The 61,838-nt window shown below is 43.7% G+C and overlaps 2 protein-coding genes across 2 annotated transcripts; one reads left to right on the plus strand and one right to left on the minus strand.

Annotated features, from left to right (window-relative positions):
- Positions 1-45,662: 45,662 nt before the first annotated feature.
- On the minus strand, positions 45,663-50,767 carry LOC145940210 (uncharacterized). The gene is made up of 2 exons (XM_083045123.1): positions 50,119-50,767; positions 45,663-50,011 (listed from the first exon to the last, which is right to left on the minus strand). Exons 1-2 carry the CDS (start codon positions 50,765-50,767, stop codon positions 45,663-45,665), a joined length of 4,998 nt encoding a protein of 1,665 aa, XP_082901249.1.
- A 3,527-nt stretch (positions 50,768-54,294) lies between these two features.
- Positions 54,295-55,281, plus strand: LOC145941222 (uncharacterized). The gene has a single exon (XM_083047197.1). The coding sequence runs from the start codon at positions 54,295-54,297 to the stop codon at positions 55,279-55,281; it is 987 nt and encodes a 328-aa protein (XP_082903323.1).
- The last annotated feature ends 6,557 nt before the right edge of the window (positions 55,282-61,838 follow it).

Consider the following 61,838-nt stretch of genomic DNA (forward strand, 5'->3'; position numbering starts at 1 on the left):
CATATAATGCAAATTTTGTTTATTCTTATTTTCTGAAATATGCTTTATGTGATTGAATTACGGCTTACGACATAACGGAGTTTGAAATTCTTCTTCATTTGGCAAAGTTATTGTGCTACTGTAGCACAATCCAACACAACCAAAACAAATTCGAATATGTCAAATTTTATATTCACCCTTATCCTTTTTTCAATAATTTTTATCAATCCCCTAAGCTAATCCATGCTTTTTATGCATGTGCTTTGTAGATCTTGAGTAGCACAACTCAGCACAACTCGCAGAATTTGATTATCTTTTACCTTTCGCAATTTATACGTTTGAAATTTTTCATTCCTAAAAATTCCTAATGTCTAATTCCTATCTTTGTCTGTGCTGCGAAATCTAGCTGTCTGAGGAAATTTTGTCATTTGGAAAAGTATTGTGCTACTTTAGCATCATCCAGCACAACCAAAAGAAAGTAGAAAACGTCAAATTTTATATTCACCCCCATCCCTTTTTACATTTTTATCACTCTCCCCCTTTGTTTGTAACGCAGGGAAAATCTTTAAGGAGATACCCTAAGCCCACGGGGACGGGATATGACGGGTTATGTGGGTTTTAGGGGCGCTTAAAGTCGTCTCCGACCCACTGCGATGGCCGTCTCGAGCGTTTTTGGAGGCCCTCCAGGTACGAACTATTGCATTACTTCTGGAGGGCAGTGATGCTAATTTCAAGGACGAGCAACGAGCGGCGGCGGGCAGTGGGGGAAGAGGGGTTAGGTGGCTGGGAGGTAGCCGGGGTGGGGGCTGGGACGAGGTGGGGCTGGGACGTGGTGGGGTTGGGACGGGGCGGGGGCTGCGACGGGGCGGGGGCTGCGACGGGGCGCGCGCGCCCCCCAGCCCCCACCCCGTCTTAGCCACCTAGTGCCCCCCATCACGCCTCCCCACCCACCGCCCGCCGCCGCTCGTTGCTCGCCCCTGAAATTGGCATCACTGCTGGAGGGCCCCCGCCTGACCTTGCCCGTGGGCAACCCATCTTGACATGGACTGTGACCCCTCCTCCTCTTCCTTCGGCGTGGAGAGGGGGCCTTTCTTGTTGTTGCGGTGCAGAGGGGCCACACCCCCGCGCCGCGCCCTTTCGGGAGGGAATAATATGTCCCTCCCGGGGACGGGATGAGAACCCGGATCACCCGTCCGAGCCCCCATCCCTATCTTCCCCCCTGTGTGTGGGGGGAAAGTAGGCTTCCCATATATATCTGGAAGCGACCCCGAGTATTCTCCGGGTCCCTTCCCCTTTCCTTCGACGTTTATGGGGGAAATCTGCCTCCCCCCATTAATGTCACGCCCCCTGCTGGGGGTTATTTATGTTCCGATGACGGGGCCTTCGGTGACGTCTCCTCCGCCTCTGGCCTCTGTCATCATCATCGTCCTCCTTGTTGTCTCCGTCACGGGCACTCTCCCGCTCGCGCTCGACCGCCTCCTTCTGCAGCATGACTCTGCTGCAGAAGGAGGCGACCGCCTTCCATGCTGCGTTGCTCTCGACCATCCTGTTGGCGACGGTCGGGAGCGACAAGTCGTTACCGACAATGTCGGTTAGGACACGGCACTCCACTGTCTACGCTGGACAGTATTCCAGCGTGTGTTGCGCCGTGTCCCTCTCCTCGCTACAATGCTGGCACTGCGTCGTGCGTTCTTTCCCGATTTTACACAAGTACTCGCCGAAGCAACCATGACTGACAAGCACCTGTGTAAGGTAGAACGACATCTTACCGTGAGGCCGATCCATCCATTTCTCTAATATCGGCCTCACGGCCCCGACGATCCGTCTCCCAGAGTTGGTCGAAAGAATGTTAGCTAAGCATGCCTTCCACTTCTCCACCATCCATCGTCGGGCTTGGAGCCTCACGATCCCCCGAACCCTGTCGGTAATCGTTTCGCCCATCCCATGAAGCTCCTTGAGTCGCTCGTACACATTGGCGTGTGCACTTGCGACGAGCTCCATGGGTGGTAAACCCGCCAGGGTCGAGACCGCCGCGATGGCCACTTTGCGCTGCACTCTACGCAACACGTCGTGTATGCGCCTCGTGGCCACCGCTTCGCCCGCCCAAACCGGCGTTCCGTAAAGGGCCACCGAATTCACGGTGTTCGCATAAAGGCGACGTACCCGATCGTCCAGTCCATCAATGTTGGGCAGCAGACGGCTGAGTTCCGCCACTACACTGTCAACCTTTTCGACCAGACGATCGAAGTGATCTTTGAATCTCCACCTCCCGTCCAGCAGGAGTCCCAGATATTTCATATTGGGACCCAGCTGGACGGGAATGCCGTCCACCATAACATGGGATATGGGCGGCTTTCTCCGAGTACCATTAAATAGATGGCCTCGGTTTTCTTAGGAGCCAGCCTTAGACCCATGTGCCTTATTGCACGCACGACGCAGGCCGCTGCGAGGTTAGCCAATACCCTAGCTTCCCCCCAGTCTCCGCCCCCGGCGAACAGCAACGTATCGTCTGGATAGCAGACTGCGCTGCAACTGGGGATGCTCTTTATGCATGTGTCTTGTAGATTTTGAATAGCACAACTCACAACAGTGCAACCTGCAGAAATTCTATATTTGTAATGTGAATTATATGTTTCTTTATCTATCATTGTCAATTTTTTTTATCGAAATAAAATGAGATATTGAAATTTTTCCAACGGCACAATACGACACAAGTTAATACCAATTTAGGAAAAGAACTTGAATTTAATCGCAAAAAGTGCGGGGCTTTATTAAATGCCGGAGTCAATTAGTTGCAGTTTTTCAAATGAAATGAATAATCAGAATAACGTCAAAAACATCACTAACCAAATGTAAAAATTTCGCTGTTTTCACTATGCAAAATAATTATACTTTTTGAAACAAATTGTTCTGGCGTATTTTTTTTCATAATGTTCAAATCAAGACGTTTTCATTTCACTCTAATTAAACCCTTTTATCTTTTGTTTTCAAAAAAGATACAATTTTCTGAAAAAAAGTCAGTTTTTGCGAAAATTGAAATTTTCTTACTTTATATTTTTACAAATATCTTTGTTGCAAAAACATTTAGAGTAATTTGAATTGCACAATATTATTCCTTAATCTTTGGCGTATCGATTGAAAAAAAAATGTCTTTAAATCCATGCAATACAACCCGAGATATAAGCAATTGAAAATGGACAGTGTCTCTCAGACCCAGCTGTGTGAACGGAAGTAAACTAAGCTGTGGGCCGGAGGGTTAATATATATATAATAAATATTTACAAAAAAGTAAGATTAAGTTGAAAAAAATAAAATTATTGAGTTGAAAATAAAAACTTAAATATAACAATTAGAAAAAGTCACGTAATTAAATAAAACTAATAAATAAGTCGAACTTACTAAAAATAGTTGAATTTGTTTATAGATTTCTTGTATTTAAGAGTATTACATTAAGAATATTAAATAATATTTATTTTACTAGTTTAGATAAATATTTATAAATTAATATTTTAAATTTATATTTACCAAATATAAATGTGTATTTGTTGATAAATCATTATTTTCATTTTCTATCTATTTTAATACACCTTTGCCTAAGATGGTACAGGCACAAGACTTTCTTCTTTAATTAAACTTTCTTCGCTACTGAAAACGGCTTTTGCTCTATATTTTCTACTTTTTTTAAAATTTCATTATTACTTTCAGAAGTTATATCAGATATAAATTCCGCTTTTTTTAGTTTAGTTATTCCTTTTTCGTGTGTATCTAAAAAAAATAATTCAATATAAATTACTTAATGAAAAAATACAAATTCTGAAATAAAAAATTGTTAATTGAAAATAGAATTTTATTGTCTGAAAATATAAATAACTTTTTAAACATTTTTTATCTACGAGGGCAGTTCGAGTCAGTGACTTTTACAAGATATGGCACTCAAATCGCAATCTAATTTTATTTCTGATATTTACCATCTTATTTAAGTATACACACCAAATTTCAAGTAGATCTGTCAAATAGAAATTTTTTGACAGCGTTCTAAAGCGGATAAGTTTGTGTTTTTTGCTAAAATGGAAAAAAGTGAATTTCGTGTGCTAATAAAACATTACTTTTTGCGTGGAAAAACCATTAAGGAAACTGAAGAAAAGCTAAAAAAGTATTATGGGGACTCTGCTCCGTCGCATGGAATGGTTCACAAGTGGTTCACTGAATTTTGTTGTGGTCGTACAAGCACGAATGATGCTGAGCGCCCGGGACGTCCGAATGAGGTCACAACTGAAGAAACAGTCAATAAAGTCCATGATATTGTATTGGACGACCGTCGAGTGAAGATAAGCGAGATAGCCAAGATGGTAAACATCTCAAACGAACGTGTTTTTAATATCTTGCATAAACATTTGGGCATGAAGAAGCTGTCGGCCAGATGGGTGCCGCGCTTGCTCACAATCGACCAAAAACCACAATGAAATTCAGTGAACCACTTGTGAACCATTCCATGCGACGGAGCAGAGTCCCCATAATACTTTTTTAGCTTTTCTTCAGTTTCCTTAATGGTTTTTCCACGCAAAAAGTAATGTTTTATTAGCACACGAAATTCACTTTTTTCCATTTTAGCAAAAAACACAAACTTATCCGCTTTAGAACGCTGTCAAAAAATTTCTATTTGACAAATCTACATGAAACTTGGTGTGTATATTTAAATAAGATGGTAAATATCAGAAATAAAATTAGATTGCGATTTGAGTGCCATATCTTGTAAAAGTCACTGACTTATCGAACTGCCCTCGTAGGTATCATAGGTTGTGCGATTTTCGTTGTCGCAAACGGTGTAGAGGTTATCATCGATTCATCCAGTAAAGCATCCGATGTACGCGGTCTCGATGAGCGATCCACGTTTAATCGTTTCCTTTTTTTCGGTGTCGCATTCTCCTCCTCCTCCTCCTTGTACCGCTTGATGGGTAAGATTTTAATCTTTGCGTTACATTCCGGCTCGTTTTTCACCGCGATCGAGTTGTCGATAATCTTTTGTAGCGGCTCAATAATAGGCCTAAAATGAGTCTTGACCGCGATATCGTCATCGATTTTACCGGTCTTCAAAGCGCGAGTGTTTCTTGCGGATTAAGTCACTCGTTTTCGCAATCTCCTTCGCTATCTTTTCACGCTCGCGAATATTATCGCTCTCAGCCATGTCGGTAGAGTGTCGAACGCTCGTGGTTCACCCCTCTCGACAGAACATCGGCAACGACTAATTGTTTTGCGGTATCGCGAACACGTTAAATTCGTTTCTGTATCGACCGTTCGTAAGCGAGTTATCCTTGTCTATTACTAGGAATCCATACTTTTGCTGCCAACAAGTACGACATAATTCACTGAAATCCTCGTATGACATGTCAGTATTCACGTGATCGTTGTACACATGTTTCAAGTTGGTACCATCCTGTTTAAACAAGATTAGCAGGTTTGCGTTGTCGCGTATAAGATGTTTCGGTATTCTTGCGTATGTCTGACAGAGATAGAAGCAGTCGACGTTCGAGTGGCGTCCCATTGAAAAGTACTCTCTTATCGTATTTTGTTTGTCGCACGCCACATCGAAAACGAAAATCGAGTTTGGACGTGCTTCGCTCGGTGGAAGAAGTCACTGTTATTGGAGAATGTAAAATAGCCGATTTCATCGATCGACGTCAACAAATTCTCCAGATACCGATATTTTGACTGTTGCAGCGACTTTGAGTACACGTACACGTTTTCAAAGCGGACGCCGTGCGGGGTTTCTATTAAACTAATCAACACATTAGTTTTACCGCAATTCGAGGGGCCGCAAACGATCGCGCGTATAGTAGTCGGCAGTATCATACCGTGTCTACGCATCTCCGCGTTGCCCCCCATCGAGCGTAATCTGACGTCGTAATTCGTCACGCGTATCGCGAAAGGTTGTCGCACGAAATTCATTTTCTCTCTCCTGACTGGATCGAACGTCTGCCTATTTATAGCTGCGCGGAACCGTGAATTGCTCAGTAACGAAAAAATGTTTGTCTTGCTATCAAGTCCTAACAATATTTGTGATTTGAGCGCCGAACAGCTACAATTTGCGAAAGCAGTTTTATTGCGAATGTGCGGCAATTACGTCCACTGCGTGTGGGACAAGCTCCCGGAACATAAAAGCGGATTTGGAGGTTCAAACCTATCGCCGCTGTTTCGAACATTACAATCGACCGTGGCAGCGAACGCACATTGACGATCCAGCGCCGATGATAAAAGATTGCAGCGAATGTCAACGAAAATAGGTAGAGGCCTATTAAATCTCGCGATAAACGCACTTCCGATCGAATTCCATATCTCCGGCTATCAGTTTTGCGGTCCGGGCACGCGACTACAAAAGCGATTAGCCAGAGGCGATCGAGGTATCAACCCATTGGACGCGACGTGCCGTGAACACGATATAGCGTACTCTCGAAGCAACGATCTCATCGAGAGACACGCGGCAGATAGGATACTCGCCAAGAAAGCGCAAACTCGCATCGTTGCGAGAGATTCGACTCTCGGTGAGAGAGCCGCCGCCACAGGTGTCTGGGCAGCGATGAAAGCCAAGACGAAGTTCGGTATGGGCCTGAAGACGACAAAGACGAAGACAAAGAAAAAGATGGCGAAGAAACGAATACTTCTGGTAGCGAAACGTGGAGGTGTATTACTGATTTTACCAATGTTGGGCGCGCTCGGATCTCTCGTCGGTGGAGCGGCTGGTGTAGCAAAAATGGTGAACGACGGAAAAGCTGCACAACGTCAGTTGCAAGAGATGCTACGTCGCAATCGCGCCATGGAAGGTTACGGATTGTATCTCGCTCCATACAAACACGGACGAGGAGTTTCAACGAGAAAAAGAAAAAAAAACGTCAAAAAGACTCTAAAAATGCCGCAGGGCGTAACTACCAACATACAATTGCTACAACTGGCAAAACGTATGCACATTCCGTATTTTAGAGGTGTTTTCATGCGTGATTCATTACCGATCGGTGGTATATATCGAAACGAGAGCGGCATCGTAAATTTGGATAACGCTAAAGGATCGGGTACTCATTGGGTAGCGTATGCAAAGAGGGAGGATCGCGCTATATATTTTGACAGTTTCGGCAATCTCCGCCGAATGAATTGGTGCGATATTTAAATGTGACAAAGATACAATAAAATTACACACCTGTTCAAACTTACAATCAAAGCATCTGTGGACAATTGTGCTTACAGTTTCTCCGAGCGGTCGATGCACGCGAATTTAAAGACTAACATTGCACTATTTAACTCAGTATTCGTTTAACAGTTTTGTCAACATGTCTATGACATTCACACTGACCGGGAAGAGTAGTGTTCTCGCGGTAAACTACTTTCCCGCCGTAGATTTGAGCGACGATGAATACGAGCTAGGTCTAGCGGATTTTGAGACTTATCATACGATATCGAACGTGAATTCCTCGAATAATAAATTTTACTTTGGCAAAGATGACACGGAAATTACGACTCCCGAGGGATCGTACGAGCTGCAAGCGATACATGAGTTTTTGAAACATGCAATTTCACGAAAACGTCCGCGACACGCTGTTCGTGACGATCATAAAAAACACGCTGACACCACGCATATTCGGACGAATGACGACGGTGACTTTGAAGATGAAGAATATCCGATAGTGCTCCGCGCTAATTACAATACGATGAGGAGCGAGATCAAATGCGCCTACAGAATGAATTTTAGCAAGCCTAACAACATTGGATCGCTGCTGGGATTCTCGAACCGTATACTACAGCCGCGAAAATTGTACCAGTCGGACATGCCGATTAATATTATCAACGTGAACATTATCCGCGTAGAATGTAATGTGACCGCGGGCGCATACAGCAACGGCAAACTCGTTCATACATGAATTTTCACCGAGGATACCACCAGGATATAAGATATCGGAAACACCGGCGCACATCATTTACCTGCCGATCATCGTGCGGAGCATTACGGATTTAACGTTACGCGTTGTCGACCAGGACAGACGATTGCTCGATTTTCGAGGAGAAGATATCACCATTAAATTGCACGTACGACGACGACAGCGATAACGTACGTGTGCGGCGTATGAGATGCTCGTGTTGAACGGATCGAAAGACACGAGAGATAACACAATCTTTATGGAGCCAGCGACAACAACAACATCGACATTCACTAATATCCAATCATCCGGTTGCACTAAGAAAAAGAAACTGAACGCATCAAACGTTGCGTTTTTACAATCTTTGGGATTCGCGGTGCGAAACATCTGAACAATGACCAACATCCTCTACATTGGAGACGAGACAATCTTTCACGATCGCATCGTCAAGATCGAGACTCAAACGTACAACCCGTTCGCTAACACAACATTCGGACACAGTGATGAGATAAGAATACCCATACAACAACAGGATCTGTATACGTTGCCGTATGAGAGTTTCCTATACATCGAAAGAGAACTAAGATAAATAAACCAACCGAAGGATCTGCTGTGATACTGGGAAATAATTGTGTCGCATTCATGTTCGATGAGATTCGATACGAACTCGATGGCGTGGAGATTGATCGCAACAGAAACGTGGGAATAACAAGTATGCTCAAAAACTATGTAACGATATCATCCGATAGAAGCGTGATTATGAGAAACGCCGGCTGGAGTGATCCGACTACTGCGAATGGAAACTTCAATTTTTGCGTACCGCTCTACATATTATTGGGATTTTGCGAGGATTACAGACGAGTGGTGATTAACGCTTGTCATGAGTTAATCTTAATACGATCGCGCAACGACAACAATTGTCTGTGTGGAGATTCGACGCTGGAGCCTGTGATCAACATATTCAAAATACAATGGCGAATGCCACATGTGTTATTGAGCGAGATCAACAAACTGTCGATGCTGCGAGCTCTAGAAAGCGGACATTACCTCAGCATGGGTTTTCGCTCGTGGGATCTGTATGAGTATCCGCTATTGCAGCGTACAACCAAGCATTCATGGGCTATTAAGACAGCGACTCAGCTGGAGAAGCCACGATATGTTATCTTCGCTCTGCAGACAGGTCGAAAAAACATTATGTCTGAGGATATGAGTCGATTCAACGATTGCAAGATGACCAACGTGAAACTCTATCTGAACTCGGAATGTTATCCGTACGACGATATGAATCTGGATTTCGATAAAAACAGATGGTCGATTCTGTACGATACGTATGCGCGTTTCTGCAAGAACTATTATGGATACGAGTATCTCGAGCCGAGTCTCACCGTCTCAACGTTTTTACGTAATGGTCCATTCGTGATCATCGATTGTTCTCGACAAAACGAATCGGTCAAGAGCGCAACGGTGGATGTGAGATTGGAATTCGAGTGTAAGGATAATGTGTCGATGAATACCACTGCGTACTGTCTCATCATACACGATCGCGTGATCCAGTACAACCCGTTGACCAACGTTGTGCGCAAAATCACCTAAACGCACCAACAATTTAGAGAGAGGGGGAAGCATAGCAGAATATAAATCAAAATGTTATGAGATGGTTGTCATTTTTTTTTAAATGATGCATCGAAGAGAGAGAGATCTTGTCATGTCCGTACCAACGTTTGTGTATCTACAGGGGTTTATCCTCAATAAACAATTTATTGTAAAGGAAGCGGCAATCCTGAGAAGAGGATTTATTTTATCACATTATTTTTTCGCATGTCCTGTACCATGGGGTGTGCTCATAAAATCGGAGAGACACCAAGCCTCATGGTTGACTCAAAATCACCATGGATTACAATGGAAAGATGGAAACGTTCCATATAGCATGGCTCAGCGTTTGATTACAACAGCTATCGTTGGTGGACCACATGAAGAAGAAGAAGAAGAATCCTTTCTCGTATATGTAAAAGGACTTGAAAAGCGAGAATGGTTAGCCGATATATTGGATGATGCGGGAAACGGTTTCATTATTGAGACCTTGGATGACGATGATATCGAGTCTCTAAATAATCTAGATGTTAAAAACACTATGCGATGTGGAAAACATGTTAAGAATTGCGCATTACAAAATGTATTCAAAATATTTAACTGGTGGTCGCAACGCCAGAAAGAATTGCAAGATTTGGAAAAATAAAATATTTAAACATTAATATGTTTTATTTCTTATTCCCTCCTCATTCCTTCCCTCGCGAGTCGTTTAAGAATTCTTTTTATCCGAGCACCGTCTCTCTCTTCTCCTAAATTTCAGAGCGCCAATAGTATTCTATAATCTCCCACCACATTTACCCCACTACTTGGAAAAATAAGTGTCACGTATATTCTTAATTTTATACGATCAATGTTGCGTTAACCGTTCGTGCTGGTGGTTCACTTTTAAAATCTGGAAATATGTACTACGCTGAAAGAAGCAGTGGCTCGGCAGACGTGTGAATAATTACATACCGAATTGTAATGAAACTCCATCGTTTGAGAACAAATGCGACAAGTAAGTTTTGTTTAACTTGTTTCTATCTTTATATTTTTTACAAATTGTATTATTTTTAAACTAATTTCATTTTTACAGCATTTTGTTGGAGCGTCGTGCGGTTCGTATACTAGGCAGACGATACGCATTGACAGCTACCGAATTCAAATTCCTCGAAATTGGTATCAACGTGGGTCCACCGAGTTACGTGGAGATCGTTATAGGAGATCATCGAGGAAAGGAACTGATATTATCTCTCGAAACATGGAAGGGACTCTACGAACAACGTCACAATATTCAGAATTTCCTTCGGAGCGACTCGAAAGATGTCCACAGTTTTATAAGCGTTGGACCACTAACAGTGAGATTTCATACGATTAACGACGCCAAACTCATAAGTCTCGAATCTTCAAATGTACGCATGATGATGATCGAATCGACGTTACATCGTATGTTCGATCTCAATCCATGCATCGATGTAACTTTTGATCGATTGGTTAGAATTACGGAGACAGTCGATGTCAAGTTTACACAATTTTCAAATATCGCGTCCAATGTAACGAATCTTTTTTTTTTTTTTTTTTTTTTGGCGCTGTGGAAACCATCATGGTACCCTCCTCCCCCGGGTAGAGGATGAGGGTTATGTGGGACTCCTTGTTCCCCTTGACCGTTTCACGAATGGATCGATCAGGGGGCCCAAGACCTACCTCACTAAAACCACAGCGGGTGCCTACGCTGGCGCTTACAGTGATGGCGGGGAACTAGCATTTGCATCACTTCCCGCCATCACCTGGCCCTACCTATCCCGGGAGAGCATCTTCCCCGAGAGGAAGATACTCTCCCCCGCGAAAGCATCGTGCGGTCCAGCCCGGTTGCGGCGCAGGGGGGCACAACCCCCACGCCGCGCCCTCCCAAAAAGTTTGGGAGGCGGGGTCACGGCTCGAGTATCCCGCTTGAGCCGCCACCCCCCGCTTCCGGAACGAGGCTCCCTCTCCCTCCCAAAGGGAAAAGAGATTCGGCCAACGCTCCGGGAGCCCGACTTCTGGGAGTTCCCCCAGGAGGGGGGGAAAACCCGTCCGCAGGCAGTGATGCCCTCCCACCGGCGCACTAAGGCACCGGTGAGAGGACACCCGCTGCCGCGTCCCTACCCGGGGGGACCACGTGCAATGGGACTCCTAATGAGTGTGGTCCCCCTGCCCCCGGACCGCGGTTCCCTCCCTTGCGGGATTCGACCATCGGTCCGGGGGCAGCGCCGAGGCCTTCCCCTAGGGGAGGAACTCAGCAGGGGCGGGGGCGGAAGCCGCCCGGCCCCCGGTCGCAGGGCTTTCGCCATGCGGCCGCTGGCCAGGCGACACCCGCCCCCGCCCTCCTCTTCGGACTACAACTCCGCCCCCTAAGGGGCCTCCTTTGTAATGCCGGGCGAGGGGCACAGCGCCCCCCGCCCAACCACACCGCCCAAATGGGCCTCATCCCCTTTCTATTTTGGGCGAGGGGGGCATAGCGCCCCTCGCCCAACATCCCGTTATATCTGGCCGTCTCATATAGAGGCGCCCCCCCCCCGTGTGACTTGGGGAACCTAAGTTCCCCGTTATTGTCATGGGGGGGCTTGTTGTTGTTGACGGTGACGGGGTCTTCGTGTTCTCCCCCTTCCCCCGCCGCCGTCTTCCGTCTCGTCACGGGCTCTCTCCCCCCCTCCGGCCACCACTACGGCAGTTTCCTCGCCCAGGCAGCCAGGAGGGGTCGTCCCTCTCCTCCCGGGATTCAGGGGAGAGAGGGAGTCTCCTCCCTCTTCTCCGTCTTTCCCGCTCTCTTTCGGCCTCCTCCTTCTGCGTCATGACATTGTAGCAGAAGGAGGAGACCGCCTCCCATACTTCCTCGCTCCCGGCCATCTTTGCAACAATGGCCGGGAGCGACAGATTTTCCCCAGTTTTTTCGACAAGGACACGGCGCTCCTCAGCCCACGCTGGACAGACAATGTAACGAATCCTAAAGAAGTATCAAATGTAATACGCGCTAGCGACGCTTTCAATAAACATCAACTCGTCGATTGTGAGCTGGAAGCTTTAGTTTTTAGTCCATAATATGTAAGAAAAAATATATAAATAAAGAGTTTTTTAAGTCTAAATTATGATGTAATTTTTTGCATGCATTTCCATTCTCCATCTTTCTCCCACCGTAAGCAGCTCTCATACATAACTTATTGCGAGGTCCTTGCGGGGGATGACATCATGCGGGGAAGGGGAAACGCGACGCTAGGGACCATGAGAGAGGTAGCGCGAGAGAAGATAGAGATAGCGCGAGGCGAACGTGAAGGAGAGAGATGTTGCGGCGAGGTATATGAAAGATAGATAGCGCGAGGTTAGGGACTGCGAGAGAGGTAGCACTTAGGAGAGAAAGAGAGCGCGAGGTGAACGCGAGAGAAAGAGAGGGCGTGAGGCGAACATGAAGGAGAGAGATGTTGCGACGAGGTATATGAAAGAGAGATAGCGCGAGGTTAGGGACTGCGAGAGAGGTAGCGCTTAGGAGAGCGTGAGGTGTTCGCAAGAGAGAATTTTTTCTATTAATAATTTTTATTCATAAAATGTGTGTGTGTGTGATTAAAAATATAAAAGCATGTAAAATTTAAAAATAGATATAATATAAAAGAATATAAAAGAATACATTAAAATGTAAATATAAATTAATATAAAAGAATATAAAAGAATACATTAAAATGTAAATATAAATTAATATAAAAGAAAATTAAGAATATTTTTATCGGCTCTCAATATCAAAGATATAAGTAAGTAGTAATACTAGGCCGGTTCTAACTCAGGGGCAATGAGGGGGGGGTGAGGGGCGAGGGGAACCCATGGCGCGGGGGAATGACGTCACGCGGGGAGGGGGAATGACGTCACGCGGGGAGGGGGGATGACGTCACGCGGGGAGGGGGAATGACGTCACGCGGGGAGGGGGAATGACGTCACGCGGGGAGTGGAGGCGTCCGCGGGGAGGGGGAGGCGTCCGCAAGGTTAGGGTCCGCGAGGGGTCCGCGGGGAGGGAGAGGCGTCCGCGAGGTTAGGATCCGCGAGGGGTCCGCGGGGAGGGGAGCGTCCGCGATTTTACGGTCCGCGAGGGGTCCGCGGGGAGGGGGAGGCGTCCGCGAAAGACCACATGAAGCTTTGTTGGTGAGGGGTCTGCGGGGAGAGGGGAATCCGCGAAAGACCGCATGAAACTTTTTGGGTAAGGGGTCCGTGGGGAGAGAGGAATGTGAAGGATAGCGCGAGGCGAACGCGAGAGAGAGAGATGTCGCGAGAGAGACGTTCGCGAAAGAGAGATAGCGGTAGCGAGATGATGCGGCGATTGAGAAAGCGAGGTGTTGCAGCGAGGCGTATATGCAAGAGCGAGAGAGATAGCGCGAGATGATGAGAGGTAGCGAGATGACGCGAAGGAGAGCGCGAGAGCTGATGCAGCGAAGGAGAGCGCGAGGTGCACGCGAGAGAGATATCACAAGAGCGAGAGAGAGATGTTGCGAGACGATGCAGCGATGGAGAGCGCGAGAGCTGATGCAGCGAACGAGAGCGCGAGAGGCGGACGCGAGAGACTTTTTTTAAATATTTTTTTTTAATTAATATTTTTATGATGAGGAAGGGGAGAAGATCTAATCTAAAATAAACTATATATTTTTAATATTTAAAATAATTTTTATTATATAACTATGTGTGTGTGTGTATATTTTACAAAATGTTTGTGTGTGTATGTGTATGTGTGTAAAAATATAAGAATGAAAATATAATAATAATATATATAATATAAAATATAAAATATAATATAAAATATAATATAAAATATAAAATATAATATAAAATGTAAAAAAGTATATAAAATTTACTGCAGCGCGATGGTGGCTGCGAGAAGCGGCGGGGACTGCTGGGCGGGGACTCCTGCATAACAGAAAATGTTATTAAGAATTTATAATTAATAGATAATTTGATTTATATTTAATTTAATTTAATTTATAACTTACATGATAATCTCAGCCTTTTGACGTCAGATTTATTGGACGCGTAAATATTAGTCCACCCAATGGAACATCTTCCAAAAAACGCCATGATGAAGCTTGCGCTTTTTTGGAGAACAATATAGGGGATATGTCATAAAACACGAATGCTTGCAAGAACAGGCATTCAATGTTTCCTTTTCACGATCTCGTAAAAACTGATGCAACGATTTTGCATTAGGACTTCGTTGACCAATTTCACGATTTTTTAACAACTTCACTACCGAAGTTACTGGCTCAACTTTATATCTTAATGCCTTTTCACGCTCCATTTCAACGTCTGATATATCATCAACGTTTGATATATCATCAATCACTATCATCTCATCATCATTCACCACATCATCATCATTCACCACATCATCATCATCCACCACATCTTCTCTATCCATCACAACTTCTCTAACCATTTTACATTCAAGACTATCAGAAACTTTATGATGGGACACATATTATAATGTTGCTCCCCTCTTGATTTAATTCTACATCTCTCTTCATCTCTCTGTTCTAACTGGAGTATCATCTAACTCATCATTTTTTGAAGAGTTTTGCTGATAATGCATGTGCACATCATACTATTCATATACATACTATTCATATACATATAGAACAGGGGCGGGAAAGAAATAATTAAACACACAGTTTAACAGTAAAATAATTTATTTGTTGCAAGCATTATAAATAATTTCATTTATAGCACAAGTTATCAATTCACAATCTATAAGTGATTCGCTATTAAACATATTACTATCACGTATCGCCTTTGCGGCATTGCTCACATCGCGGATATTATCACATTGTAAAATATTTACAAATTGTTTAAATTTTTCATTAACACTATGAGTATTCTCACACAGCCAGGAATACATATGATCAATACATTTGCCGAAATCGAATAAATGTAGTAACGTTGATGGTTTCATGTACAAAGAATTATCAGATGAAGTAATTTTTCTAATTTTTGAAGTATACATGTTAACCGCTTCGAGTGTCAGATCACTAATCCATAGCGGAGTTTCAGTTAGCTGCTCAACGTCTGCTCGTTTCCGCATTAGAGATTTCCATGTTTCAATGGGTAATATTATTTGATTGCCTCGATTATCACCGAGAGCCAATTCCACATAGGATATTATTCCGACGCTGATTCCTATTTCCAAATATTTGTATGATGTTGGGGTTAAGACATATCTTCTTCCAAGTATACGAGCCGCACGATGAATGCTATAAAAATTTTATTGAAAATAATTATATAACAACAAAAAAAAAAGTTGTTTATTGAAAAATTCATTTAACAGATAATATTGAAACTTACTTGTCACATTTCTTCTTGTACAAAACATTGCTCTCTTGTACTGGAACGTAATAATTCATGCTGGCGGAGTACATTTTAAAAGAACCTTTTCAATCGAGTGATTGATACAATACTAAATCATTATTACAAGTTTTTATTGATACAAAGCAATGGGGTGGGGATTATTGCTGACACAAAATTATTTTTAACCAATCAAAGCGCCGATGCACGGCTGCTATGACATCATCCTCAATGAAATATTAAATGTAAAATAATGCAACATATCCAAAATTTCAAGCGTCAATGCATGACTGCTATGACATCATCCTCAATGAAATATTAAATGTAAAATAATGCAACATATCCAAAATTTCAAGCGCCAATGTACGACTGCTATGACATCATCCTCAATGAAATATTAAATGTAAAATAATGCAACATATTCAAAATTTCAAGCGCCGATGCATGGCTGCTATGACATCATCCTCAATAAAATATTAAATGTAAAATAATGCAACATATCCAAAATTTCAAGCGTCAATGTACGACTGCTATGACATCATCCTCAATGAAATATTAAATGTAAAATAATGCAACATATTCAAAATTTCAAGCGCCGATGCACGGCTGCTATGACATCATCCTCAATGAAATATTAAATGTAAAATAATGCAACATATCCAAAATTTCAAGCGTCAATGTACGACTGCTATGACATCATCCTCAATGAAATATTAAATGTAAAATAATGCAACATATTCAAAATTTCAAGCGCCGATGCGCGGCTGCTATGACATCATCCACAAATGAAATGTTAGAATTATTGTCAAGGTCAAAATGTGCAAAATGCAACATATTCAAAATTTCAAGCGCCGATGCACGGCTGCTATGACATCATCCTCAATGAAATATTAAATGTAAAATAATGCAACATATCCAAAATTTCAAGCGTCAATGTACGACTGCTATGACATCATCCTCAATGAAATATTAAATGTAAAATAATGCAACATATTCAAAATTTCAAGCGCCGATGCGCGGCTGCTATGACATCATCCACAAATGAAATGTTAGAATTATTGTCAAGGTCAAAATGTGCAAAATGCAACATATTCAAAATTTTCAAGCGCCGATGCGCGGCTGCTATGACATCATCCTCAAATGAAATGTTAGAATTATTGTCAAGGTCAAAATGTGCAAAATGTAACATATTCAAATGCCAATGCACCGGCTGCTGTCATCCCCCAGGTGTTCAAAATGTGTAAAATTGCAATTTTCAAGCGCCGATGCATGGCTGCTATGACATCATCCTTAATGAAATATTAGAATTATTGTCAAGGTTAAATGTGCAACATACTCAAGTGCCAATGATCTCTACGATTAAATAAAAAGGATGGTAAAGAGGCATACTATGTTAGTATCATTGTCAGAGGTTCAGCAAGAGCATCTCAAAAATGGCACAATTGGAAGCAAGTTTGTTGGAGCAAGCTGCAAGGGTGAATTCGATGGAAGAATATATTGTGTGGGAGCAGCAATGTGACGAATACATCGAATCACTGGAAGAACAAAGTCGAATAAAACGTCCACGATTACCGATCGGAGTTCGACAATCGCTTGTCTCCCAAATCGCACGTCTCGAAGGGTTGAAGAATTCGGTACGCAGACGTTTTGTACAGGCAGGTGCCGGAAGCAGTTCGCGAGACATCGGACTCATTGGCGAAAGATTGATACGGCGTTCGAGAGCCGCATCTTGACTGGTGCGGTGATAAACAGCAATCACATTGAACCTCGTCAATTTCTAGAGGATGCCAAAGACATTGTGATCGGACACGTGCAAAAAGTGTTGCAAAAACACACTAGTGTAAAAGTGAACACTATATTTAATGGTGAGTTTGTGTCAGGCGATAAGCGCGCTAATAAAAGTGTCAACACTAAAAACTTTGAAATCTTTCACACCTCCGATTTACATGATTGGTACGATCAACGCGCTATGGAGCCCACGCTAGCATCGCTAGAAGAATTTCAAGAACGTGATAGTGGTTGGGCATTATCGCGAATAAACAATTTAACTGTAAATATAAACAAATACAATCCAATGCGTGCGGGATGCCATGTTAAATTGCCGCGAGAAATAATGAACAAAAGAGCTGTAGTGAACGTGCAATCTAAAGACAATGCATGTTTCGCGTGGGCGGTGGTCGCTGCTCTGTACCCCGCAGAAAGAAATATGGAACGGGAATCTTCATATCCCCATTATTCGACAGTGCTGAATCTCCAAGACATTGAGTTTCCAGTGACTGTGAATCAAATTAAGAAATTTGAACTATCAAACAACATTTCGATAAATGTGTACTGTATCGAAGAAAAGAACATTGTCCCAATGCGTCTCAGCGAGCAGAAGAAAGATAGACACATCAACTTGCTGTACGTGGAAGACAGCAACAACATTGGACATTTCGCCTGGATAAAGAATCTATCCCGGCTTGTCAGCTCGCAATTGAGCAAAAAAGATCACAAGAAATATATCTGCGATCGGTACATATATTTATTGCAAATTATATATATTAAATAATCATAAAATAATTATAAAGTGTTTATAATTGCTATTATCTTTTACAGATGTATGCATTATTTCGGGTCTGAGGACAAGTTGCAGTCACATACGGTAGACTGCGGAGAGATGAATGACTGCGCTATCCGGTTACCGAGCGATAAGGACAAGTGGCTCGCGTTCACCAACTATACCAGGAAAGAACGGCTTCCTTTTGTCGTATACGCTGACCTCGAATGTGTACTGACAAAGACGGAAGAAGAAAAAAACTTTCAACATCACCAAGTATTTAGTATAGCATATTATGTACATTGCTCATATGACGATTCATTATCCGAGTATTATTCTCGTCGTAGTGTAGATTGCGTTTCGTGGTTTTCCGAACAACTACAAAATTTAGCGATACGCGTAAAGAATATTTTGGCAACTAACGTTCCCATGGTAAATTTAACATCAGACGAGTGGGAAAAATTTCATAGCGCGACACATTGTCATATATGTGAGAAACCATTCACGCAAGATGACGATACACGCGTACGCGATCATTGTCATCTGACCGGGCGGTACAGAGGTCCAGCACACTCAAATTGCAACTTAAATTATAAAAACTCTTTTTGTATTCCAATAGTATTTCATAATTTATCCGGTTACGACTCACATTTCATAATTAAGGAAATAGCTACAGCTTTCGAAGGGGGAATCGAATTACTTCCAATAACTAAAGAAAAATATATATCATTTACAAAAAATGTTCAAATTGCCGAAGACAAATCCAGAAATATTAAATTACGTTTTATCGATTCATATAAATTTCTCAATACTAGTCTCGATAAATTGGCATCATTTCTAAGTAAAGATAAACTCAAAAATTTACAATTGAAATTTCAAAATTTATCCACTCACAATTTCGAATTATTGACGCGAAAAGGTGTCTTTCCATACGAGTACATTGACTGCGTGGACAAGCTGCAGGACACGCGTTTACCGCCGCGCGAATCGTTTTATAGTTCCTTGACCGGTGACACTGTATCAGAGAGCGATTACGCGCACGCTGAGAACGTCTGGAATCGATTCTCCCTTCGAACTCTAGGCGAATATAGCGACTTATATTTAAAAACTGATGTCTTGTTATTAGCAGATATTTTTGAAAATTTCCGCGACACTTGCATCGAGAGTTATGGGCTCGACCCTGCGTATTATTATACTCTCCCCGGGTATACGTGGGATGCGATGCTAAAACATACAAATATTACGTTTGAATTGCTTACCGATATCGACATGGTTATGTTTATAGAACGGGGTATACGCGGTGGTCTAAGTCAATGTTCAAACAGATATGCACACGCTAATAACAAGTACATGCAGTCATATGATCCATCGAAACCATCGTCATACCTTATGTACTTCGATGTAAATAATTTGTATGGATGGGCAATGTGTCAACCATTGCCTTATGCTGATTTTCAATGGGTCGATGACATGTCTAGTTTCAATTTATCATCTATCGCGCTCGATTCGCCTACAGGCTACATCCTTGAAGTAGATTTAGAATATCCACAATGTCTTCACGATGCGCACACTGACCTACCGTTTTGCCCGACACGCGACAAGCCACCAGGCAAGCGGGAAGATAAGCTTCTCGCAACGCTATACAACAAGAAGCGATATGTGATACACTACCGCAACCTGCAGCAATGTACGCGTCACGGCCTTCGCGTTGCAAAAATACATCGCATATTACAATTCGCGCAATCTCCATGGCTTCGAAATTATATCGAACTTAATACGCAATTTAGAACACACGCGAAAAATGATTTTGAAAAAAATTTATATAAATTGATGAATAATGCAGTATTCGGCAAAACGATGGAAAATGTGCGTAATCGGGTTGATGTAAAACTATCACACATTGGGAAGGAAGATACGGTGCAGAGGCAATGATTGCGAAACCAAATTTCCACAGTAGAAGCATCTTTTCAGAAAATCTAATCGCTGTAGAATTACGTAAACTCGAAGTAAAATTTTACAAACCAATCTATGTCGGCATGTGCATACTCGACATCTCCAAAACATGTTTATACGAATTTCATCACGAGTACATGTCACCGCTATATCGCGACAGATGCAGGGTAATGTACACCGACACAGACAGCCTAATATACCACATCGAATGTGAAGATGTGTATAAGAATATAAAGCGCGATGTAAGCAAATTTGATACGAGCGATTACGCTGCGGACAATGTGTATGGTATACCGCTCGTGAATAAAAAAGTGCCAGGTCTAATGAAAGATGAAAATAACGGTACGATAATGACCGAATTTGTAGGGCTTAGAGCAAAAATGTATGCATTACGAGTGGATGGTAAGAAAGATACCAAAAAAGTAAAAGGTGTCAAGAGTAACGTTGTCGCGAGAACGATTACGTTTGATGATTACACGCGGTGTTTGAATGAAGAGATTGAAATGACACGTAGTCAGTCATGTATAAGATCGAAATTGCATGAAGTATACACCATTCGCGAGACGAAAATTGCTCTAAGTCCTCACTATGACAAGCGGTATATCATACCTGAAACCACTAATACATTACCATGGGGACATTATAAAATACCTTTGTAAATAATATTTGTTGTAAAATATGTATATTTTGTATATTTTGTATATGTATATTTTGTATAAATATGTATATTATATGTATATTTGTATTTATAAAATTATTAGATAAATATATTGTAAAATAAACAGTGTACAAATATTTTAAATAAATGTTTATAATAAATTATTTTTATGAATCCATGAGTTGTGAGATTTATCCAGTCCCAACCATTTCACATAAACATCATCGCCTTTTTTCCGCAAAACCTTTTCCACGAGATATACATCGGGATTTGCAACATGATGTAGCTCATACTCGTAGAATCCTCCGGCGACGGAATTTCCGCGCAAATCTTCAAGTATATATGTCGCAGGATTAGTTTTCTGCACTTTGATAATTTTAAATATTTCAGTAGTCCAATTTGATGTAAAACCTTTTTCGAAGACGGTCTTGAATTTACTCACGCGTACCTGACAGCCTACTTTGAATCTTGCCGGAGCAGCAATTTTTATGTTACTGTATACCGTATTTAAAAGTTTTTCGGCAATCTCCGGAGTAACATCAATAGGTTTCATACCGATAGTGCGATGTTTTCGCGCATTGTACTCTGCAACGAGTCGGGACATCGCGTCGATCCACTTGTAATTACCATTAAGTGTAAACATTTTCCACATATTGTTCTTTAAAGTACGATTAAATCGTTCCACTACTGAGGCTTTCATAACAGAATACGTCGAGTAATGATTGATGTTGTGTTTTTTTACGAGTTTCTGCACATTTGCATTGTAAAATTCTTTTCCTCTATCGGTTTGCATGTTTCTCGGACATCTCTTGCTATCTCGAATTATCTCAGCGATAGCGTCAGCTGTTTCGCGTCCGCTCTTATTCTTGAGCGGCAGGGCCCATGCATACTTGCTCAACACATCGATGACGGTGAGTATGTAATTCTATCCTTTGTTGACTCATGCATAAGGACGCATCTCGACCACGTCAGCTTGCCACAGGTCGTCGTATCCATGTACTATGACACGTCTACGCGGAAAATTTCTTCTCGCTGGAGCGTGCAATTCCTCCACGAGTAGCTGCTTTTCAGAGGTGTTTGATCGAGGCATATTTGTAATAATGTGATATAATTTTCACGTACAGTTCTTTATGTATCTTTTGATGTAGTCTGCGTTACAGCCATTTTATCCAGCGTTAATAATAGCGCCTGCATATTCCTTTCAAGCCTGATTATTTTTTTCTCAATTTCTTTCTGTTGATCTCTCAAAAGCTTGACACTCGCTTCGACATATCGTTTGTTTGCTGCATCATTATCATCTTCTGGTTGCGCTACACGTCGTATCTTGCGCGACCTTGCGTCATAGCCGGAGGCTGTTAGACACAGAGTATTATCGCGCACGTAATTTCTTAGTAATCCATCCCATTGATAATATGAATTATTATTCGACGTTCCAAGTGATAATCCAAATTTATTAATCGACATTTCGATACCACTAATATTGACAGACTGACTCGTATCGTGGATGTATAACTTATTTTATAATAATACGAGCTTCGTAAAGTTCCTCGATAATCGATAATATTTCATTGCTGTGGGCGTTGTTGCCGGCTTGACGTGAAGCTTCGAGCAATCGCAGACGATCTACCAACTCGTTGGGATCATTCCAATGCACGTAATCAATCTTATTATTGTTTAAGATCATAGCATGCGGTATACCTTTTCCAGATTTTTTATCAGAGAATAATGGTGCGATTATATATTTATATTTGTATCCCTTGTTACCTAATACAGGCTGATTCACATTACCATTTCGTCTGTGAGCATTTGTTCTTATTAATATACTTTTATAGTTTTGCAAGTCATTCGCAGTATATATTTCATCGTCGGGAATTCTCTTGAAAACCAACTCGTGAAGACCTGCTGTTCCAACGTATTTTGACCCATCGATAATTATATTATCATTTTTATCCACATCGAAATTTTTATTACCGAGCGTCATTCCTTTGTCGATAAATTTAACACCGTATACGTAATCCATCTTGGAATTTTTATCTTGACTCAATATAGCTGCCACATATTTTTGAGCAAGTGGACCCAGGTGATTTCGCAATGAATTTTGACCATCGGATGTTTGTAATGAATGTTGAATTGATGTCACAAGCGATTGAGGTGAAGTCTCGAAAATTTCCTCGATAGATGTTTTATCATGCAATAATTGCCTTGGCTGTACATCTTGTATCGGAGTAGAAGTAGTTGCATCAAATAATTGTTGCATTCGCCTTCTTTTGATTCGTTTTGGAGTAGAAGTTATACCGCTCAATGATATATTTGATCGCTTTGTTTTAAACTCTTTTTTCTCTCCGAGCATACTCAATGGTTCAATCTTTTCTTCACCAGACTCAACACCAACTGTATTTTCAACAAGCTGTTTCAGAGGTTCAGAGATTGGTTTAAAATGCCTCTCCAATGCATCGTCCTCCTCCATTTTACCAGTTTTCAAGAAACGATATTTTTTACGGATTGAATCGCTCGTTTTCGCAATCTCTAACACAATCTTTTCACGATCGTTATTCATAATGTTGCAATTTAGACGTTGCTCAATCAATGCATCGAAAGCGACTAAGTGCTTTGCGGTATTGCAAATTCATTAAATCCTTTTCTCTATCGTCCATTAGTCAGCGGACTGTCCTTGTCAATCGCTGCAAATCCATATTTATGTTGCCAACATTTCTGACAAAATGCACGAAAATTATTGTAAGACATATCTGTATTTACGTGATCGTTGTACACATGTTTCAAGTTTGTCCCATCTTGTTTAAATAAAATTAATAAGTTTGCATTGTCACGTACAAGATGCTTGGGTATCTTGGCATACGTTTGACAAAGATAGAAACAGTCGACGCTCGAGTGTCGCCCCATTGCAAAGTACTCTCTTATCGTATCTTGCTTGTCACATGCCACGTCATCAAAGATAAAAATGGAATTCGGAAGCGCCTCACTCGGTGGAATGACATCGCTATTATTAGAGAATGTAAAATAACCAATTTCTTCTATCGGTGATAGCAAATTTTCCAAATATCGATATTTCGGTTGTTGAAGCGATTTCGAGTATACGTACACGTTCTCGAAGCAAACGCCGTGCGGGCTTTCTATCAAACTAATCAATGCGTTAGTTTTACCACAATTCGAAGGACCGCAAATGATTCCGCGTATAGTATTCGGCAGTATGTTTCCATGTCTGCGTATTTCTTTATCCGACATCAACCGTGTTTTATCGTCGAAATTTGTAACTTTGATTATCGTCGATTGCTGAACGAACCGCATGTTTTCTCTCGAATGAATGAATGAGTCATGGAGAGCCTATTTATAGCTGCGCGGAACCATGAATCACTCAGTATCGAAAAAATGTTTGTTCTGCTAACAAGTGCTTCCGATATTCACGGTTTAAGCGCCGAACAGCTGCAATTTGTACCAAAAGCATTTTTATTGCGATATGAAAATCACATCCACTACGTGTGGGACAAGCTTCCGGAACACATAAAGGCGGATCCAGAGATTCAGACCTGTCGTCCATGTTTCAAACATTACAATCGACCGTGGCAGCAAACGCACATCGACGGTCCAGCGCCAATGATAAAGGATTGCAGCGAATGTCAACGAAAATAGGTAGTGGTCTCTTTAATCGCGCGATAAACGTGCTTCCGATAGAATTACATATTCCCGGCTATCAGTTTTGCGATCCGGGGACTCATTTGGAAAAGCGATTGGCTAGAGGTGATCGAGGTATTAATCCATTGGATGCCGCGTGTCGCGAGCACGACATTGCATATTCTCAAAGCAACGCCCTCAGAGAACGACACGTTGCTGATAATATACTCGCTGCGAAAGCGCGAAAACGTATTACTGCAAGAGATTCAACTCTTGGTGAAAGAGCAGCCGCTACGACTGTTTGGGCAGCTATGAAAGCAAAGACAAAATTCGGTATGGGGATGAAGACGAAAAAATCTTTGAAAAAGAAGAAGAAACGAATACTGCCTGTGGCGAAGCGTGGTGGTATCTTGCCAATTTTACCATTGTTGGGAGTTCTCGGTTCGTTGGCCGGTGGAGCAGCGGGAGTCGCAAAGGCTGTGAATGATAGCAAGGCTGCGCAACGTCAGCTTGAAGAAATGCAACGTCATAATCATGCTATGGAAGGTCGTGGAGTTTATTTCGCTCCATACAAACGTGGACAGGGATTCTCAACTAAGAAAAAAAAAAACGTCAAAAAAAAACGCTAAAAATGCCTGTGGGTGTAACAACTAATGTACAATTAGAACAACTGGCAAGACGTATGCATATACCATTCTTTAGAGGTGTTTTCATGCGCAATAATTTACCGATAAACGGTGTGCGACAAAATGAGAGCGGTATCGTCAATTTGGACGACGTTGATGGTCCCGGTACTCATTGGATAGCATATGTAAAGAGGGGAAATCGATCAATATATTTCGATAGTTTTGGTAATCTACGACCACCCAAAGAATTGGTGCAATATTTAAATGTTACGAAAATAGAATACAATCACACATCCTATCAAAATTATAATCAGAATAATTGTGGACAATTGTGTTTACGATTTCTTCAAACGGTTGATATAAAACCTGTCAATCCATCATCACGATTCAGTTTGACAACATGTCGCTAACACTAACGTTGACTGGCAAAAGTAGCGTTCTCGCTGTAAGCTACTTTCCAGCTATAGATTTATCGAATGGTGATTATGAACTCGGTTTAACAGATTTTGAAACTTATCATACGATTCCGAATGTAAATTCTAAGAATAATAAATTTTACTTTGATAACGATGACAAGGAAATTACAATACCCGAAGGATCATACGAAATACATGCTCTAGATGAATATCTGAGACGTGCAATTTCACAATATCCTTCCAATAAAGAGCAGAATGAAGATGCAATAGCGCTTCGCGCCAATCATAATACTCTAAAGAGCGAAATCAAATGCATCTATAAAATAAACTTTAATAAACCATACAATATAGGATCGTTGTTGGAATTCTCGTCGAATCGTATATTGCAACCTCAATGGCATGATTCGGATTTACCTATAAATATTATTAGCGTGAATATTATCCGTATAGAATGTAGCGTCACCACTGGTGCGTACAGTAATGACAAGCGCGTACACACGATATATGAATTTTCACCGAGCGTGCCGCCAGGATATAAGATATCGGAAACGCCTGCACAGATCATTTATCTCCCGATCGTCATACGGAGCATTACTGATCTAACGATACGCATTGTTGATCATGAAGGACGATTGTTGGATTTTCGAGGAGAGGAAGTTACTGTAAGATTGCACGTACGGCGTCGACAAAATTAGCGTGTGATGCTCGTGCTAAATGATACGGAGCACGTGAGAGATAATAATTTTACGAGGGACATTACGAGGGACAATATTTTTGCGAGAGCAGCTGCGGCAGTGAGCGACAATAATCAGAGATCTCGTTACACTAAAAAGAAACTCAGCGCATTGAATCGCGAATTTTTAAAATCATTGGGATTCATCGTACGAAAAGATGATTGATATTTTGAATATTGGTGGTGAACCAGTCTTTGATGATCGTATCGTCAAGGTTGAGACACATACATACAATCCATATGCTAACACATCGCTTGGACATAGCGACGAGATACGGATACCTATACACCACCAGGATTTGTATACGTTGCCGTGCGAAAGCTTTTTGTATGTCGAGGGAAAGTTGATGACATCTAAAATAGATGCAAATGAAACGATGATATTAACAAATAATTGTGTTGCGTTCATGTTTGATGAAATTCGATATGAACTCAATGGTGTGGAGATTGATCGCAACAGAAACGTTGGAATAACTTCAACGATGAAAAATTATGTTTCTTTAACAACCGAGAGAAGTAAAATCTTGAAGAATGCTGGATGGGATATGACACATAATGGGTCATGTAATGAAATTTGTATGTTCAACTTTTGCGTGCCGCTCAACATGCTATTGGGATTTTGCGAAGATTACAAACGTGTTGTGATTAATGCTCGCCATGAATTAATTTTGATACGTTCGCGCAACGACAACAATTGTCTGTATGGACCTGCTGAAGCTGCTATTGAATTACTCAAGATACAATGGCGTATGCCTCATGTACTATTGAATGAGGTTAATAAACTGTCCTTGCTACGAGCATTGGAAAGCGGGCAATTCTTAAACATGAGTTTTCGCGCTTGGGATCTATACGAATTTCCTCTGCTACATAGTACAACCAAGCATTCATGGACTGTGAAAACTGCTTCTCAGCTGGAAAAGCCGTGATATGTGATCTTTGCACTGCAGACTGGTAGAAAAAATATTATGACAAAAGATGTTACTGTATTCGATCATTGTAAATTAGCCAACGTAAAGCTGTATCTAAACTCTGAATCTTATCCCTATGATGATTTAAATTTAGATTTTGAAAAAAATAGATTCGCCCTCTTGTTTTATATGTACTCTCGTTTTCGCAAATCTTATTACGGGTGTGATATTGAGAATGTACTAACTATCGCGAAATTTCTACATTGCGGTCCTCTCGCAGTTATTGATTGTTCGCGACAAAATGATTCTGTCAAAAATTCTACCGTGGACGTGAGAATAGAGTTTGAATGTAAGGAAGATGTACCGGCAAATACTACAGCATATTGTCTCATCTTGCATGATCGTGTTGTCGAATATTGTTCTTTGTCCAACGTAGTTCGTAAAATTACATAATCAGCAATTATCCCCTCCTCCGATGTAATATAAATGATTGAGATTTTTAACAATCGACATCAGTCGTCCAACATTCTTGCAACAATATGGTTGTACCAACGTTTGTGGATCTACAAGGATTTATTTTCAATAAGCAGTTTATTGTGAAGGAAGCGGCGATCCTGAGAAGAGGATTCATTGTTTCATATTATTTTTTCGCATGCCCCGTACCATGGGATGTGCTCATAAAATCGGAGAGACGTCAAGCCTCATGGTTGACTCGAAATCATCATGGATTGCAATGGGAAGAGGGAAACGTTCCATACTGCATGGCTCAGCGTTTGATTACAACAGCTATCGCTGGTATGATACAAGAAGAAGAAGAGTCATCCTCTCTTGTGTATGTAAAAGGCCATGAAAAGCGAGAATGGTTGATCGATATAATGGACGATGCGAGAAACGGTTTCATTATTGAGACCTTGGATGCAGACTATGAAGATATTCCTACCTTAAACAACTTAGATACTACCTATAACCTACGTTGCGATAAACATGTAAAAAATTGCGCTTTAGAAAATGTATTTAAAATATTTAATTGGTGGTCAAATCATCGCAATGATTCGCCACACCCTTTTTTTGAATAAATTAATATTAAAATAATATTCTCTTTGTTCTCTCTCTCTCCTTTTCCTCATATGCATATAAGAATTATATGTCCGCACGTGCTCGTATTAATTTCAGTATGCGACAGCATTCTTATGTTATAATTTTAAATGTAGTTGATTGAGGTTTGAATATGGTTGATTGATGTTCGATCGAAGTTCGAAGGTGGTTGATCGAGGTACGAACGTGGTTCGACAGTGGTTCGAAGGTGGTTGATCGAGGTATGAAAGTGGTTCGAAGGTGGTTGATTGATGTTCGATTGATGTTTGAACGTGGTTTGAAAGTGGTTCGAAGGTGGTTGATTGATGTTTGATCGAGGTTCGAAGGTGGTTCGAAAGCGGTTGATTGAGGTACGAAAGTGGTTTGAAGGTGGTTGATTGATGTTCGATCGAGGTTTGAAGGTGGTTGATCGATGTACGAACGTGGTTCGAAGGTGGTTCGAAGGTGGTTGATCGAGGTACGAACGTGGTTCGAATGTAATTCTATTGACGTTCGAAAGTGGTTCGAAGGTGGTTGATCGAGGTTCGAAAGTGGTTCGAAGGTGGTTGATCGAGGTACGAACGTGGTTCGAAGGTGGTTGATCGAGGTTCGATTGTGGTTCGATTGTGGTTCGAATGTAGTTCTATTGACGTTCGAAAGTGGTTTGAAGGTGGTTTCAATTTTATATATTATTCATATGCTTATTCTCATCATGGAATCTTTGTCTCGGACCATCTGTTTTCTTATCTCATGTACTGAGTAAGCGTTCGAGCTAATTCTTATGTCATACATCCCCTACTCTTTTTAACGTCCATGGGTCGATCATCATGACGCAGCCATCAATATATTTTATATGTATATAATATTTTAAATTTTTACACACACACACAAAATTGTATGATTGCACACACACACACATAGTTATATAATAAAAATTATTTTAAATATTAAAAATATATAGTTTATTTTAGATTAGATCTTCTCCCCTTCCTCATCCTAAAAATATTAATTTAAAAAAATATTTAAAAAAAAGTCTCTCTCGCGTCCGCCTCTCGCGCTCTCGTTCGCTGCATCAGCTCTCGCGCTCTCCATCGCCGCATCGTCTCGCAACATCTCTCTCTCGCTCTTGTGATATCTCTCTCGCGTGCGCCTCGCGCTCTCCATCGCCGCATCATCTCGCTACCGCTCTCTCTTTCGCGAACGTCTCTCTCGCGACATCTCTCTCTCTCGCGTTCGCCTCGCGCTCCTTCGCATTCCTCTCTCCCCGCGGACGCCTTACCCAAAAAGTTTCATGCGGTCTTTCGCGGATTCCCCTCTCCCCGCAGACCCCTCACCAACAAAGCTTCATGCGGTCTTTCGCGGACGCCTCCCCCTCCCTCGCGGACCCGTCACCTAAATCGTGGACGCTTCCCCCTCCCGCGGACCCCACGCGGATCCTAACCTCGCGGACGCCTCCCCCTCCCCGCGGACCCCTTGCGGACCCTAACCTCGCGGACGCCTCCCCCTCCCCGCGGACCCCTCGCGGACCAGGCACCAAAATCGCTGATGCTTCCCCCTCCCCGCGGACGCCTCCCCCTCCCCGCGTGACGTCATTCCCCCTCCCCGCGTGACGTCATTCCCCCTCCCCGCGTGACGTCATCCCCCCTCCCCGCGTGACGTCATTCCCCCGCGCCATGGGTTCCCCTCGCCCCTCACCCCCCCCCCTCATTGCCCCTGAGTTAGAACCGGCCTAGTATTACTACTTAAGTATGAAATTGAATGGATAAAAGAAAATATAAAATAAAAATGAAAATATATGAATAAAAATTAATATAAAATATAAAGTTTAAAAAAAAAATGCTAGCGGCAACGGCGGCTGTGAGGTGGCCGGGCGATGGAGGTGGTTACAGTGACTGCAGCGATGACTGGTGAGGTAGTAGAGTGGAGGCTGCGTCTTATACTGAAAGTAGAAACAGTGAATTTTACTTTTGTTTTTTCAAATTTTTAATTTAATATAAATATAAAACGGATACTTACAATGATTACAAAGTGGACACATGTTCCGCGTGAATATCAGATGCAGCGGAGCGTGACAATCGCTGCACCACTCTTCTATAATCACTTCATAAGAAGTGGTACAATGCACGCGTATGGCACAAATGTTTACAAATAGTTCCGCATTTCGTACTACACAAGCAGTGCATAATTTAATATAATCTTCAGGTATATAATATAAATATATAGCGCACACCCTCGTTACAACATTTATGTTGCTGATTACAGACACCCCCAATAATTGTTCAATTATATCCAAGTCCTCGACGTGCTCGCTATTATAAGCGGAGTCTGTTGATTCACTCACTATATCATTTTCTTCTCTATCACTATCTTCCGCAATATCTATAATATCTACATCAACATCACTATCTTCCGCAATATCTATAATTTCTATGTCATTATCACTATCCTCAGTCATAATAATATCTTCATCCATTTCTTTTACTCTGATCTGTGCTATACGAATGCTAAAGACTTTTTGATGCGGAGACAGACTCTCTCCATAAGTTTCAATCCCCATTCCTCTTAAAATTATCGCAATTCTTCCTTGAAAATATTAAGGAAGATGTTTCGCTCTCGTTTATGACCGATTTTCCGCGAGGGTACAAAGCTGCTGAATGTCAACGCTTTTGCATTTGCACCTATATAAATAACGTTTCGACATGTTCGTCGCAGCGTCGGCCCTAAAATCTTCATTCCTTTCCATAATATCCTAATGATAAAATGTTCATAAAATGAGAAACATAGTTTTATGACTTCTAAAGCGCTCCGGTTACAAGCAGCCGAACGTTGGCGCCGATACGTTGCAATTCTTCCTTAAAAAATATTAAGGAAGATGTTTCGCTCTCGTTTATGGGAGATTTTCCGCGAGGGTACAAAGCTGCCGAACGTCAACGCTTTTACATTTCCACCTATAAAATGTCCATAAAATGGGAAACATAGTTTTATGGCTTCTAGAGTGCACAGGTTACGAATTCGGGTAGCCATCAATCACAAAGATAATCAGTTGTCGAACATGCTTAGGGCCCCCCCCGATTCTGCGATAAGCGGTCCCGCCCCGCGTGACGTCAGCCACCGCGCCACTGAGATTCCCCCCGCCCCGCGTGACGTCATACCCCCTCGCCACCGAGATACTCCCGCGCCCCTCACCCCCCTCGGAGGACCTGAGTTAGAACCGGCATAGTATCACTACTTACGTGCCATTGGTTTTTTATTTTATATATAGCAGTAGCGAGAGGGTTATATGTGATTTCTGTTCTTCTGGTAGTAATTGTGCGTGTTTTTGGTTGCAGATACATTGGTTTGCCATCTATTGTTACAGGGAGTTCCAAAAAACAGTCTCCTGTGGTCCTCATTCGTGCTGGTACAGGAGTGCAGCGAAAAAGTTGCGCGGCTTCACCTCTCATGTATGCTGAGTATCCAGGTATCCCCATGAGTGTGTATGCGAACAATGATGGGTCCTTTTGTGCCATCATTATTGAGGTACGTAATTCTATTTCCCTTTTTGTACATTTATCTATGCTCAGAGATATATAAACATTTTTAATATCTAAATTATTGTTAGTAATTACATTTATATAACTATTTGTATTAGAATAAGCGAGGAATCTTATTTTATTAACATATTTTTGATTTTTCAGATATTCGTCGCTTATTTCCTTTACAACGATTCTTGAATGCTCCGTTTGGAATACGGTTGCATTACAAATGGAATGCGGAGTGCGAATGAAGAGGAGTATCTGCGTTTTACTATGCATCATCGCATAAGCAGTAGGATGTCCCTTGGATTGCATTTTCTTGACAGTGCCTCTATAAACTACAGAGTGTGGTAATTTCTCACATCCGTTGAAAAATACTGGGGACCAAAAATTTTGATATCCCTCTTTATCTGTACATTCGAGGTGCGTATAAATACATGTAGTGCCTATGGGCAGTAGTATTTTGTTAGTCAATAAATTTACTTTTACTGAGTAATACTTAAAAATTATATGAATATGAATATTTATATTTTGTTTTGTTTTCAGGTCCTCCGACGGAATATCATTTTTATTATTATAATTTAAACGAATTAAACGGCTATTCACATCGTTTATGAAGAGGCCATGAAAAGTGAAGTTTCCGAAGTGAAATCTTCTATATGCGTGTATATATGCGCATGAAGATACGTTAATAGGTGCGTAATGTCTCTTGTTGCTTGACATGTTTTTAAAATTGATATCTTTGTGATCTGAATTTTTATAATTTGAATTATCTATAATGTATTCTATTTCAATCCTGCAGGTCAATACATCTACAGTAGTGACTCTGGGATGTGATGAAGCAATTCAACATATACATCGCGGGATAGAAGGTCTCCTTCGTTTAAGTGACATGTGTCGTCTTCGAGCAACGACACTGTGGTGCCATTATCATACGGCGCTTCGCAGTCATATCCTATGAGAGCGTCGCAGAAACGACTCAGGAGGATGAAACAAATTGGATGAAACATCTGTAACAAAGAAGTTATCATCCTGGTTCGTTATAGTACGCTATTCTTACTCTATTTGTATGTACTACTTTTGTCGTATTTCTTATTTGAATTTTTATATTTCCACTTTCAAAAACTTCTAGTATGCGATATGGTCCTAAGTATTCTTTACTAAATTTACCAGTTTTTTGTTCGTTTGTTAAAAATACATAATCATCTACTTTGAATACTACATTGTTAATATTTTTATCGTAATAAGTTTTAGAGCGTTCTTTCGCTTTTATTAAATTACATCTTGCTGATACTTGTAAATCGCGTATGTTTTCGAATAAATTTGTTAAGTTTGAATTATATGTTTCAGGATCTTCTTCGCAGTTGAAACTGGATGGGTTCCTTGCTGGGTGGCCGAAGATCAATTCGTGTGGTGAGTATCCGGTTCCTTCGTGTATGGCGGTATTATATGAAAAATTGGCTCTATCGATGTGTTCATCCCAAAATTCTTCCTTCTTCATAAAGCATTTCAGGTATTCGACTAATACGATGTGTGAACGTTCGAGTGATCCATTGGACTGAGGATGATATGCTGTGGTGCGGAAGTGTTGTATGCGGAACTTCTTCATTATGCTCTTTATGAAACGGCTGGTGAAGTTTGATCCTTGGTCGGTGAGTATGCTTCTTGGGCATCCAAATCGACAAATGAACTGATTAATAAATGCTTCTACTGTCGTTTCTGCTGTAGCATCCGGAATAGGTGCATAAATCGAATATTTGGTGAGCAGGTCTTGCATCGTTAGGACATAGGTATTTCCTTGAGGAGTGGTTCTGAATGGTCCTAAGATATCGAGTGCAACTTTGTCGGAAGCTCTTCCTGGAGTATCGGTGAGTATCATTGGTTGTCGAGTCTTTCTTCTTACTAATTTCATCGTTTGACAAGAACGGCAGTTTCTAATAAATTCTTGTATCTTTTTTCATATTCGGCCAATTAAATTTTTGTTTGATTCGTAGGTATGTCTTCGTTACTCCTTTATGTCCACCGACGGCTGATGCGTGGTGTTCCTGAATTATGGATTTGCGTTCTTCCACAGGCGGTATAGTAGTGAATCCGTGGCTGCATGTAATTGTGACGGAATCTTCAGCGAGGATATTTCGCAGTGAGAAGTATAGTTGTCGCCAAGGTATGTTATCTAGTTTTTCGAATTTACGCAAACTTATCGTGCACAAATTTAGTTCAATTATTACGTCGCGTAAAGACAAAAGACATTCGTTTAGTATATTCTCGTCTAATTGTGTATTTATTCGCTCTTTTACAGGTAGGACAATTATGTGTCGTCTAGGATGCGTCGAAGGGTAAACTCGTGCTCTTCCAAGCGTGAGTGATTCAAGAGGAGGCAATTTTCCTGATTGCAGTAATTCGTGTGCTCCGTTGTCGAGGGAATGTTTATCAACGGTAACAAATATTACTATATTGTTACGTCCTCGGGATGACCTTTGCAATATCTCGCAAAAGGACGTCTCTCGCACTCACTCACTCTCACACGCGCACGAAATGAATTAACACGCGTAAGGAAGAAAGGATCTTTAATAAAATGATCCAATACACGAATGCGACGAAATATAATAATATATGCATTCAGAATGCGAAAAAGAATAGTAATCAGGTCTCGTAGCGTCTGCTCGATGCGTCGGCTAGACCAAATCTAAATATGGCGCCGGAAAAACATCCGCATCCGGTTGTTAATAAACAACCCTCCTAGCGATGATACTCGGGGGATGAAATGAAGGCGCTCAGGGGAAGAAAACCAGGGATGTAACACTGCCCCCCTTCTTCAAGATTGTCGTCCCGACAATCAGAGAGGGTTATCCAACGCTGCCGTAAAACTCCGATGTCGACTCCAGGATCCCGACGAATTTCTTTGTTCCATCCTGGGCTTCTGCCGCAGGTTTTCGAACCATCCGCCATTTCGGATCCAATTGCACATCCACGTCGATTCCAGGGCACCGACGAGCCTTCCTGCTCTACCCTGGACTGCTGTCACAGGTTACCGAGCGACTTCTGGTCCCAATCGACCGACAGCCAAACGTCGACTCCAGGGTTCCGGCGAACCATCCTGCTCTACCCTGGGCTGCTGCCTCAGGTTACCGAGCGATCCGCCGTTGGAATCCAATCGACCGATGTTCTTTCCGTCGCGTCCTGATCTCCCTGCGAACTCCAGAAAACTTCAGACAAGGGGGGGGGTAGCTTCCGTGGACCCGTCGTCCCTCGTGGACTCCCCAAGTCCCCACCTCGGCATTTGCCCGAAGTCCCGCGGGAAAACCACGGATCAAAAACCGCGGGCGAGGCAGTCTTCTTAGAGTGAAATGAAGACGAAAACTTCCCTCTTCCTGGAAGGCTCAGCTCGATAAACGTTTCATCCGCCATCTCCAGGAAACTTTCTCCCGAAGCAAAACCTCTTTACGACTCAGGAATCGGGAATCAGATCAGACTCTGAAAAATAAGACGAAAAATTACGCAGTAATTAATTCTCTCTAAATCTAATCAATAAGATTTCCCTTTGACTCTACTAAACGATAGACATTTCCGGGCTCCAATCTACTCTAATAATCTTAAGTTAAGTTCTCTCAATAAAAGGAGCTAACCTATCCGCGTGTATGACTTTCTTTTTATGCCTAGCAGTTTTCTGGATGCAGTAAACTACATCATTGAACTTTTTTACTACCAAGTAAGGCCCTTCCCAGTTGCTCTGCAATTTTTGAGCCTTCCCTTTGCTTCTTCTGGGATTATAAAACCAGACTCTCTCTCCCTCCTCGAAGAGAATCGTTCTAGCTTTCTTATCATATCTAGCTTTCACTTGCGACGATTTCAAAGCCATACGCTCTCTAACACCAGAATGGATTTCCTCTAATTTCTCCTTCAAATTTTCCACGAAATCTCCTCCCGAAGGCAATCTATCTTCAAATCTAGGACTTCCCTGTAATAAGTCTATAGGCAATCTAAGCTCACGAGCAAAGTATAATTCTGCAGGGGTCACTCCTGTGGTCTCGTGCTTTGAGGATCTATAAGCCAAAAGAAACATAGGAATCCACTCGTCCCAATCTTTCTGATTTTCAGAAATGTACTTCGCCAAATAATTAACAATCGTCTGATGTTGACGTTCTACTTGGCCGTCAGATTGGGGATGAAGAGCAGTGGTCCTTGTTTTCTTAATTCCAAGGAGTTGCATTAGTTCCGCAAATAACTGCGATTCGAAGTTCTTTCCCTGATCCGTGTGAATTTCCAGAGGTACTCCGTGCCTGGAGACAAACTGGTTCACAAAAACTTCAGCCACCGTCTTGGCTCTAATGTTCTTCACAGGGAAAGCTTCTACCCACTTCGTAAAACAATCTACTATAACAAGCAGATATTTATTCCCTGACTTAGTCAATGGAAGAGGACCAAGGATATCCATCTGTACCCTATCTAATGGAGCTTCGACGTTGTAGATTTGCAAAGGAGATTTTCCTTTCCCTGCAGGACCTTTCTTTGACACACAAATCTTGCAAGTTCTGCACCACTTCTCCACGTCCTGTTTGCAGCTTGCCCAAAAGAATCTTTTTCGGATCTTCTCTAGAGTCTTGTTAACTCCAAAATGTCCTCCCGACGGAGAATCGTGTGTTTCCTGAAGAATTTCTTTAATCCGATCTTGAGGAACTATTAGTTGGAGGAAACTGGTTCGTAGATTCGGGGCTTCCCATCTCTTATAGAGAATTCCATCTTTCAGGACTAGAGAATCCCAGTAAGACCAGTAAATTTGAGCCGAAACATTTCTAACAGGAACTTCCGAATGTAATGGTCTTCTTCCTATCTCTTTTCCTCGTATTATAAATGAGATGTTAGAATCCTTTTGCTGTGCTTCACGCCATTCCGCAAGGTCTTCGTCAGCTAGTACAATACGAGCGACCATTTTTTCAGATTCTTCTGCGCTTTTCCTTTCCACCTTAGCGCAATATTCACATCCGAAAGTCTCACATAATCGCCTTGATAGTCCGTCGGCATTCTTGTGAGATTGTCCTTTTCGATGTATCACTTCAAACTCAAATTCCTGTAGTCTTTCCAGCCATCGTGCCAATTGTCCTTCCAAATCCTTAAAAGACATCAACTACTTTAACGACACATGATCAGTGCGAATCACAAACTTTCGACCTAAAAGATAATGTCGGAAAAATTTCAAAGAACCTACTATCGCTAATAATTCTCTACGAGTGACACAATAATTCCGCTCAGCCTTGCTAAGCACTTTACTAAAATACGCGATAACTTTTTCTTCTCCAAATTGTCTTTGAGACAATACCGCACCGATACCAATATTAGAAGCGTCCGTATCTAAAACGAATTCATCCTCTCCCTTAGGAAAAGATAATATCGGAGAAGACGATAACATCAGCTTCAATTGATCAAATGCATTTTGGCATTCACTTCCCCAAACAAATTTAACTTGACTTTCTGTCAGCGCGTAAAGGGACTTTGCCAAAGAAGAAAATCCTTTCACAAATTTCCTATAATACGAACAAAACCCTAAGAAACTTCGCAACTGTTTCTTTGTGTGGGGGATCGGCCAATCTTTTACGGCAACAATCTTTTCCGGATCCGTAGTCACGCCCTCTTCGGAAATTATATGTCCCAAATATTTTACATTTTTTTGGAAGAAAATACATTTTTTTGGATTAATTTTTAAATTAGCTTCTTTTAATCGCGAAAATACTAAATTTAAATTTTCGAGCATTTCTTCAAAACTTTTTCCAAAAATTATTACGTCATCCAAATATACCAAACATATTTTTGATAATAAACCGTGTAAAACTTTCTCCATAAGTCGTTCAAATGTCGCGGGGGCGTTACATAAACCGAACGGCATTACTGTAAATTGCCAAAGACCTCTGCCGATCGAGAAGGCCGTCTTTTCTTTGTCCTCCGATCGGACTTTTAGTTGCCAATAACCACTTTTCAAATCTAATGTGGAAAACCAACAATTACCTGTAAGTTGATCTAAAATGTCGTCGATTCTGGGAAGGGGGTATGAATCCTTTACCGTGATATTATTTAACTTCCGGTAATCGACGCAAAATCTTAAACTGCCATCCTTTTTCCTCACCATGACGGCCAGAGAAATCCAGGGACTTTGTGATTCCTCAATAACTCCTTGTTCTCTCATATCCTCAATTATTTTATCTACTTCCTTCCTTAAATGAATTGGAATTCGACGAGGTACCTGCTTTATGGGGAGAGAGTCTTTCACATTGATAACATGTTCAACAACATTGCAATTGCCAGCCACAATAATTTCAGAGAATACATCGCAAAAATTATTCAAAAAGTCAGCGAAAATTTCTTCTTGTGTGTTTTCCAAATTGGTTGAATTAATTTCAAAAAGTTCCTTTAAGATAGATGGAATTTTAAAAGAATTTTCAATCCGAGAACAATTATAAACTTTATTTATTTCTTTTTTTTTAAATTCAAAATCAAAAATATTTTCTAAATTAATTTTCTTAAGAAAATCGGCTCCTAATAGGCAATCGTCATTTATGTCAGCAACGAACATGGGAATCAAAATAGAATATTTTCCAACTTCTACTCTAACCTCAACTTGAAATTCGATTATTACTTTTTCTCCTGTTGGATATTTTAAATTACAATTTTTAACTCTAACCTTTTTCATATTGTTATTTATCAACTTTCTATTTAACAAGGAAATATCGGAGCCCGTGTCTATCTTTAAAGAACATTTCTTTCCATCTATCTTTCCATTATAATAGAAATTATTTTCCCTAATTCTAGCGATACTAAAATCTATAAATCGATTTTTCGGGGTTTGTGAGTAAGTCGAGCGCACCCCGCGCAGCTCAACTAAACCGCGTTTCCCTTTTCTTCAGGACATTCAGATCGAAAATGTCCTGTTTTTCCACACGTCCAACATTCTTTCCCTTTCGAGGAAAAATTATTTCCTCGCCATTTCCCTCCCGAAGGATTTTTCTTTCCGACATCTTTCTGCGCGTCATTTCCGTTCCGCGCGTTTTCGTTTCCGTTCCGCGCGCCGCTCCTCTCCGTCTTTTGATAAAAACTCGACTTTCCAAAATTTCTATTAAATCTTCCGAAATTTTCTCTTCCCTTTTCGAAATTTTCTCCCTGTATTATTTTCACTGTTTTTGTTCTCTCAACGGCCAAATTTAAGGAGGTTATTCCCTCTAATTGGAGAGTCCTCCTCAAGAAACCATCGGAGAGAACCGAAACAAATTGCGCGCACGCGATTTTATCTCTCACCGCGAAAGGACACTCCGGATATGCTAATCGCGACAGTCTTTCTAACTCGGCACCGAAAGAGGCTAAATCTTCTCCGTACTTTTGTCTACGATTAGTGAACAGCGAGTAGTAATTTTGGGTTAAATTCCCCTCCCCGAAAAGAAGCTCAAGCTTCGACTTTAATTCTGAAAAATTTAAATGATCAAAATTCTCTATATTTTCTAAGACAGTCCGCGCTTTCCCTCTCAAACTCGCGGCCAAAGCTACTGTTTTAGTCGATTCGTCCCAATTATTTGCACGCGCGATTAAAAGAAATTGCGAGAGGAACTCTCGCAGCGGAACTTTCCCGTCAAAAACGTCGGGCTTTAATTTAAAGCCCATTTTCGCGCGCAAATCGTTTTCGGGAATTACATCCGCGGAAACCCTGTTTTCGGAAAATCTCCGCAAGCTCTATTCTCGGAAAAACTTAGTTGTGTGTCTTCCCGCGAAGCGATTCTCTGCTCCAACTGCCGCAGCTCCTCGTCGCGTTGTTGCAACACCGCTTCGAAGCGGATTTGTTGTTCCCGACGCTCCTCTTGCAGCTGACGAATCTCCTCCACCGCAGTCTGCAAGAGATCTCCTTGCGTCGACGTGTGTTCCGTCGGCTCCTCGCTGACGGTGTCTCGAGACGGAGCTTGCGATCGGGTTTTCCTCGGCGAATGTTGTATTGCCATCTCTCAAATCCTTCGTAGCTCGTTGTTCGTTCGATCCCGGACGAGCCCCCAAAATGTTACGTCCTCGGGGTGACCTTTGCAATATCTCGCAAAAGGACGTTTCTCGCACTCACTCACTCTCACGCGCACGAAATGAATTAACACGCGAAAGGAAGAAAGGATCTTTAATAAAATGATCCAATACACGAATGCGACGAAATATAATAATATATGCATTCAGAATGCGAAAAAGAATGGTAATCAGGTCTCGTAGCGTCCGCTCGATGCATCGGCTAGACCAAATCTAAATATGGCGCCGGAAAAACATCCGCACCCGGTTGTTAATAAACAACCCTCCTAGCGATGATACTCGGGGGATGAAATGAAGGCGCTCAGGGGAAGAAAACCAGGGACGTAACAATATTATCATCTTGATTGATTATCGGTGTATTGCTTTCTTTGAATTTGCAGTGAGTATTTCGTAATCCAAGTTGTTCTTGTTGCAGGTCCTCTTCGAGGAATATTTCTTCTGTTGGTTCGTCGTCGCTGTCTGATTCGAAATCGTCTTCGTAGAAGTCTTCTGGTGGGTCGATCCGTATCTCCAGTGTCTCTGGTGGATACTGAGGAGGTGTAAGAGTTGCTGTACGTGCAGTGAGGAATTCAGGATCCGATGATTGGTTAGAAGATTCGTGTATTTGACTGTTTTCGTTTTCCAATAATTTGCTTTGTTCGTCTTGAGGTTCTATGAATCTCACAATTTTGTTTTGTTGTTCATCAGGTGGTTTCGCAGGCGGTCGTTCCCGAGGAACTGTGAAGATCTCGCCTGAAGTATCGGATTCTTCTGCCGAATCTTCGTCTTGTTGCTGTGTATAAAGGCTGCTCGTTGGCATTTTCGATGGTGGCTCTAGAGCTTCTTCGTCGATTTCTTCGTCGGAGCTTCCGATGTATGTTTCGGTTTCAAAAAGGATGCGAGAGCGCTTTTCGACCGGACAAGTTGAGAGATAAATAGCATTTGTAATCGGATTTCGCGATAAGGCATCTGCGTTTTTATTAGAGCTGCCCGTTTTGTATATCACTGTGTAATCGTATTCTTCTAATTTCAGACGCCATCTCATAAGTCGTGACGTAGGATCTTTAACTCTATGTATCCATATGAGTGGTTGGTGGTCCGTAACGAGAGTAAATTTTCGTCCATAAAGGTATGGTCTAAAATAAGCTACGCAATATACGATAGCGAGAAGTTCCTTTTCTACAGTTGAGTAATTTTTTTCAGCGGCATTGAGCACTCTTGAGGCGTATGCGATTGGTAGATCTTCTCCTATTGGTCCTTGGCTTAATACATCAGCTATTGCATAATCTGATGCATCTGTGGTAAGCACGAAGTCTTTGTTAAAATCGGGGAATTGCAGTATCGGTTCCTTACATAATAATTCACGTAATGTATCGAAAGCGATTTGTGTTTTTTCGATCCATTCAAATTTTACGTCTTTTTTCAGAAGATCTGACAGAGGTTTGGCGATCTTTGAAAAGTCTGGAATGAAGCGACGGTAATATCCTGCTAATACAAGAAATTGTCGCACGTTTTTTATATTACGCGGAACTGGGAAGTTCTTGACTGAAGTAATTTTCTGTGGGTCTGGTCGAACTCCGTCGTCGGTGATTATATGACCGAGGTAGGCGACTTCGTGTCGTAAGAATTTGCACTTATCTGGTTGTAAGGTTAAATTCGCTGTTCTGAGTCGTTGCATCAGTTTTTCCATTTTAATGTCATGTTCGCGTAAAGAACTTGCATATATTACAATGTCATCCATGTATACTAATAATTCTGTTCCTTGCAGGCCCGTCAAAATTTGATCCATCAGTCGCTGGAACGTTGCGGGTGTGTTTTTGAGACCAAATGGCATCCTTGAGAACTGGTAGTGACTGTGTGGCGTTGAGAATGCAGTTTTGTGTGCATCGACAGGGTCCATGGGTATTTGGTGAAACCCACTGGCGAGGTCGAGTGAAATATTTCGCTCCACCAAGTTGATCCAGTATGTCGCAGATATTTGGCAGAGGGTAAGCGTCTCCTAAAGTTTTTTCATTTATTTTTCTGTAATCAATGACCATGCGCCATTTTTTGTTTCCCATTGAATCTGATTTTTTTGGCACAATCCATACAGGTGAATTGTACGGCGAAGTTGATGGTTCCACAATCTTTTTCTGAAGGAGTTCATCTACTTGCTTGGCGATCTCTTGACGATGTATCGGAGGAAATCGATACTGTTTCGTGTGTATCGGTATTTCGTCAGAGGTGACTATTTTGTGTTTGTCGTGGTTGTTTCTCCTAAATATTCGTCTGATAGATAGAATCTATCGCTATTTTGTTTAATTAAAGTAATAATATTATCTTTCTCATTAGCATTAAGATGGTCAAGTCGTAATAATTGTAAGATCTCATTTATTCTTTTGATATTAATATTTTCACTGGGATCTAAATCGTGTTTAGTAATTTCGATTTTTTTCTCGTGTAAATTTTTGTGATGCTCGTTAACCGTTATTTGATTTTGCGCGTTCGTCGTCGTAAGTATAGTCGTTTCGTAATATATCGCTAAAATTATTAATAGTATCATTATTATCATTGTTATTATTGTTCCGCAAAATTTCGTTATAGTTGCACGCATTATTGTGTCTGAAAGAAATTTTATCATTATTTCGAAAATTTTTATTTTTTTCTATATCGTCACCCTTTTTGCTGGTGCTAATAGAAATTGTTTTATTCTCGACAATTATCTTTGTCTGCAAATTCTCATTAGTTTCAATTATTTGATTTCTTTGTTTATATGTTGCAGCTACACATGAAGAATAATTCGCGATTGCGAGGGGGGTAGAGGGGGAAGAATAATTTGTGAGAGAAGGAGTGCCTGGCTTCATCAGGTCATCACCTTGTAAGAGAGGTTGCAACAGAGCGAGTACGTCGGAGTCGTCTGCTGAAGAAATATGAGATCCATCTTTTGTGGATATAGGGAGATCACTTTTTCGTGAGTAAGTATTAGTAGTAGAGGGGATTTCATGTATAGATACCTTTATTAATTGAGAAATCGTTTTTGTTTCAGGAAAGGATTCAAGGAGAGGGGAGGTATTTTTGGGATGTCGATCTGGATCGACGACGCACCTCGATGCGCCAGAAGGAAGACAGTGCTCCTGTCCGCGGGGATGCCGATTTAAATAAGCGGCTCGCGTTTGCGCGCCGAAAGGAGTAAGGTGAGAGTAGTGATACTAGGAGAGTTATAACTCAGGGGCAATGAGGGGGGTGAGGGGCGAGGGGAACCTACGGCGCGAGGGACTGACGTCACGCGGGGAGGGGGAGGCGTCCGCGAGGTTAGGGTCCGCGAGGGGGCCGCGGGGAGGGAGAGGCATCCGCGAGGTTAGGGTCCGCGAGGGGTCCGCGGGGAGAGAGAAAACCGCGAAAGACCGTGTGGAGCTTGATTGGTGAGGGGTCCGCGGGGAGAGAGGAACGTGAAGGAGATGACGCGAAGGAGAGCGCGAGGCGAACGCGAGAGAGATAACGCACGCGAAGGAGAGAGATAGCGGTCGCGAGATAGTGCGAGATGGAGAGGAAGCGGAGCGAGGAGATGACGCGAAGGAGAGCGCGAGGCGCACGCGAGCGAGATATCGCAAGAGAGGTGTATATGCAAGAGCGAGAGAGGTAGCGGAGCGAGGAGATGACGCGAAGGAGAGCGCGAGGCGCACGCGAGCGAGATATCGCAAGAGAGGCGTATATGCAAGAGCGAGAGTGATAGCGGTCGCGAGAAGGAGAGAGATGTCGCGAGGCGAGATAGCGCATCTTAATCTAAAATAAAATATACATTTTTTAAAATAATAACAATAATTTAATATGTATCAAGTGTAATATACATTTGTGTGTGTATGTGTGTGTAAGATTATATAATATAAAATATAAGAAAAACAACAAAGAAAAATATAATATATTAATATATAATACAGAATATAGGAATATAATGAATATAAGAATATAATGTAAAAAGATATAAAAAGAGATATATTAATAATAAAATATAAGATTAAGATTAAAATATATATGTTAGGGAGGACGGCGGTTCCATTTTCTTACGGTAACCATTATACGATGGTCTCTATCTACCAGTCTACTGAAACAAAAGTAAGAATTTATTATTAATTTTAATATATATTACAAAAATAGATTAAATATACTTACAATATTACCAATCATTAAAATCTTCAGGAACGAGTCCGAAAAGTTCATCGGACGGTGGTGATGGTGATGATGGTGATGGTGGTGATGGTGGTGATGGTGGTGATGGTGGTGATGGTGGGTTGAATTCTGCTGCATAAAAATTATGAAGTCCCCAGCGCGAGTATAGGTGTTCTGTATAGGATTTTTTTAAACCGATTTCTCGACTTTGTATCGCTTGCACGATCGAACTCACTGGATTATTTCCCGATATCGCTGGAACACTGACACCAGGTTCGAAAAGTCTGCGTAATGAGTACTTTAAACCCTCGAGGCGTGCAATTCGAGCGCGAAGCAATGCATAATAATAATCTTCCAAATGTTCACAATCAATTTGTTTTTGCTCTTCCATCAACAACTCGATACACGTGTCACATTGATCTTCCCACACAGCGCATTCTCTTTTCGAATCCACCCAAAGGAAATGACTCCACAGATGCCATTCTAATGCTTCGATTTCCCCCATATTGTTCGCCATTTTTCGATACACACGGAATGTTTTTAATTAATCACTAATATATACTCACTATAATAGTTTATGCTAGTTTATTTTGTGCAAATAGGACATAGATTGCACGATAGTATTTGGGATATTGAACCTCTACACTCACAACATCTATCTCCCAAAAGATAAACGTATTTTTCAGTTTCATGTTCACGCACAGCACAAGCATGCGTGTACAAGTCATTAACTCGCAGGAAACACGCTGTGCAAAATTTATCATTATAAACTCTATAGTAAAAAGAAATGCAACACATTTTCAGTAGCTCATCAATGTTTCTAATGTCTGTCGGTGTTTCGTTAGGCGCGAATATAACGCGAGTGTGAACGTGAGGTGGGTCAACGCACACAAAAAAAGAAGCAATCTTTTTTCAACACACACTCAATGACAAATTTATTATAATAATAAAAAAAACACAAGAAAAAAGGCAATACAACTTTGTCCGTTTCCGAACTTTGCGGCAACGCAAGTATCGAAGCGAGCGACTTCGAGAGAAAGCGTTCGATTGTTCGAGAGGCGCGTTCTGCGAGCGACAGAATTAAGCGGCTAATTATACGGAAGGCGAATCGATGCTTTATGTAAGAAGGCAAGAGATGATCTGTTCTAAAGGTTTTACGGGCGGTTTGTTTAAACGGTTTTTTCCTATACTTTGCGTGTGCGCATAGCGTCCTTCGTCGCGAATTCGTGCCGATATTCTTAACCGTCAGCTGCTCGCGAAAACACAGAAAAAATGCCGTCGGCGGTCGTTGGCCCGAGATCTCGAGTCCGCGCGCGTGGTGTTTACAATTTATCAGCTGTTTGGTTCGTGTTGTCACCTTTAATTTCGAGTGTCAGGATTTATTGTCGCGTCTTTATTACTCATGACAAACGATGTCATTGGGAGCAACAATATTGTTGAACCAAACTCTGTCACGCGCTCGAACATTCCGCCCGCCTTGTTTGGAACAATTCAAACGAAACTCGAAAGGCAAAAGGAGATAATAATTACGATTGCAAGTAGAGATAACGAAGGATGACTGAGAATGAATTTACATGTGAAGCGAGATGTACTGTGAAACGAGATGCAATTTGAGCAAGGCATTCGAGGTCGCGTCGCGCTACGTTGCGGCCTCAGGGTCGCTTTGCATCGGTAGGAGGATGAGACGGTTCACGGGTCGCGTCAACGTTGACGCCGCGGTTCGCAAGGTCACGACTCGAACGTGGCCGTCGTCTCCGGGATGCGTGTCGATTATGCGTGCCAGCGGCCACTTGTTCGGTGGCGAAGCCTCGTTGCGCAGGACGCACAGGCGGCCGATTCTGACGGCGGTGTCAGGCTTCCACCACTTCGGGCGGTGGTTTAGCGAGTGCAAATATTCTCGCGACCACCGATTCCAGAAATGCTGCTTCATCCGTTGCACTAGCTGCCATCGCGAAAGTCGATTTTCCGGAACTATCGTGAGCGACGGTTCGGGCACGGCGTTGAGGGCAGTGCCGATCAGAAAATGCCCCGGTGTCAGGGCGGTGACGTCGTCAGGGTCCTCGGACAGTGCCTCGAGCGGTCGCGAATTGAGGCACGCCTCCACTTGAGTGAGAAGCGTAGACATCTCTTCGAATGTCAGGGTCGCGTCGCCGATCACCCGACGGAGGTGACGCTTGAGCGCTTTGACTGCCGCTTCCCACAACCCTCCGAAGTGCGGGGCTGCCGGGGGGTTGAATCGCCATCGTATGCGGTCTCGGGACAGCTCATCGGCAATGCGTCGACCTTCCTTGCTGCTGGCGACGAAGAGGGCTCGAAGTTGCCGGTCAGCTCCTACAAAATTTGTACCGCAATCACTATACAGTACCTCGCAAAGCCCTCTCCGGGCTATGAAACGGCGCAGCGCTGCAATGAAGGCGTCGGCCGTGTAATCGGACGCCACATCCAAGTGCACGGCCTTGGTGCTCATGCAGACAAATACTGCGATGAACGCCTTGGTACTTTTGTGCCCTCGACCCTTGGTTGTCCTCAGATGTATCGGGCCGGCATAATCGATCCCAGTGTGCTGGAATGGTCTCGACGGGGTCACACGAGATCTAGGGAGATCGCCCATCAACGGCTGAGTCGTTGCCGCCCGCCATCGCAGGCAGGTCACGCAGCGATGGATAACCTCCTTGACGCATGTTCTTCCGCGTGGAATCCAGAAGCGGTGACGAAGTAGGCTGAGTGTCGCCTGCACACCACCGTGCAGTGTTCGTCGATGGCCTGCTTCGACGAAGAGTCTCGTCAGCTGACTCTCGCTTGGCAGGATAATGGGGTGCTTCTCGTCGTACGGGAGAGAGGCGTTCCTTAACCGACCTCCAATTCGTAGGATGCCCTTGCCGTCGATGAAGGGGCTCAATTTGATGAGCGGGCTCCTTCTTGACAGTCCTTTTTCCCCTGCCAAGGCGACGAGTTCTGCTGGGTATCCCCGCGCCTGAGAGATGCGGATCCATGCGTCCTCGGCGTCTTGCAGCTCGTCCACGGACAGTATGGAGCCTCGCGTCTGCCGTGGTTTCAGCCATCGTCGACACCATGCCGAAATGCGCACCAGGCGGAGTAGCGAGGAGTATCTCGTCAGCATGGTTGGTTCGTCCGGGCATTGTCGAGATGCTGCGTGGCTGCTCGTGCGTTGCTCCAGCGGCTCCGGCGTGGTCTCCAAGGCCGGACCGGCGCGCCACGGACCTGGTGATGTCGTCAGCCAAGGCGGCCCCTGCCACCACAGCTCGTGTTCCACTAATTCACTGGGGGAGAGTCCTCGAGATGCGCAATCAGCTGGGTTGTCTCCTCCGGGTGTGTGGTGCCAGTGCGCCTCCGGTGCGACGCGCTGGATCTCGGCGACGCGGTTGGCCACGTACGTTTTCCAGCGGGCCGGATGTGCTTGTATCCAGGACAAGGTCACCGTGGAGTCGGACCATAGGTGCGTATCCGTGTCTGGCAGCTCTACGACGGTCCGGTGATGTGCGACGAGCGTCGCTAACAAGGCGGCTGCGCAGAGTTCGAGCCTGGGCAACGACACCTGCTTCACAGGTGCGACCTTGGTTTTGGCGGCCACCAGCGAGACCTTGACCGTTCCGTCAAGGCCGACGGCTCGGAGATACAGCACGGCGGCGAAGGCTCGCTCTGAAGCGTCTGCGAAGCCGTGGAATTCGATGGTGTCCCCTGGTCGATGACCGAGCCAACGCGGGACTCGTATGCGGGCGAGACTCGGGAGATCCGTCTTGAACGCTGCCCAGAACGCGGCGTCCTTTGATGCCAGCGGAGTGTCCCAGTCGAGGCCTTGCAGCCAGACCGACTGGATCAGAATTTTCGCTCTAACGACCACTGGTGCGAGCCATCCCAACGGGTCGAACAGCTGCGCGGTGATGGAAAGGACGGTCCTCTTCGTGGTTGGTTGATGCTTGATCTCGCGTATTGCAAAGGAGAAGCCGTCGATGCCCGGATGCCAGCGTAGGCCGAGCATGGAGTGGCTCTCATGCGGTTCCCATGCCCGGAGATCGGCGCGCAGTTGGTCTGGCGCGGGGATGTCCTTGAGAAGGTCCGGATCGGTTGCGGACCATTTCTTCAGCGGAAACCCGCCCGCCCTGCAAATTTGAAGCAATTGCCGCTTGATGTCGTGCGTTTCCGACAGTGAGGCGGCTCCGGTCAGGATGTCGTCGACGTAGACGTCGCGGAGCAGTACGGCCGATTCCAGGGGGTATCGAGCTTCTTCGTCCGTGGCAAGTTGACGCACCGAGCGGATGGCGAGGAACGGCGCGCAAGCTAACCCGTACGTCACTGTATTCAATCGATATTCCTCAATCGATTTTGTCGCGTCACGTCGCCACACGATTCGTTGTAAGTCGCGATCTGCCGGATGTACGAGAATCTGTCTGTACATCTTCTCAATGTCCGTTGCAATCGCGTACTTGTGTCGGCGCCAGCGGGTCAAGACGTCAGGCAGCGACGGCAGCAGATTTGGTCCCACGCGGAGCTTGTTGTTGAGCGCGACACCGGACGGCAAGGCTGACGAGCCGTTGAAAACCACGCGCAGTTTGACACTGCCGTCGGTGTTCTTCAATACCCCGTGGTGAGGCAAGTAACACACGCGCGCGTTGGTTGCTGCTTCGCGGGAGTCTATCAGCGACATGTGGTCGAGTCTTTCGTAATCGTGCATGAAGTCGCGATAAAGCTCGTGTAACCTTGAGTCCCGCGCGAACCGGCCCTCCATGCCCGAGAGTAAGCGCATCGCGGCGATTCGCGTTCCGGCGAAATCCGTAGTGTCGTCGGTAAGTGGGAGTCGCACCACATACCGTCCGTGTTCGTCGCGAGAATGCGTTCGCGCGAACCACTCTTCACACTCTCGCTCCTCCAGCGTCGGAGGCAACGAGACGCGAGACACTTCCTCCTGTTCCCACAGCCTCTTCACCATGCTCACCAAGGTCTCGTCGACGACGCACGAGTGGCTGTGAGCCTCGGCCCTGTCGGTTGACTCCTCGATCGTACCCGAAAGGATCCACCCGAGGGACGTACGTTGTGCGACGGGTTCTCGCGGACCTCCCTTGACGACGCCGGAGTCAAGGATTGCGGCGTACACGTCCGCGCCGAGTAGGATGTCCACCGGATCGGAGGCCTGGAAGTCGGGGTCGGCTAGCTCGAGTCCGTGTAGGTGGTTCCAAGGCTCCCTCTTCACGGTCGTCACTCCGGTGTAAACCGTAAGACGTGGCAGGATCAGCGCCGATATGGTCATCGGTGATCCGGCGGCGCGCGGCAGGACCCGAAGAGACACTCGTCCGTGGGCGGTGCCGGCTTGCGTTCCGCCGACGCCGAAGACGGTGACCGTGGCTGAGCCGCGCGGCAAACGTAGTCGCTGTGTCAACGCTTCCGAGATCATCGATGCCTCCGATCCCTGATCGATCAAGGCCCTAGCTGCATGCAGTACTCCGAACCTGTCGGCGACTCGAACGCGCGCGGTGGCAAGAAGGACAGATCCCCGCCCTAGACACGGCTGCTGGGCCACGTGCGAGGTTGAGGTGGTCTCGCGACAGGCATCGTGCAGCGAGGTGTGATGTCTGCCTCGACACGCTGAACAATTCTTTTTTGATAGGCATTCACGCACCTGATGTTTGCCAAGACAGTTGAGGCACAGTTGATTTGCCTCGACGTGTTTCTTCCTCTCCTCCGCCGTCTTCTCCTGGTAACTATCGCAGAGCATCACGAAGTGGTCCTTCTTGCATAGTGAGCAGCGCCCTCGCTTCACTTCTTGCTTCTGAGCGTGATGGGATCGTGCGGGTCGCGTGGCGTGGTCCCCGGATTTGTTCGACGCCGCCTCCAACTTCTGGGGCTGGAGTGCTTCAAGAGTCTGCAATCGTCTCTCCAGAAACGCCTTGATTTCGGCGTACGATGCCGGTTCCGAGGTTCCTCCGACGGTGTCCTCCCAGTCTCGGCGCGACCGCGCGTCGAGGAGTTCCACTATCAGATGGACGAATAGGTCCTCGCAGCTCGAGACCGGCCGTTCGATGCTCTCGAGAGCGCCGACGGTGGATATCACGCATTGTAGAAATCACTCAACGACTCACTCTTCATCTTGGGGAGCGCTGTGAAGGTCGAGAAATACGAGCGGACGAGGAGTCTCTTATTCTCGTAGTGATCGACGAGCAGATTCCATGCCCGTCGGTAGTTCTCCGAAACTGCTGGCAGGTTTCGAACGAGTAACTCCGCTTCACCCTTCAAGGACGCCTTCAGGTAGTGAAGCTTTTCCACGTCAGATATGATGGCGTCCGCCCCGACGACCGATTGGAAAAGGTCGCGGAACGGCGGCCAGTCGGCGTACTTGCCGGAAAAGTGCGGCAGCTGTATGCGCGGGAGAGTGGTGCGTTGTCGAGTGGACGATGGTTCGATGCTCGTGGCACCTCCGCTTGTACCTTGCCTCGGTAGGGTGTTCCTCAAACTCATCAATTTCGTCTTCTGGGTGAGAAAGGTCTCTTCGGCGAGTCCGCTGAAGTCTCCTGTGACGTAGGCGTGGGTTCTCAACTCCTTCCAGAAGTTGGCGCGCAACTTGTCATGCTGATTCTCGAATTTCTCCCAGATCCTTTCTAACCGGTGGAGGCGCGTGTCAATGGCCTCGACCGTGATGTTCGCCTTCCCCAGCTTATTGAGGTTCTCCATAGTGTTCGCCATCCGAAGTTGAAGGTCGTCTTGAGCGAGGATGAGACACTCCATGTCCATGCTCATGATGCGCGTTGAGAACCCCGGTTCACTCTCTCACTGCACTTATGTTGTACCGGAACAAGATATCCGGCTCGAAGGACCAGAATGTTTCGTTAGGCGCGAATATAACGCGAGTGTGAACGTGAGGTGGGTCAACGCACACAAAAAAAGAAGCAATCTTTTTTCAACACACACTCAATGACAAATTTATTATAATAAAAAAAACACAAGAAAAAAGGCAATACAACTTTGTCCGTTTCCGAACTTTGCGGCAACGCAAGTATCGAAGCGAGCGACTTCGAGAGAAAGCGTTCGATTGTTCGAGAGGCGCGTTCTGCGAGCGACAGAATTAAGCGGCTAATTATACGGAAGGCGAATCGATGCTTTATGTAAGAAGGCAAGAGACGATCTGTTCTAAAGGTTTTACGGGCGGTTTGTTTAAACGGTTTTTTCCTATACTTTGCGTGTGCGCATAGCGTCCTTCGTCGCGAATTCGTGCCGATATTCTTAACCGTCAGCTGCTCGCGAAAACACAGAAAAAATGCCGTCGGCGGTCGTTGGCCCGAGATCTCGAGTCCGCGCGCGTGGTGTTTACAATTTATCAGCTGTTTGGTTCGTGTTGTCACCTTTAATTTCGAGTGTCAGGATTTATTGTCGCGTCTTTATTACTCATGACAAACGATGTCATTGGGAGCAACAATATTGTTGAACCAAACTCTGTCACGCGCTCGAACAGTCGGCTTTAAACGTTTTACGCGTTTATCAACACACTCACTGCAATCACTATCATAATCAGAATCTTTTAAAATTCCTATATCATCATCGGATGATTCTTCATTGTTCACTTCTTCGATATCCATGTCTTTCTCTTCATTGTTCGCTTCTTCAACATTTATTTCAATGTCTTCATCATTGTCTTCATCAATAATCACATCTTCATCACTATCTTCTATATTCATTTGTTTCTTCTCACTTGCACTTCGTCCAGGACACTTTAACTCGTCAAATGCTAAAAACTTTATGACGGTACACATATTATAATGTTGCTCCCCTCATGATTTTAATTCTACATCTCTCTTGTTCTAACTGGAGTATCATGTCTCGGCTAGCTCATCACTTTTTACATCACCAGAGAGCGAAGAAATAGTTTTGTCAGCTATATCTTATTGGGAAAGAAATAATTACATACAGTTTAACAGTAAAATAATTTTTATTTGTTACAAGCATTATGAAGAATATCTTTTACAGCACAAGCTAATAATTCACAATCAATAAGTGAATCGCTGTCAAACATAGGGCTTTCACGTATCATTTTTGCGGCATTGCTCACATCGCAGATATTATCAAGTTGTAAAATATTTACAAATTGTTTAAACTTTTCAGTAACAATATGCAGATTTTCACACAATCAGGAATACATATGATCTATACATTTTTTAAAATTAAATAAACGTAATAAAGTTGATGGTTTCATGTATAAAGTATTATTAGATGATGTAATCTTTATAATTTTTGAAGTAGACATGTTAACCAATTCAAGTGTCAGATCACAAATCCATAGCGGAGTTTCAGTTAGCCGCTCAATATCAGCTCGTTTCTGCATTAGCGATTTCCATGTTTCAATAGGCAATATTATTTGATTGCCTCGATTATCGCCAATAGCCAATTCCACATAAGATATGACTCCAACGCTGATTCCTATTTCCAAATACTTGTATGACGTAGCAGTCAGGGCGTATCTTCTTCCAAGTATACGAACCGCAAATCAATTTCAAGCGTTGATACTATTGCGTAATCCGTATGTGACAAAATCACAATTAACCGATTTGCAAAAATGTAACACAAGCGCCAATGTTTGGCCGCTATGACATCATCCTCAGATGAGATATTAGATGTAAAATAATGCAACATATCCAAAATTTCAAGTGCCGATGCGCGGCTGCTATGAAATCATTTGTACGTGACAAAATCCCCAATTTTCGATGTACGGCTGCTATGACATCATCCTCAACGAAATATTAAATGTAAAATAATGCAACATATCCAAAATTTCAAGCGCCAATGTACGGCTGCTATGATATCATCCCCAGATGTTCAAAACGTACGTAACAAAATCACAAGAAAATGCAACATATCCAAAGGAGGATGGGTAAAATCACCGGATTTTGGCCCAAACGATGGAACCTTTTTTATGCATGTCTTCTTATATTTTTGGATGTGTTGAATTCAAATCAAACATTATTTTCAAGGTGCACCGATGGGAAAATATTGAAAATCGCATTTAAATTGCAGTTCTGCTCTTAGCATGACCCTTCGTCGTATTTATTTGGAATTGTGCTTTGAACAGCTTGAGTTTGGTCACGATGAGGTTTTCTGTAACATATTACGCATTCAAACATATTATCACTTACATGACGATATGATGATCTTGCTTTTTTAGCTAAGCTTACGCCACAAATGTTACAAATCTTATCCATTCCGATCAATAAAAAAATGAAGAAATATATTATAACGCCACGCCGGAGTAATTATTGCCGGAAAATATGAAAAGATAAATCTAAGCGCTCTAATAAAAATAGTTTTTTTTTAAATAGAGCCGAATTTGACTGTAAGTCAGTCTAAATGTGAGAATAAAACTAATTTTTTTCTGAAATATCCCAATAATATCTTGTGTGGCAAGTGTGGAAAACAATGAATTACGTCGCGCGTGAAGTTGTAGCATGAGCCGAAGGCACAAGTACGAGTGTGAATGTATCTGTATCATAAGCTGAGGCGAATGCGGCAACTTCACGCGCGACGTAATTCGTTGTCTTCCGCACATGCCATATACAATATTTTTTGTAATGCTTGACTTTTAACACACACACATACACACACACACACACACACGAGATGAGATAGCCGCCACGTCTACGTCATTGATCTTGGGTCATGCTAAGAGCAGAACTGCAATTTAAATGCGATTTTCAATATTTTCCCATCGGTGCACCTTGAAAGTAACGTTTGATTTGAATTCAGCATATCCAAAAATATAAGAAAACATGCATAAAAAAGGTTCCATCGCTTGGGCCAAAATCCGATGATTTTACCCATCCTCCTTTCAAGATCAATGTACGACTGCTATGACATCATCCGTATGTGGCAAAATCTTAAATTTCAAGCGCCAATGTACGGCTGCTATGATATCATCCCCAAGTGTTCAAAACGTATGTAACAAAATCACAAGAAAATGCAACATAATTAAAATTTTCGAGCGCCAATGTACGGCCGCTCTCATCTTGAGATGAATCTCGCGAAATGTGCAAAAATGTATCAATTTCAAGGTCGATGCATCATTCGTACGTAACAAAATCACAAAGTTAAGTGCAACATACTTGAGTGCCAATGATCTCTACAATCAAATAAAAAGGATGGTAAAGAGGCATACTATGTCAGTATCTTTGTCAGAGGTTCAAGAAGTGCATCTCAAGTAAAGAAATATGGCACAATTGGAAGCAAGTTTGTTGGAGCAATCCGCAAGGGTGAAATCGGCGGAAGAATTAATTATGTGGGAGCAACGATGTGACGAATACATCGAATCATTGGAAGAACAAAGCCGAATCAAACGCCCACGATTAGCGATCGGAGTTCGACAATCTCTTGTCGCTCAAATTGCTCGTCTGGAAGGGTTGAAAAATTCGGTACGCAGACGTTTTGTACACGCAGGTGCCGGAAGCAGTTCGCGAGACATCGGACTCATATGGCGAGAGATTGATACGGCGTTCGACAGCCGCATTTTGACCGGTGCAGTAATAAACAGCAATCACATCGAACCTCGTCAATTTCTAGAGGATGCCAAAGACATTGTGATCGAACACGTGCAAAAAGTGTTGCAAAAACACACTAGTGTAAAAGTGAACACTATATTTAATGGAGAGTTTGTGTTAGGCGATAAGCGCGCTAATAAAAGTGTCAACACTAAAAACTTTGAAATCTTTCGCACCTCCGATTTACATGATTGGTACAAACGCCGCGTTATCGAGCCCACACTAGCATCGCTAGAAGAATTTCAAGAACGTGATAGTGGTTGGGCATTGTTGCGAATAATCAATTTGATTATAAATATAAACAAGTATAATCCAATGCGCGCGGGATGTCACATTAAATTGCCGCGAGAAATAATGAACAAAAGAGCAGTAGTGAACGTGCAATCTAAAGACAATGCATGTTTCGCGTGGGCGGTGGTCGCTGCTCTGCATCCAGTTGCAAAATATAGTGAGAGAACGTCGTCATATCCGCACTATACGACGGTGTTGAATCTCCAGGACATTGAGTTTCCGATGACGTTGAATCAAATTAAGAAATTTGAATTGGCAAATAACATCTCAATCAACGTGTACAGCATCGAAGAAAAGAACATTGTCCCAATACGTCTCTCGGAGGAAAAGAAAGACAGACACATCAACCTGCTGTACGTGCATGATAGCAACAGCGTTGGACATTTCACGTGGATCAAGAATTTATCCCGACTTGTCAGCTCGCAATTGAGCTAAAACAATGACAGAAAATATATCTGCGATCGGTACGTATATTTATTGCAATAAAATTATATATTAAATAATCATAAAATAATTATGAAGTGTTTATAATTGCTATTATCTTTTACAGATGCTTGCATTACTTTGGGTCTGAGGACAAGTTGCAGACACATATGGTAGATTGCGGAGAGATGAATGACTGCGCTATCCGATTACCGAGCGATAAGGACAAGTGGCTATCGTTTAACAACAACACCAGGAAAGAGCGACTTCCATTTGTGGTGTATGCCGACCTCGAATGTGTTTTGGCCGAAGAAGAAAAAAATTATCAACATCATCAAGTATTTAGTATATGTACAGTGCTCGTTTGACAATTCATTATCCGCGTATCACTCTCATCATAGCGCCGATTGCGTTTCATGGTTCGCCGAACAACTAAAAAATTTAGCACAACGCGTAAAAACCATTTTAACCACAAATGTTCCCATGGTAAATTTAACATCGGATGAGTGTGAAAAATTTCACAGCGCGACGCATTGTCATATATGCAAAAAACCGTTTGCAGAAGATGATACGCGCGTACGCGATCATTGCCATCTGACCGGACGATACAAAGGTCCCGCGCACTCAAATTGCAATCTAAATTATAAAGAATCTTTTTGTATTACGATAGTTTTTTACAATTTATCAGGTTATGACGCACATTTCATTATCGAGGATATAGCTACAGCGTTTGAAGGGAGCGTTGAATTACTTCCGATAACTAAAGAAAAATACATATCATTCACAAAAACGGTCAATAGTACCAACGATGACAAAGATTGGAAAAATCATATTAAATTACGTTTCATCGACTCGTATAAATTTCTCACAACAAGTCTCGACAAATTGGCATCTTTTATGGATAAAGACAAACTCCAAATTCTGCAATCGGAATTTCTAAATTTATCGACCGAAAATTTCAATCTATTGACACGGAAAGGCGTCTTTCCATATGAATACATTGACTGTGTCAACAAGTTGCAAGATACGCGTTTACAACCGCGCGAATCATTCTACAGTTCCTTGACCGGTGACACAGTATCCGAGAGCGATTACGCGCACGCCGAGAACGTCTGGAAGCACTTCTCCCTTCGAACGCTAGGCGAGTATAGTGATCTATATTTAAAAATTGATGTCTTGTTATTAGCAGATATTTTTGAAAATTTCCGCGATAGTTGTATTAAAAGTTATGAGCTTGACCCCGCGTATTACTATACTCTACCCGGGTATACATGGGATGCCATGTTAAAACATACAAATATTACGTTCGAATTGCTTATCGATATCGACATGGTTATGTTTATCGAACGGGGTATACGCGGCGGTCTAAGTCAATGTTCCAATAGATACGCGCATGCTAATAACAAGTACATGCAGTCGTACGATACATCGAAACCATCATCGTATCTCATGTACTTTGATATAAACAATCTGTACGGATGGGCAATGTGTCAACCATTGCCTTATGCCGATTTTCGATGGGTCGATGACTTATCAAATTTCGACGTATCATCTATCGCGCTCGATTCATCTACAGGCTACATCCTCGAAATAGATTTAGAATATCCACAATGTCTTCACGACACGCACACAGATCTACCGTTTTGCCCGACACGTGACAAGCCGCCCGGCAAGCGGGAAGACAAGCTTCTCGCAACGCTTTACGATAAGAAGCGTTACGTCATACATTACCGCAACCTGCAGCAATGTATGCGACACGGCCTTCGCGTTACAAAAATACATCGCGTATTACAATTTACTCAATCTCCATGGCTTCGAAATTATATCGAACTTAATACACAATTTAGAACACAAGCGAGAAATGATTTCGAAAAAACTTTATACAAATTAATGAATAATGCAGTATTTGGCAAGACGATGGAAAATGTGCGTAATCGGGTTGATGTAAAACTTATCACACATTGGGAAGGAAGATACGGTGCAGAGGCAATGATTGCGAAACCAAATTTCCATAGTAGAAGCATTTTTTCGGAAAATCTTATTGCTGTAGAATTACATAAATTCGAAGTAAAATTTTACAAACCAATCTATGTTGGCATGTGCATACTCGACATTTCCAAAACATGTTTATACGAATTTCATCACGAGTACATGTCACCGCTATATCGCGACAGATGCAGGGTAATGTACACCGACAGTTTAATATATCACATCGAATGTGAAGATGTGTATAAGAATATGAAGCGCGACGTAAGCAAATTTGATACGAGCGATTATGCTGCGGACAATGTGTATGGTATACCGCTCGTGAATAAAAAAGTACCGGGTCTTATGAAGGATGAAAATAATGGCGCGATAATGACCGAATTTGTAGGGCTTAGAGCAAAAATGTATGCCTTGCGAGTGGATGGCAAGAAGGATACGAAAAAAGTAAAAGGTGTCAAGAGTTGTCGCGAGAACGATAACATTTGACGATTATACACGGTGTTTATATGAAGAGATTGAAATGCCACCTTAGCAGTCTTGCATAAGATCCAAGCTGCATAAAGTATACACCATTCGCGAGACAAAAATTGCTCTAAGTCCGTACGACGACAAGCGGTATATCATACCTGAAAGCACCGAAACATTACCCTGGGGACATTATAAGATACCACTATAAATTATATTTTTGTAAATATGTATATTTTGTAAAATATGTAAAAACTGTATATTATATGTATATTATATGTATATTATATGTATATTTGTATTTATTTATAAAATTATTATATAAATATTTTAATATATTGTAAAATAAACAGTGTACAGATATTTTAAATAAATGTTTATAATACATTATTTTATGTATCCAAGAGTTGTGTTAATTGGTGGTCGAATCATCACAATGAATCACCACACCCTTTTATTGAATAAATTTTTATTGAATAAATTTTTATTATTGAAATAATATTCTCTTTGTTCTCTCATTTTCCTCACACACATACAAGTATTATATGTCCGCACGTGCTCGTATTAATTTCAGTATGCGACAGCTTTCTTATATTATAATTTTAAATTTAGTCGATCGAGGTTCGAAGGTGGTTGATCGAGGTACGAACGTGGTTCGAAAGTGGTTCGAAAGTGGTTGATCGAGATACGAACGTGGTTCGAAAGTGATTCGAAGGTGGTTGATCAAGGTACGAAAGTGGTTCGAAGGTGGTTGATCGAGGTACGAACGTGGGTCGAAAGTGTTTCGAAGGTGGTTGATCGAGGTATGAACGTGGTTCGAAAGTGGTTCGAAGGTGGTTGATCGAGGTACACTTTCGAACCACGTTCGTACCTCGATCAACCGCCTTCGAACCACTTTCGAATCACGTTCGTACCTCGATCAACCACCTTCGAACCACTTTCGAACCACGTTCGTACCTCGATCAACCGCTTTCGAACCATATTCGTACCTTTTTTTTTCTCGCTGTGGAAACCATCATGGTACCACTCACCGGGTGGGGGAAGAGGGTTATGTGGGACTCCTTGTTCCCCTTGATCGTTCCACTAGTGAATCGACCAGAGGATCCAAGACTCGCCGCCCCCCCCGCCTTTTCCTTCTCAGGGAGAGTGCCGCCCCTGAAGGGGACGACACTCTCCCTCCACGCATCGTGTGGACCATTCGCGGTTACGGTGCAGGGCGACACCGACCTCACACCGCGCCCTCCCAAAAAGTTTAGTGGCGGGGTCACGGCTCGAGTAACCCGCTCGAGGCGCTACCCCCCGCCACCGGAGTGGTGCTCCCACCCCCTCTCAAAAGGGGACGGGGACTCAGCATCCAGCCCCGGTGGCCCTTACCGGGGGGTCTCTCTCTGAAGGAGAAGAAGGACCGTCTCTACGGCGTTGACTCCCTACCACCGGTGCCTATCGGCTCCCGGTGAGAAGGTGCTCCCGCCGCATCTACGTCTAAGGGGGGGAGGCCGCGCCCCATGCGGCCGGGCAGGGCGCGACCACCACAGGCGCGCGACCCCTCCCCCCGGCCCCCCCGGTTGCGGCTCCCTCCGCTCCTTTGGGAGTTAGGATTTGGCCGCAACCAAGGAAGTCGCCCGTTTGGGGGCGCGACCGCACCGGCCCCTCCTAGGCGAGGCCGGCGCACCCGCGCCCCCATTTCTCGTTAGGTCCTCGGGGGGCAGGACTTAACGTCCCCGGCCTCCCCCGACGACCTCATCTCTCGACCAAATTGGACGCGGGTATATTCGAAACGCGCCCCCCCGATTCCCGCCTCCCCAGATGGGCAAGCCCATCGATGGCGGGAAAAGAGGGGGCCCGTCCCCGTCCTCCGCATTCGTCTCCTCACTCTCGCTCCTTCGCCCTCCGTTGGGGGCGCGCCCCTCCCGTCTCCCGCCGCCACAAGTGGGCAAGCCCACCGGCGGCGGGAAAAAAGGGGGCCCGTCCGCATCCTCCGTATTTGTCTCCCTCCTTCGCCTTCTGTTGGGAACGTGCCCCCCCCGATTCCCTCCTCCACAGGTGGGCAAGCCCACCGACGGCGGGAAAAAAGGGGGCCCGTCCCCATCCTCCGTATTTGTCTCCCTCCTTCGCCTTTTGTTGGGGGCGTGCCCCCCCCATTCCCTCCTCCACAGGTGGGCAAGCCCACCGACGGCGGGAAGAAAGGGGGCCCGTCCCCATCCTCCGTCGAATTTGTCTCCTCGTCTGCTTCCCTCCCTCGTCTTCCTTCCCTTTCTCTCTCTCTCAGCCTCCTCCTTCTGCAGCATAACTGTGCTGCAGAAGGAGGATAATCCACCCATGCTTCCTCTCCATGCTTCTTCATTTTCCGTCATTGCCCTCACTACTGAGATCAATGACAGATCTCCTCCCACCGCGGCCACGAGCTCCGCTCTCTCACCCGCCCAGGCAACACATTCAGCTAGTGTGTGCTGGGCGGTGTCCCGCTCGTGGCCGCAGTGCCAACACCGCGTTGTGCGCTCCTTTCCGATTCGACCCAGGTACTCCCCAAAGCATCCAAGCCTGTGAGCACCTGGGTCATGTGGTAGGACACCCCACCTTTGGCCCTGTCTAGCCAATCTTCCAGACAGAGTTGTATGGCCCCGACGGTGCGCTGTCCCGGCAGCCTCGGATCTAAGAGGCTGTCCTTCCATCTTTGGATCAGCGCCCGTCGGGCGTGGACTCTGACTGTACGCCGGAGGCCCTCCGTTATAGGGACGCCCGCCCGCTGATATTCGCGTGTACGCTTGTACACATCAGCGTACATGCGGGCGAGCATCTCCACTGGGGGTACACCTGAGAGTACCCCCACGGCCGTCCAGCTCACCGTACAGTAGCCCCGGCATATTCTGTTGGCCACCCGTTTTTGCAGTTGCCTTAGGGCATTCCTTGCCCCGCGGGCGGCCCCCAGACTTTCCTCCCATACCGGGGCTCCGTACAAGAGCATCGAGTGTATTGTTCCGGCGTACAGTCGGCGAACACTCCCGCTCGGCCCCCCAAGGTTTGGCAGCAAGCGTTGTAAAGCTATTGCTGCCTTCTCCATCCTGGGAAATATTTGGCGGAAGTGCTCGCGAAATGTCCACTTGCCATCGAGGTGGAAGCCCAAGTACTTCATGTGGGCCCCCACCTATATTATGGTTTCCTCCACAATGATGTGGGCTCTTGGTGGCGCCCCATGAGACCCGTCGTATAGATAGACGGTCTCAGTTTTCTGGGGCGCCACCTTAAGCCCCATCTGTCGGATGAGTCGCACAACGCAGTTTACTGCGAAGTTGACTCGAGCGGTTGCATCTTCCCACGAGGTCCCCCCGGCCATCACCAGTGTGTCATCGGCATAACACACCGCGTGGCAGCCGGGAGGGCAGTCCGAAGAACGACGTCGTATGCCAGGTTCCACATTAGGGGTCCTAGCACTGACCCCTGTGGAACCCCGCACGCCATACGACGCCTTTGTTCTTCGGCACTCCTGTCTGTATAGGCCAATTGCCTGTCTCTGAAATAGTCCCTCAGTATTGACACCAGATACGGGGGAATACCCTGTGATATTCCAGGGCCTCCCCGATCCGGTGCCATGGCAGGGTGTTAAAGGCGTTGGAAATATCCAACGAGACTGCCAATAACACCCCGCCCTCCTTCGTAACGTCCCCCGCGATCGAGCGAACCCGCAGTACAGCATCCACAGTGGATCGCCCGACACGGAAGCCGTATTGCCCGTCACTAAGATTGGGACCACTCCAGGATAAATGATAGACGAGGCGGTCGACAATGATTCTTTCCAGAATCTTGCCCGCCTCGTCTATAAGACAAATTGGCCTATACGCCGAGGGCACGTCCCTCGGCTTGCCCTCTTTAGGAAGGAGGACTATACGCGCCTCCTTCCATCCTCGCGGAAATGAGCCCATGCGGAAACACTCGTTGTACAGTCTCCGCATGGGCTCTGCAAGACCCCGATAGGCGAGAGCCCAGGCCTTCCCATGTATGCCATCGGGACCGGGAGCTTTCCCGCTCTTGATATTCCCGATGGCCTTTTTGAGCTCTCCTCCCGTGACCCCCATGGCCTTCTCGTCCCACACCCAGTCCCGCGCCGGAATCGGGTCCGT

Source organism: Prenolepis imparis, unplaced genomic scaffold (genome assembly GCF_030444845.1).
Source record: "Prenolepis imparis isolate NDT839.2.m4 unplaced genomic scaffold, iyPreImpa1.0 SCAF_9, whole genome shotgun sequence".
NCBI lineage: Eukaryota > Metazoa > Arthropoda > Insecta > Hymenoptera > Formicidae > Prenolepis > Prenolepis imparis.

Excerpts from the sequence above, each read along its gene's own strand:
- LOC145940210 (XM_083045123.1), bottom strand. The coding sequence starts at position 50,767 with ATGGACATGGAGTGTCTCATCCTCGCTCAAGACGACCTTCAACTTCGG. Across the intron at positions 50,012-50,118 it reads AGCGCTCCCCAAGATGAAGA|TGGAACTCCTCGACGCGCGG; the intron begins GTGAGTCGTTGA and ends TCCATCTGATAG.
- LOC145941222 (XM_083047197.1), top strand. The coding sequence starts at position 54,295 with ATGTGGGAGCAACGATGTGACGAATACATCGAATCATTGGAAGAACAA.